Raw genomic sequence first — 60,948 nt, forward strand, 5'->3', positions numbered from 1 at the left:
CAAATGTGGCGGCAGCGTGATGAGAGGAGGCAGGATTCAATGCTGAGGCTGCTGGAGGACCAAACCAGTATGCTCCAGTGTATGGTTGAGCTGCAGCAAAGGCAGCTGGAGCACAGACTGCCACTGCAGCCCCTCTGTAACCAACCGCCCTCCTCCCCAAGTTCCGTAGCCTCCACACCCAGACGCCCAAGAACGCGGTGGGGGGGCCTCCGGCCAACCAGCCACTCCGTCACAGAGGATTGCCCAAAAAAAAGAAGGCTGTCATTCAATAAATTTTAAAGTTGTAAACTTTTAAAGTGCTGTGCTTAAAGTGCTATGTGGCATTTTCCTTCCCTCCTCCACCACCCCTCCTGGGCTACCTTGGTAGTCATCCCCCTATTTGTGTGATGAATGAATAAAGAATGCATGAATGTGAAGCAACAATGACTTTATTGCCTCTGCAAGCGGTGATTGAAGGGAGGAGGGGCGGGTGGTTAGCTTACAGGGAAGTAGAGTGAACCAAGGGGCGGGGGGTTTCATCAAGGAGAAACAAACAGAACTTTCACACCGTAGCCTGGCCAGTCATGAAACTGGTTTTCAAAGCTTCTCTGATGCGTACCGCACCCTCCTGTGCTCTTCTAACCGCCCTGGTGTCTGGCTGCGCGTAACCAGCAGCCAGGCGATTTGCCTCAACCTCCCACCCTGCCATAAACGTCTCCCCCTTACTCTCACAGATATTGTGGAGCACACAGCAAGCAGTAATAACAGTGGGAATATTGGTTTCGCTGAGGTCTAAGCGAGTCAGTAAACTGCACCAGCGCACCTTTAAACGTCCAAATGCACATTCTACCACCATTCTGCACTTGCTCAGCCTGTAGTTGAACAGCTCCTGACTACTGTCCAGGCTGCCTGTGTACGGCTTCATGAGCCATGGCATTAAGGGGTAGGCTGGGTCCCCAAGGATACATATAGGCATTTCAACATCCCCAACAGTTATTTTCTGGTCTGGGAATAAAGTCCCTTCCTGCAGCTTTTGAAACAGACCAGAGTTCCTGAAGATGCGAGCGTCATGTACCTTTCCCGGCCATCCCACGTTGATGTTGGTGAAACGTCCCTTGTGATCCACCAGAGCTTGCAGCACTATCGAAAAGTACCCCTTGCGGTTTATGTACTCGGCGGCTTGGTGCTCCGGTGCCAAGATAGGGATATGGGTTCCGTCTATGGCCCCACCACAGTTAGGGAATCCCATTGCAGCAAAGCCATCCACTATGACCTGCACATTTCCCAGGGTCACTACCCTTGATATCAGCAGATCTTTGATTGCGTGGGCTACTTGCATCACAGCAGCCCCCACAGTAGATTTGCCCACTCCAAATTGATTCCCAACTGACTGGTAGCTGTCTGGCGTTGCAAGCTTCCACAGTGCTATCGCCACTCGCTTCTCAACTGTGAGGGCTGCTCTCATCTTGGTATTCATGCGCCTCAGGGCAGGGGAAAGCAAGTCACAAAGTTCCATGAAAGTGCCCTTACGCATGCGAAAGTTTCGCAGCCACTGGGAAGCGTCCCAGACCTATGTGGTCCCACCAGTCTGTGCTTGTTTCCCGAGCCCAGAATCGGCGTTCCACAGCATGAACCTGCCCCATTAGCACCATGATGCATGCATGGGCAGGGCCCATGCTTTCAGAGAAATCTGTGTCCATGTCTTGATCACTCACGTGACCGCGCTGACGTCGCCTCCTCGCCCGGTATCGCTTTGCCAGGTTCCGGTGCTGCATATACTGCTAGATAATGCGTGTGGTGTTTAATGTGCTCCTAATTGCCAAAGTGAGCTGAGCGGCCTCCATGCTTGCCTTGGTATGGCGTCCGCACAGAAAAAAGGCGTGGAATGATTGTCTGCCGTTGCTCTGACTGAGGGAGGGGCGACTGACGACACGGCTTACAGGGTTGGCTTTAGGGAGCTAAAATCAACAAAGGGGGTGTCTTTACATCAAGGAGTATTTCAGGCAGGACTCCAATAAGAAATGGTGCACCTAAGTTATTGTTCTTATTGGAACAAGAAGGTTAGCCTGGCCTCTGATTGATACATGGCTAGATTTACCTCGCTGCACCTTCTCTGTGAGTGACTGCAGTGTGACGTAGAAGAATGAGTCCCCTAGACAGGGGAGGGGGGGAAGCAAATGAATACAGAACAAATCTGGTCTATTTCTTGTTTTGATCCACTCCATCTATCTTTTACATCTTTGGCTGGCAGCAGACGGTGCAGAAGGACTGCATGCCATCCACATCTCATGGCTGCTCGGCAGAAGATGGTACAGTACGACTGCTAGCCATCCTCATCTCTTGCCTGCCCGGCAGAAGATGGTACAGTACGACTGCTAGCAATCCGTATCGCCTGCCTGCTCACCATAAGACGGTTCAATAGGACTGACTGCAGGACTAAAGAGAATGACCTGGTCAAGTCACTCTAAATTAAGTCCCTGCACCCATGTCTGTCCAGGCGCTCCCAGCCGACGTGGCCAGGAGCACCTCGGACACGACAAGGACAGCTACCAGTCGTATTGCACCGTCTGCTGCCACAAGGCAAGGGGTTGCTGCTACTGTGTAGCAAAGCCGTACCACGTCTGCCAGCACCCAGGAGACATACGGTGACGGTTACCTGAGCGGGCTCCATGCTTGCCGTGGTATGGCATCTGCACAGGTAACTCAGGAAAAAAGGCGCGAAACGATTGTCTGCCCTTGCTTTCATGGAGGGAGGGAGGGAACGGGGGCCTGACGATATGTACCCAGAACCACCCGCGACAATGTTTTAGCCCCATCAGGCATTGGGATCTCAACCCAGAATTCCAATGGGCAGCGGAGACTGTGGGAACTGTGGGATAGCTACCACAGTGCAACGCTCCGGAAGTCGACTCTAGCCTCGGTACTGTGGAAGCACTCCGCCGAGTTAATGCACTTAATGCACTTAGAGCATTTTCTGTGGGGACACACACACTCGAATATATAAAACCGATTTCTAAAAAAACGACTTCTATAAATTCGACCTTATTCCATAGTGTAGACATACCCTTGGTCATGCCCCTGCTCTAACATCTGTTCTCTTTCCATGCACCAGTACAGCCTGACAGAATTGGAACCATGAAGAAAGTCTAAAGATAACCGCTGTGCAGCTGCAGGAGAATTCAGTGACACAACAACTTCATGTGCCTCAAATTAGGTGTCGTTTCTTCTGTTGTAATAGTGTGGAAAACAATGCCAAAGAGGGCCAACAGGGATGCATGTAAAGATGTTGCTGGTTGTTTTCTCATCTTCGCTGAAGAACCACTTGCTTCCTTTGCTTGGGCAGTTTTGCTAAATCCTGCTGCAAACCCAAGATAAAACTTTCTACAAATGCGCTTTGCCACTGAGGGGGGGATTTTGCATGTGGGATTCCCCTACTGCGTTGTCACTGACCTGAGCCACATGCTCAGTGGCACAGTTGACAGCTGCCAGGAAAACCAGCAGACCTTTGCTATGGCTAAAACACTTTACAAATCCTGAATTTTCTATCTGGGTATTCAGCAACAATGTTATTACTGTAGTGGCCTCTGGACAGGGGCCTGTACAGACTATACACATAGTGCAGCTGTACAAACACATAGTAAGAGATGGGCCCTGCCTGATGTGCTGGCAATCTAAAAAGGAAGGATGATCTCCACTGTCCAGATCGGGGACAGAGGCAAAAGTCAGAGGTGTGTGGCACAGGTAGGAATTGAATTGTGAGGAATTCTTCCAGTGACCTAGCTCCTGCCTCTTGGAGGGGTGGATTAACTACAGCGTTGGAAAACCCCCCTTCCATCACTGTAGCAAGTGTCTACAGTGCTATAGGGGCAGCTGCCCCATAATTGTGCCGCTATAACATCTGTCATGTAGACAAGCCCCATCTTCTGTACTCAGACCTCTCTGTTATAGAGTACTAACTCCCAGGCTGCCTTCCTTGGAGGCCCTCTTGTAGTTTACCTCTCACTGAAATATAAATATAAGTAAAATATAAACCTGCTTTTTGCCCCTATTCCTAGGCCCTACATGGTTCTTCTTTGCCCTTTAACTGAGCACTGTCTCCTACAGCTTTCTGACCTGAATCTCTTTCCTAGCAGGTTCCCACTGCCTCCTCTCCCAGGGGACTCAGCAGCTTCTTGCATCCCCTACTTCATGGCCTCCCACAGGGGTCCAACCTGCTTCCTGTATTTCCTTACTTCCTGAGTTCTCTCTGGCCTTTTATGAGGCCTGTGTGTAACCCCATTCATCCCATCCTCTCAGGCTGGGAGGCAGCAAATTATGAGAACAAGTGGAGCTGGCCCCATTTCTCCTTTAAAGGGGCCAGTCACCCTGTGACAGTATGGGATGAAGAAATCTGAAAGAGGCTGGCACTGTTCCATCACCTACCTTTAACAGCTTTCAGTTTGAAAAGAAGTCAAGGAGACTGTTACAAGTCAAGTGTAATAGGATCTCCACTGTAGCAGCTCACCAGTAATACTAAGGCAATTGATGGGGTTTTTTTTCTGCTTTGAAAAAATTCAGACACCATTACAGACAGCTGTGATCAAGTGGACAGAGACCTGGGAACAGATCCTCCGCTGGTGTAAATTTGTTAGAGCACTATCACGACAGGGGAATCCACTGAGAGAGCTCTGAGGGCAACCTGCAGCAGCTGAGGATCCGGCCGTTGGCGTCTTTTTTTGACATTGCAATTGTTAGCGTGTGGCTTGTATTACTTGATGATAGGAACAGTCAGGTCATTAAGCATCTACATTCTATTGATGGGAGGAGCAGAACTGGAGTCTTTAGAAATTTGGCTAACAGTGTTTTTTGTTTACAAACAATGTGTTGCCTGATATATTGATTGTATATGCAATGGCGTAGCCCTGTCGGTCCCAGGATATTAGTTAGACAAGGTGGGTGAGGTCATATCTTTTATTGGACTAACTTCTATTGGTAAGACAGACAAGCTTTCAAGCTTCCACAGACCTGTTCTTCAGATCTAGGAAAGGAACGTACCTGTGACACTGAACACCTTTCCTACACCTGAAGTACATGTCTGTGGAAGCTCAAAAGCTTGTCTCTCACCTACAGAAGTTGGTCCAATATTACCTCATCCACCTTGTCTTTCATTTGATTACTTATATTTATGGACTGATTGATTAGAAATACCACTTACACTCTAGTTTTGCAGGGGTCTGCCTTGTGACCAGACCCTGAAGTTTTAGAATTATTACACGGGCTCTGCTGGGCATGAGAGGCAATTATGTTTAGGAAATGTGTTCTGCCCTTGTAATATTCTTGTTAGCACAGTTAACAAAAGCACAAACACTCCAATCCAGCAAAGTAGACAGAGATAATACAGAATGGTCAAGCATCTGAGCATCCGTATACTTACCCACCACTTGCAGAAAAACCTGAAGTGTTGGTTATTATCCTGATCATCCTCACCACCATCATCATCAGTCTGGTCATTGTCCTGGTGTCTCCCAAGTCACGCAGGCTGGGATACAGCTTCTGAAATGTTATGCTGACTCCCACTATGCCTAATGCATATTCAGTAGCAATTTCCGTCCCTTTTCCATATTTTGTATTTCCTCTCCTAACAATGTTGGTGCCCTTTTCCTTTAGGTGACAAGGCCTTTTACCTCCATGCCTATACATCAATTACCCTGGCATCTGGTCATCGAATGTCTGCTGATTCCCCCCCCAACCCCCAACTTAAAGTACCTAAAGATGATATAAGCTGGCATCATGTCCCTGTTTGTTAGAGCATTCTGACTAAACTGCTGACAAGTATAATTGGTGCTCTATGATTATTCCTGGTTAGCTGCTTATGCTAAAGCTTCTTGGGCTTTATGGCTTGATTAGATAAGCTTATTGCCTTGCCAGCCTTGACGCTTGTAGGCTCATTGTGTTACTGCCTGATGCCTTTCCTAGCAAGCACCTAGATCCATAGGCCACAAATGGAATGTAAATATGAATAACTGCTGTCCTCTAGTGGTGATGGTTTGTCTTCTAAACCCGTGTTTAAACTATACAAAGGCTGTCACTGGTGCAGCCTTGGTTTTGAAAGGGGCTTGGTAGACAGGGAGGCAGAACACCGAGAGGGTTGAATTTTAGGTCAGGGCAACTCGGAAGAAGGTTAATGGGGCTATGATCTTGCCTTGACATACAAACTGCATTTCAAAAGCTGGCTTTTTAAAAATGTGGTACAAGATATATCCGTGGAAAACCCCTGCTTCCACCGCAGTGTTTTTCTCAATGTTTTATTGAAGTAGTAGCAGATCAACAGGCCCTGCACTCACTAGTTCAGCATGTTTTGCAATGGGTGCTATGGGGTCCTGGGCCATGACTGAGGGTCCTAGGTGCCACTGCAGAATAAATAAATAATTGCACTATATCCTGGCTGCCTTAAAAGGCCACATCACCAGCTACCTTCTCCTGTGACTGGGCTCAGTAAAAAGGACTCTGGCCCTAAACCAGTACAGAAAATAGGGAAAGCCCCCTCCTTGTTACAGGAAAAGCTGCAAATGACTTTTCTCCTGGATGCTCAAGTTGTTTTCAGAAATGACTTGGGCCTTTGTCAAAGTTTAAATCAATCAGTGTGCCTTACATCAATGGTACTTAAGCCAGTTCCTTACCAACTTAAGTTAAATTAATATAAGGTACTCTTAAATCAGTTTGTGTCCACACAATGGGGTCGCATTGTGTGTGTGTGTGTGTGTTTAAACTAAACCAATTTTGAGTTAGACTGATGCGACTTGTGTGTATTGACTTAGTCGCTAGTTAAGAGGGCCAAATGCCAGTTCTGGAACTATTTAGCTTTGGAATAGAGAACAGTAATGCAAGTTTCCTCACCCAGAGACCTCTAGGCTCTAGAGCAGGGGCTGTCAATAAGCAAACCATGGGCCAAATCTGGACCACCAGATGCTTTTGAATGCACCCCAAAATCTTTTTACTTTTATTATTATTTTATTAAATCATTGTATTTATTTATTTTTAATTATTTTCTCTGGAGTCTGGACCTTGACTATACCTTGACCAAGAAATTTGGAACTTGACAAAAAACAAGAGTCTACCCTCTAGAGCAGGGGTAGTCACAGTGCTAATTCAGTCACGGTCTACTGCTGGAAAGGGTGTGTATCAGCCCACTAAGAATTGTCTGGAGCTCACCAGCTCATGTCACATGAAATATCAAACCACTGTGAGATGAGGAGTCTAAAAGGGTTTGAACCTGTGACTTCAAGACAAAAAGCTTTATTTCTAACTAAGCCCCCACCTGGGCCACCTCAGTTTTTCTATATCTTTTCCCAACAATACTTATTCTCAACTTGATGTACAGTTCCAGGACTTAACTAATACAACAAGACTGGATTTCAAGATATTTTAAAGTAGACAAGGAAGGAAGGGAGAATTGCAGAATACATGATACTGACACACACCCCCGCCAACCCCAGGTAAAACTAGACACAACTTTTGGGCTCAGAGCTAGCAGGGCCATACACCACAGCAGCCCAAATCCAATACACCACATATTTCAAATCTGCCTGGGGAGATGGGCTGCACATGGGGTGAGGACCACCATGCACGTCTGGAAAGCACTGATAGAACAATCCGGCCTGGCAGAGAGATGGACTATTTGGTCTTTTCTATCTCTGATTTCTACCAGCACGGCACAAACTGCAGCTATGCCACACTACTTCAGTTGTATTTAGCACTCGGACACTAGAAGAGTGAACCCTACAGAAGCAGTAATAAATCAAAATAAATCATGAATATTATGAAGCAGAATTACATCACAGTACACATCCTACAGTATTTGAATAAGATACATTACTGCAGTTTTCTGGTTATAACTTTTATTTCAAAATAAATAAATGTCCTATTCAGTTTACAACTCCATGTAGTCTGTATTGCTCAGGCAAACATGTCTGTCTGGATTCTGTACACCCCTTACAAATAACACACATTTACTAAAAAATTCATTGCAATAAGAACCATTTCTCAAAGGCAGGAATCTGATAAAGACTGAAACAGAGACCCCAGTTACAATCATAAGGCAATTTTCAAAAGATATCTGTGCCCAGATTCTCAGAATTGTGGGTTTAATTTGCACATAAGTAGTCCATGATTATGCATGCAAATAAAGTAATTTAAAATCACTTTGGTACAAACTTCTATACAGTGTTAACAAGTCCCTGACTGTCAGCTTCCTTCACCATTTCTGCATTTCTCCACTATCAACTTGAGCAGAAATTGAAATGTATGTTTTCATACATGTCATTTGAGTAAAAGGCCTGAATAATTTGCTGGGAATACAATTGTCACGGCTGGATTTTAAAACTGTGTTTTAGCTGTGGAATGTATTTACCGTGACATTAACTGAAATTCAGGATTTGGAGACAATGACCATTGATATAACTTTTGCTTGGATGCAACACCGATGACTTAAAGCTGCATTAAAAAGTGCTGGAGAAACTTGTTTGCACAGCCCAGATTCCATTTATCCTTCGACGTATATACAACATTGGAGGTGTTCACATTTCACTGCAAAGTCCGGGGCGGGAGAGAGCTTGGCAGAAAAACTCGTGACATTTTATAGAGTGTTGCTCAAGAGCTGAAAGATCAATTTTTACATGTTGCACAGCAGAGCTGGCTATTGTTGCAAAAATATGATCAAAAGCAAAGCTTCTGGGTCATGCAACAAAATTACATGAGGGGAAGGGGTAGTTATTTCCTCTGTTGCATTAGTGTCAAAGTTTAAATACAATAATTAGGGTGTGAACCTTGCTCCATCTCAACTCCTCTGGATCTCTCAAGAGAGTTATAGAGCCAAATAATTAAAATCTGTGTATTTAGATTTGTGTAGATCCTCAGCCACATGGATATGGGTTTAAACATGAGTTCCCATTTATTCTAAAGGGCTTCAAAACTTCTTGTCAGGGTGGTTAAGCACTGGAATAAATTACATAGGGAGGTTGTGGAATCTCTGTCATACAAGATTTTAAAGAGCAGGTTAGACAAACACTTGTCAGGGATGGTCTAGATAATAATTGGTCCTGCATTGAGTACAGGGCACTGGACTAGAAGACCTCTTGAGGTCCCTTCCAGTCCTGTGATTCTATGTGGACTCCAATAGAAGAATGTATCTCTCAATTTCCATTAAACTACGAAGTAAATTCTTAAATGTGACAAGCTACTCATTTCAAAGTCAGGGCTGTATAGTTATAGCCTCATTCATGTGGTTACACACTGCAGCATGCACCATGATAAAGCACTGCTATTCCACATATACTATCTTAAATCATGGTAGCCTTTCAAGATCAATTTTTTTTAAAACAGCGTGGATATGTTTTGTGGGCTATTTAATACCCAGGTGTGCACAAGTGTATGGAAACATGGTGTAGTGGAACCCCTAGAATCTGTACAGGACATCTCTAGAAACAGTTTAAAATGATACATAACAGAACGAAACCTAATGCCACCTTGGATTTATTGGTAATACATTACAAAATGGGTGAAAAGACTGTAGGACCATGCTTCAGTTTTGAGCATCTCTTGGTGAGCATATAACTATACATTTTTCATATACACTAGCTGCTAAGCATAGATAAAACAGGCAGCCTCTGATTCCAACCCAGTAAAAGTTATTTATCTGTAGACTTCATTCAGCTCAATCTAGTATATTGCTTTATCAAGCACTACAGAGGCTAGGGTTGGCAGGGACTGCAAAATAATTTGTAAGACCAGATTTCCTTCTGTGCTTATACTTTATAGCAAAACTCTGACTCTACGAAATCTCACAGTAGTGCAAATAACCTTCCTTTGCCATCTCCCTCCCCACTCTCATTTGAGTTTCAAGACAAAACCCACTGTTTCCTCAGTTGTCCCAACCACCCTGTCCATCAGTGATCTCTGTGAAAAATATTAACCCTTGAAAACTTAAGTAGAGCTTAACTTCTACTAAAAGTTGCTAAACACAAGCAACAAGGGCAACTTCACCTCCAAGAAAGCTGACTAGCAGTGTGCTTTGCTCACCTGCAAAGAAACCCTATGGCTAAAATAGTGCAACTCACGCTAGCCATTTCCTTTAGCAGTTCGAGTGGAAGTTCTGAGCAATGGGAAATGTTTGACACTGAAATACAGTCAAGCCAAAATGTTCATCATGCCTCTTTAAATAAAATGCATGGCAGTGATACAAAGTAAATTCTTGTTCACTCGAGTTGGAACTGTGACAATCCGTTCATCTCCAAGGTAACTGAGACTCCAAATCTATCCAGAAATTTTATATTAATTCACAAGCTTTTGCACTGATATTTCCCATTCTGCACAGCCACCCTAGTCCTTTCCAACTATAATTCAAGATGTTGCTATTGATCTTCCCAGCCTGATTGGTCCTGTCTCCTTCAGACACTGACCTACTACGATGACAGGAGCTGTAGAATTGCTGAGAGATATTATAAAAGTTGATACCTTCTGGTGGTCTCTTGCTAATGCTGCCTGGATCAGAACGTCTAAGGCCTGGTGGCAGGGTGCTGCCAGTGGACAGTTGTTTTGCTCTGGAATCTGCTTTCTACAGTGGTCAAATTCAATGGAGTTATGCCACTGTAATTGACAGGAAAATCTGGCCATAGGTTGACGTGGGATTTTGCAGGGGGAGGCAGACAGGTGATATCACTGTCAACACTTTAGGATTTTTGGTAAAAGCTGTAAGTTTTTGTGTCTTCAGTATGGTGGAGAGGGGGCTTTTTACAGCAGTGGCAGTCTCAATGTCTTCATGTTGCTAGAACGTAATTTCTGGTGGTACATGGAGGAGCAGCAAATCCTAGCTTTTGGCTCAAACTTTTCTGCTGGTACTACAGAATCCTTTATCTACGGATCACGAAACAGGCTTTTCAGAGACACATGCCCAGTTGTAAAGAAGAGCTGTCAGCTGAAAATTGTTAGCCTGCTTGTGTCAAGTTGACAAGAAAGATACTCCCTACATTCAGACACCTGCCCTCATGTACCACCCTTTTAGCAAACACGTTTATAACCCTGACATTACTCCAAGACCTATTGCTCATATTTGTGATGGGAGGACTCAGACTAAATTGGATTGAGCACTAGAAGTAGTCAGGAATAAGGTCAGCAAGTGGCACAAGAATGACTAGACAACTCACATGTGGATGCTTGGAGAAAGTGAGCGAACACTGGATTTGAGGCAGATCTTAACAGTGCTCTCAAAAGGCAAGAGGACATTCTCTTCATCATTCCACCTTGACAGTCTCCATTTAAACATGATTTCCGCTCCCTTTTCAAATGAAAGATACTCAAAGTTGAGATCCCAGCAGAAGGATGGGGTTGCAGTTGTGGTATCAGACTGGGACTTGGATTCAATTCACTACTCTACCACAGCCACTGTACAGCACTCTGTGCAAGCCACTGATCTCTCTGTATTTTGGTTCCCCTCTGTGAAAAGGGAGCAATAATACAGGCCTTCCTCACATAAGTGTTGTAAAGATAAATCCATTCATGTTTGAGCTGCCCATAGTAGAGTGATCAATGCCACAGAAAAGCCAACACATTTATAAATGAACTTACAAATCAATCATCACCATACAATATCAGAACTGAGTGGTTCTTTCCCTGAATACAAGACAAGACAGGGAAAACCCGGTTACTGCAAAAAGCAAGACTAATGCGTAATGTTCTGAATGGTGCACACAAAGCCTGCTTCAGTGTCTCTGAAGCTCTCAAATATTACCTGAAGTGGCACCTCAGTTCTAGTCCTGCAAAAGTACAAAGAGCTGGGCAGTGGTAGGTCATGGCTGACAAACAGGTCTCTGAAACGATTACAATCCTAAAGGCACAAATGAAGAAAAACCAGAATAAGCTAATGAAACTGAGGCACACAAAGGCTAACTGGCTTGCCTGAGAGTCACACAGTGAGTCTGCAGCAAAGCTAGACTAGAACCCAGGAGTCCTGACTCCCAGTGATGTGCCTTAACCACAAACCCATCCTTTCCTCTCATAGGCAAAAAGAAAAGGAGTACTTGTGGCACTTTAGAGACTAACAAATTTATTTGAGTGTGAGCTACAGCTCACTTCATCGGATGCATCCAATGAAGTGAGCTGTAGCTCAAGAAAGCTTATGCGCAAACAAATTTGTTAGTGTCTAAGGTGCCACAAATACTCCTTTTCTTTTTTGCAGATACAGACTAACACGGCTGCTACTCTGAAACCTCTCATAGGCAAGTCTTTGATAAATCCATTAAATAAGATCTCATTGTTAAAGCTTTTGCACAGTTGCTTTTTACATTTAAATAAAGTAAATATGCCTTGAAATTAGGAGTTTCAGGCTGCTTTCATTAATTCAGAAATGATCAATTAATTGCATCCATTTAATGTGTATTAAATTATTCTCAGCAAATGTTTCCTAACTTAGATCTAACTGTATTTTCAAAAATTACCAGCAGGGGGCAGGAAATGATCAATTTATCATGATGAAATCTTAACTTCCACAGAAGACTGATATATTAGCATAGAACCTTCATTCAATTTATAGATTGCCTCATCTTTCAGTGAAATAACTAGCTAACTGAGAACAGTGGCTCTAATCTTCAGCTGTTTTATGTTGCATCCGCATTACAAAGTGGCTCTAAACCCATCCTAATGGCCATAGGGCTTTCAGGGGACTCTCCAGTGGTGCAAGAGGCAACATAGCAGCTCATGTGCCACCCCTTCTCTCCACAGCTAACCTGTGGAGTGTCTACAGAACAAGAGGTATGGCCAAGACTTCCCTGCACCTTGGCAGTCCCTGGGTGCCATAACAGTCCCTATGGGCTCTTGGCAGGCAGCGCATCTTACAGCTGTCTTCAGTGTGCTCTGAGCTATGTCTGGCATAAAGGGAGCACAGAGTGACTTAAAACTACCTTTGCAGCTCTCCTGCCCCATCTGGAGATGCACAGTACACTACCCAGCTGTAGCCAAGGATTGCTACCATTGTGTTCTCCACCACACAATTCTTAGGAACAGGTACATCAGGACAATAGCTGCTATTTATTACTAGAAAGCGGAAATGATTGACATCTCAATGACACACAAATATCTCCAAGAACTGACAATTCACCTCAATTACTTAGTTACCATAGTGCATCAAAACAACAGAAACTGCTGTCTACTGCGCAGCAGCACATTGTTTGAATGTGGAAACCTGTCTTTTTTTTTTTTTTAAACACAACTTCTACCATTCTCCTGTAAACCAAGAGCATATGAATCTGGCAAAGCGATCCTCATAAACTCAGCAACCTCAAAAGGTTCCTAGCCCCTACAGCTTAAACTACTCTTTGTGGGCAAGCGTGACCTCCCGCAAAAAAATATACAAACGGGTGCTCACTCTGGATGGGCACCCGAGGAAATAGCTGTATATAAAGTGGAACTGACATTTTTCTCGCTCTCTTTCACACACACCTACCTAACAGTACTGCAGCTAGGGTTTTCACATCCTAAAAAATGTTTTCAAGCATATACCCCTAACTTTGGACTAGTAACAAAACATCTAATATTAGAGTTTCCTTCAGCCTGGTTAGTATGATTCTTTACAAATCTGTTCTCCTCCGAAACAACAAGCAAGACAACAAGCATGATTCCACAGTACTCAACACTGGAAACAATCTGAGTTCATTCCCCTTCATGCTCACATTACGCAGCATGTTCCAGTTCTATAAAGTATGAAGCCAAATTCTGTTCACATACAAGGGTAGGAAATAAAGTGCATTTCATGGTTGATTAGCAGAGACAGGTTCCTTGAGTTGTTACCCCCCAAAAAGTGTTCTTCCCTAGTGAGATTAATTAGTTTGCAAGTGAAAATGCAGAAGTGAGCCTGAAATTAAAATGAGGCGGGCTGGACTATACAAACAACCTTTTAATGGCAGCATCATGCAGATCACACATTGTGCTCTCACCAATGAGGGAGACATTCTCTAACAGTTCTGCTTCTGCATGGGGCATAGCTTGAGGAGGCCCACATATTTAGTAATCCTCTGCTTCAAAGCTAAATTAATCAGATATCAATGCCTAACCTTAGCATGTCTAATCTACTGTTGTTGGAAAGCTGCCAGCATCGAGTGCCACCACTAGACTTGTTTCAAAGTTGATATGTAGAAAAGGGAACCAAAACAGTCCACTTCCCTATTTGCCTTAATCTGTATTGATTTAAGGGCTGCAGTTATCACTAACAGTGCTCCAAAGTACAGAATGTTCACCAGAGAGATTAGCCAGAAGCTGCTGCACTTTTTTTCCTTAAACATCAGGACTAGCTTCCAACACACACACACACACGAAAAACTAGTAAGTCAATCCATATTTAGGACTGTGAGCATTTATGCTTTTTGAATACATTCCTGAAGTGTCCTTTATTTGTCCAGAAAAAATACAATAGATCCATGATTGAAAACGCTCAGTAAAGGTGTTTTTTTTTAAAAAAAGCACGTGCAAATGACCGAGGCACGAAAAATTTGTATTTACTGTAGCTGAAACACAGTACGTGTGCACCATGAAAAGGTGCACACTTGCGTGTGTGCAGTTCTGAACAAATGGTCCATTGCATGTGGAAAAGCAAAACAGTGCTGATCATTTTTACTATGACCATGAAAAAATTAAAGTAGCAGGACAACTTAATGGAATGCTAAGTGTCTGGCATTCCCCAACAGAGGATGCTGCAGCAATGCATAATATTAAAGTCTTCCACCGCTGGGTTAGGTTTTTTGGGGACTTTTTTTGTGTTTCCAAAAAAATTTAAAAACCTCCCTACATTCCTCATGAACCCTCAGGCATGTTAGGGACATTTCAGCAATTTAGGCAAAGCAAAAACGGCTGCTTCCTGAGAATCAAAGTCTGTAGTGCCAGCTAGGAGCAACCTTTATTATAATTTTTGTTAAAAAAGTGTAACCATTTATAAGTTACAGGAGTGTGTGGGGGTGGGGGGGTGGGAGGGAGGGAGTGGAATAAATAATAAAAAAAAAAATCTATCGATTTCAAATCCAGTTCTATGCTTTCTCATTTAAAAACACACTTTAGGGAATGGCAAGTACTGTGGATTAAGACATTTCAACATTAAAAAAAACACAACAACAATGGCAGACACACTGAGTATTTAAAAGGTTCTGGTGCTTCTGTCCATGCACAACATCTGCTTCTTGTCTGGGGGCTCACTATGCATTCTGGATCCATAATATGCCAATTACAGTTTTGTTCCAGACAAAGAGTCAATTATTCTTATTGGCACAAATTCACAGTATAAACCAGCATGACTCCCCAAGATATGAATGAATATTAAAGTATACAATAAAGTGCAACTCATTCTGTTTTGTGGAGCCGTATTATGGAACCTGTACTGTAACATGCATTTACAGCTTACATCAGAATGTAAGGTTATTTCAATGCAGTTTTGAATGGGCTGAGTGCAACTTACAAGTTGCTGTGATATTCAGAATTAAAAGGTACAGTTCTAGCCTCAACCCACATACTGCTTTTGTATGATTGTAAGGGGTGTCCAGCAGCAACTGGTCTTATGAAGTACATTGTATCTGGTTCTGTGAAACCTAAGTACAACAGCACATGGTGGGACCTGCAGCGGGAAGTCTTAATTCTTAATACCCTGGGCTTTTGTACAGTCAGAATCTTTTGTTACTTAAATCTAGTTTTTGGTGCTCTATGATAAACTCCTTATAGTCCTCCTCCTCTAGCCTGCTATAGCAGCTCTTGTTCATCGTCTTCAGACCCTGAGGGTCCTTGTCGCACCTCTTCATACCATTTGTTGGTGAGGCTTTTCATCTGTATGCGTCCATGATGTAGGTCCTAAGGCAAAAGGAAATCACAATTGCTGTTTAGATACAGCACTGTGTCAGTGAGAGTGACAATTTACTGTATCTTCATTGAATACCCTTCATTCCCGTCGCTGCTGTCCCTAAGTGTACACACAGTTATGCTCTCAGTGGAAAATACACATCAATGTACAATCCGTCAGTGGTTATTTTCAGCAATGATTATTCCCCCCTGTGTTCTCCAGAGGCCCACAGAGCTGAGCTGTCAGCAGTTATGTTTTCTGGGTGGCCTGGCTCCGAATCTCCTTTCTTTGTATGTGCGTCAGGTTGAAGCAGGAAGCTTTTAATCAGCTTCAGTGGCTCATCCTATCTTCCTAGGCCTTGGATGCTGCTCTGTTCCCCCAGCAGCCTATATTCTGGCTCCCTGGCACAAGGTGGACTGTAGCTGTGGTTTCCCAACCCTCCCCAGCTGCCTGGTTCTATGGAACAGTTCAGGGAGCACGCACTGGAATCTAATTAATTTTCTCTTGCAGGGAAAGGCGCAGAGCAAGAATTAGCTTGAAAGCAGGTTTTACCAGGGCCCAGCGACAAAACAAAACATGTCTGGTGCAGCAAAATGGTGAATTCTGCAACAAAAAATGCTGAATTCCACAGCATATTGGGGAAAATGCCCAATCTGTGGCCACAGAATCCCAGAGCCTACGGGGCTCTGAGTGAGAAGAGTAGAGCAGTTCACACCACTCAGTCATAATTTGTAGAGAGCCTGAAGCAGAGGCATCAGGTTGCTTTCGAGTCACAGTTTCAAAGTTCTCTTCACAAGGAGAAGGTGTAGAAACTTTTTAAGTGAGAGCTGCAATTCCAGTGCACAATTCTGTAACAAGGGGTGAATTCTACAGCAAATTCCACAGCTGCAATATACATGAGGCCCTGTGTATAACCAGTACTGCACCTGCTTGTGCCACAGGGTTTTTAAAAAGCCTGCATGTGTGTGGGCAACATTTTACACTAACATTTTAGCTTTGCCAGGTCTGATGCTTCCATTTTTAGGCACAAATGTCTACTAAGCCTAGGTTTAGTAACCAAACTGTTGATATAAGTATCTTAGTCTGTAAAGTTAAAGAAGAGTTTAATAAAAGCTCACACTTCTGTAAATTTATTACAAACTTTGGAAGCCATTAAAAGTGTTAACTTAAATCAAATTATCATTTTACAAGGTAGTCTTAGATTATGACAACTCTCTATAAACAAGTAAGACTGGTCACCTCACTATGCCCAGCTCAAAAGTTGCAAGCCTTTATCACAAACCCTTGATTGCCTTTGAGTGGAATTCCACAAAATGCTATGCCAACATGTACCACAGAACAACAAAACAGGCAGAACCCACCTCCTGTGTGAGCCGCCTTGTGAAGAACGGATTCAAATACCTGGCATCAAGCCACATAAAGCCTTTGAGATCCTGGCGCTTTATGTAGTGGGCTTCATACTCTTCCTCTGTGAGTTCTGATAAATGTTCAGATTCAATGGTATTACCCTAAAAAGATCAGACATATTGGAATAACCGTATAAATCTTATCACTGCACCTTTTGCTTTTGTTTTGAACTTGTTCTTTTAAACAACTTTCACCTGCCTCTCATGATTGAGGTGCCAGTGACTCATGATGTACTAGCTATTATTAATTTGTATATGACTTAGTCCATCCTGAATCTTGCCTGTGTTTCCATGGGGGTTACTTTATTTTATGCTGATCTATTTGTAATTAGATTGGGTTATAGCCATTACTTTAGATCCCTACATTGTCAATAGAGTTACTCACATAAATGTTGGTTTACTAATGCTTTTACAATATTTTAAAATGACAAGGTGTTATCCCTTAGTATATTTTCAGAAGAACGGCCACGCTGGGTCAGACCAATGGTCCATCGAGCTCAGTATCCTGTCTTCTAACAGTGGCAAGTGCTAGACACTTCACAGGGAATGACCAGAAGAGGGCAATCGTTGAGTGATTCATCCCCTGTTGTCCAGTCCCAGCTTCTGGCAGTCTGAGGTTTAGGGACACAGAGTACAGGGTTGCATCCCTTGCCATCTTGGCTAATAGCCATTGATGGACCAATCCTCCATGAACTTATCTAATTCTTTTTTTAACCCAATTATATTTTGGCCTTCACAACATCCCCTGACAACAAGTTTCACAGGTTTACTGTGCATTGTGTGAAGAAGTTCATCCTTAAGTTTTGTTTTTTTTTAAACCGTCTGCTTATTAATGTAATTGGGTGATCCCTGGCTCCTGTGTTATGTGAAGGGGTAAATAACACTTCCTTATTTACTTTCTCCACACCACTCATGATCTTATAGACCTCGATTGTATCTTCCCTTAGTAGTCTCTTTTCCAAGTTAAATAGTCCCAGACTTTTTAATCTCTCCTCATACAGAAGGAGTTTCATATCCCTAAGCATTTTTACTGCCCCTCTGCGTACCTTTCCCAATTCTAATATATCTTTTTTGAGATGGCTGACCAGAACTGCACGCAGTATTCAAGGTGTTCATGGATTTATATAGTGACATTATGATATTTTCTATCTTATATATCCCTTTCCTAATGTTCTGTTAGCTTTTTTGACTGCCACTACACATTGAGCAGATGTTTTCAGAGACCTATCCACAATGACTCCAAGATCTCTTTCTTGAGTAGTAACAGCTGATGTAGACACCATTATTTGGTGTGTACAGTTGGGATTATGTTTTCCGATGTGCACTGTTTTGCTCTTACCAACATGGAATTTCATCTGGACCAACTTCTGTTGGTGAGAGAGACAAGCTTTCGAGCCACACAGAGCTTTTCCTCAGATTTTTTTTATATATATATATAGTGGCATTATGGTCACTATAATAGTGACCTAAAGAGCTCTGTGTGGCTCGAAAGCTTGTCTCTCTCACCAACAGATGTTGGTCCAATAAAAGATATTATCTCACCCACCTTCTCTCTAATATATTGGGACTGACACGGCTAGAATTACTAGAACCCTTCGTAGCTTTTCACAGTCAGCTTTGGACTTAACTATCTTGACCACAAGTTGAAAACCAATGATAAAGAAAAGGAGTACTTGTGGCACCTTAGAGACTAACCAATTTATTTGAGCATGAGCTTTCGTGAGCTACAGCTCACTTCATCGGATGCATACCGTGGAAACTGCAGCAGACTTTATATATACACAGAGAATATGAAACAATACCTCCTCCCACCCCACTGTCCTGCTGGTAATAGCTTATCTAAAGTGATCATCAGGTTAGGCCATTTCCAGCACAAATCCAGGTTTTCTCACCCTCCACCCCCCCGCACAAATTCACTCTCCTGCTGCAGGAGAGTGAATTTGTGCGGGGGGGTGGAGGGTGAGAAAACCTGGATTTGTGCTGGAAATGGCCTAACCTGATGATCACTTTAGATAAGCTATTACCAGCAGGACAGTGGGGTGGGAGGAGGTATTGTTTCATATTCTCTGTGTATATATAAAGTCTGCTGCAGTTTCCACGGTATGCATCCGATGAAGTGAGCTGTAGCTCACGAAAGCTCATGCTCAAATAAATTGGTTAGTCTCTAAGGTGCCACAAGTACTCCTTTTCTTTTTGCGAATACAGACTAACACGGCTGTTACTCTGAAACCAATGATAAAGAGAATCCCCTAAACAAATCCTCCCCTAAAGGATGTCTCTGTCTGAACTGTGTGCTCCTCTGCACTGTCTCAGCCCTTAATTTAAAATCTCTTTTCTTTGCTTTCATCTCGTTTTCCAACAGAGAGTACCACTGTATATTTACTATGCATTGATCTTTTATGAAAATTAAAGAAAAGTATCAATGATCATTCATTTAAAAAAAAAAACAGAATAAAAGGAACAAACCATCTTTTCAGTCTTGCTGAGGTTTATATTCTTCTTGTTCCTTCTTCGCGCTTTAGAATCCTCAATATCAATCAGTCTGATAAGGGGCATGGTTCCTCCACCCAAAAATAAAATTGTGAACAACACAATAATGATAGTTGTTGTCCCAATGAGCTGCCGCTTTTCTATTGGCTCCAAGCCCAAATGGAGGCTCAGGGCATATGGAATTGCCCCACGTAAACCTGATCAGAGAGGAATATAAACCAAGAATAAGTAACTACATCAACAGCAAGATTTGCCTTCTGCATCCTTATAAATGAACATGGTGTTCAACCTATTGGAATTCTCTTCTTCTAAACCTATTTTATGTTTTAAAGCTATCTAGGTTCTTATGCTGTACCCATCACACTAGCATTTGATTGCCTCTCTGAATTTCTAAACAAATCAGAGCTCTACAGCTTTCGAATGCAAATCTGTCAAGCTGTTAGGTCCCTAAAACCAGGCTATTTTAAAGGCAGTCTTTGTACACTTTCCCAGGCTGGGCTCTTTACTGCCTGGCTCGCCAGCATAGGGAAAACATAACATAGCCGCTGCATGTGGATTTGAGAAGGACACAAATGTCCATTTAGCGTTTGCTCCATAGACAGAGGCGCGATATCATGCAGAGCAGGACCTACCATGTATGATACACTACTCGGTACACTCCGAGCTTAGACTTACCACTAAACCACATGATGAACATCATTTTGGGGGTGATTTTATGATCACGAAAGAAGTTGAGCAGATAAGAGAGTGGAAAAATATTCACTGCTCTGCCAAACAGAACAAGCACCTGTTAACAGCAACAAATTAGATAATGAGTTAAAGGCTATTTAATGCATTACATCCATTCCTTATAGAGCAGTATAAATTGTAACCGGTTTGTGAATAGTCAAGGGAATGTATTACTCTCAACACACATGCCTCATAACTAGCTATACTGATAATCCAACTCAAAGCAATTGCTCAGCATAGGTCAATGTGGAGCTCACATTTTCAAACAACGAGTCACTGGAACTAAAACTCGTTACAGAGAGACTATAGAAATAATTGAAAAAGTTACCAGATGCTGTTTTACAAATGACAAGTGAATTCAAAGCCAAGAAGGCATTCCAAAAAACCCAGAGATTCATTTGAGTGCAGGCTGAGCGCCTCTGATAGCTGCCCAAAAGCAGTCCAGCTCCTTTAATAATTTGTGGAGCAGCTGAAAGGCAAGCAGAAATTTCTGCTGCCTCCCCATAGGCCAGTGCCTCAGGGAAAAGGGCGGAAAGCCAAACAGCTGGTATAATTCAGTCCCTCAGCACTTCCCCAGGTGTCATTGTAAAAGAACATACCCAATACATGCAAATAGCATTATGGGAACTGAGGATCATTTTCTTCTACACAATGAATGTCAACAAACATAAAGGAAAATTCTGCTTAATAAGGTGGAGTTCCTTGTAATGCTGGTCATGAAAGAACACCACAGTAAACAGGCCTTCACAAAAGTCAACTGTGTGCCCTTGTTGCCAAGAAGGCCAATGGCATTTTGCGATGCATAAGTAGGGGCACTGCCAGCAGATCGAGGGACGTGATCGTTCCCCTCTATTCGACATTGGTGAGGCCTCATGGGGAGTACTGTGTCCAGTTTTGGGCCCCATACTACAAGAAGGATGTGGAAAAATTGGAAAGAGTCCAGCGGAGGGCAACAAAAATGATTAGGGGACTGGAACACATGACTTATGAGAGGCGGAGGGAACTGGGATTGTTTAGTCTGCAGAAGAGAAGAATGAGGGGGGATTTGATCGCTGCTTTCAACTACCTGAAAGGAGGTTCCAAAGAGGATGCCTCTAGACTGTTCTCAGTGGTAGCAGATGACAGAACAAGGAGTAATGGTCTCAAGTTGCAGTGGGGGAGATTTAGGTTGGATATTAGGAAAAACTTTTTCACTAGGAGAGTGGTGAAACACTGGAATGCGTTACCTAGGGAGGTGGTGGAATCTCCTTCCCTAGAAGTTTTTAAGGTCAGGCTTGACAAAGCCCTGGCTGGGATGATTTAATCGGGGATCGGTCCTGCTTTGAGCAGAGGGTTGGACTAGATGACCTCCTGAGGTCCCTTCTAACCCTGATATTCTATGATTCTATGATTCAATGATAAGATAAATATCCTAGAGCTAGAACGTGTGGGAGTTCCTAGGGCTGTGCCCTTTTTCTGTACGGTAATCAGCCAAAATTACTGCCTTTACCTTTGGGCTGTGAAGGCAGTCTCCAACAAGAATGAAATGCCACTCTGCTTGTGAGAATAGGTAGTTAAATGTAATGCATTGAGAGCAGCCTCTCAGCTCCCACAGAGGAGACCAACACCTCAATGTCTCTCATGGCAGAACAAGGGTACTTCTGAAGTATATACTCAAATGTGGCAGCATCTGGTGCTATCCTCTAGGCCAGCCCCACTGGGGATTAATATTTTGTTCTTTTCCCTCTGTGAAAGGGGAGCATGTTATGCATTTGTAAACTGATATTATGATAATGGTAATAGGCATGTTAGCCTCGTGTGAGGCATAATCTAAAGTATAATTTATACCAAATCCTTCTTTTACCTTGTAATTAAAATATGTAAAAAATTCAGGAACTTAAAATGTTATGTAGAGAAGAAGTGCTCCCCTCATAATCTTTACATCCTTTGGGACTTCTGAAAAGGAGCTATTTTAATAAATCTGATTGAAAGTCAGACTCAAGCAGGGATTCTCCCAGTCTTTTCAAATAATCTCATGCACAAAAGCTGCACTAGCTACACTAGAATTCCTTAAAATATGCTCTTAGATATCCATACCAATGTCGCGAAGGCAATCAGAAGAAATAGTTAATTTCATTTCACTGCTGCGGATTTGGGATGAATGATGTACAATATATAAAGAGCCTGAGAATATTTTATGAAAAGATAAACATAGGAGGTTTCTTAAAAACATAACTCTTGAGTCCTATAGACCATGAAAAATACTGTAATGTGTTTTTTGTTTGGTTGTTTTTTTTACAAATACTGTAAAAGGTTTTAAAAACTTTCAGAGGAAAGTAAATACTTACTATGCACCAGATGACAAAGGACATTTCAAACTTGTGAGGAAAACTAAAAATTGACAGACCAAGGAATGCAAAAACACAGGTTTCTGAAAAAGAGAGATCAAACTTAGTTATTCAAATAAAACTATGCTGGTCAGTAAAAGATGGTATCTAAGACCTTTCTTACTCCTGTAATAGGCTATTACATACATTATATATATGCACACACACACTCCCTGCTTCTTTGACTCAGGCCAGATTCAAAATAGACATATCTAACATAATGCAGGGGCCAGATTCTGCCACCCTTATTCTCACTGAGCAGCACCTTACTCCATGAGTAGTCTGATTTCACGAGTAAATATTACTCAGCATGAAGAAGGCTAGCAGAATTTTACCCTAAATTACTGAAAAATGTCTTCACTGGTATGCTTACCTGTTTCAAAGCCCTTTGAAGTTAATGAAAAGACGCCCACTGACCCTAGTAGACTTTTTTAGATCAGGCCCTATATAAAAATGAATATCTCACAGAACTTTCGAACATTCTGAGTCAAACATTTTATTATAAAGTTACATGCATAAATATTTAAATCTTACTAAATTACTGCACTTCATAAGGCTTTGCACGATAAATTAAAATTCTGCATTGTACAAGCAAATATATTGTTCTAACAACACCTGGACGTTATCTTTACAAATGTCTCCGATAGTGCCATTAACAATTACTAAGGCATTTTCATAATGCCACTTTATTTCTGAAGCACAAAGTCAATATGCTATTGAGAACATTCAATGTGTTTTAACATTATTAGACTTTGCATGTATATGATTACTGCATTTTCAGCTGATCTAGTCCTAGCAAAGTGGGCTCTTTGTTAGGAAGAGAGACAGAGACACTAAGTGCTATTCCTCTTGCACAAGGTATGGCATCATGCAGGAGCCCTTAAACATAAGGTTATATTTGTGATGCAGAATCCTCTCCCTTTCTTCCTTACAAGTTTGGCCTACAGGAAGAAAAGGAAAGGCTACCAATTGCGTTGCTCCGGGTGGTTTGAATGGAGATATCTAAAAATCTTTGCCAATGTCTGGAACACTATTATTTTTTCAAATAGTTTCTTTATTTCCAAAACTATTTAAAAATAGGGACATGTTCAAGTCTCCTTCAACTGAAACTAGGCCAGAGGAGGAAAGGAGGCAAGAAGATCTATTTGATTCTCAATTCGGTGTCAAGTCGTAGCTAGAGCTTGGACTGAAGGATGTGGTAGGGAGAAGATTTACTGTATAGCTTACCCAGTATGTCAGTAAAGGTGATTTTAGACTACCTTGCAACCTTCATAGTAGTAAGTGTTGGTAGAGACATGTAGTACTGATATACCACTGGCTAGAGGATCACTCAGCCTTCCCTCCTCACCCTAACAGAATCTTCCTTTCATACAAAACAAATATTAATCTAATGGATATTAGGCTCAAGCTAAAGGCAGTACCTACCACACATGAAAGCAACGGCTCTCAATGTCTGTTGCATTAGGATCTGTGTAACTGGAGAAAGGTTATGGTGTGTGTAGTGAGACATCACAATGCCAGAGAACAGGATTGCCATGATACCTGTGGATACAGTGCAACTGTCAAACAGCAGAATAATACTTAGCATTTATATGGAACTTTACAAACATTGCCTACTTAATCCTCACAATACCATCACAAGGTAGGATTATCCCATTTTACAGTTGGGAAAGCTGAGGAAGAGTTAAGGGGGTGTCTACTCTAGGGGAAATTTTCCCATCATTGCTAACACTGGTTCAGTTCCATAGTCATAGGAACATTGGGAGCTCTAGTGTAGATGGATTGCTGGCTGCTGTTGGAATGTAATCCACCAAATCAAGCTTGCACAGGTGTATTCAAGGGCAGGATCTGGAACTCCATGTCTAGTTTAAAGAATAAAGCCTTGTTCTTTCAGGTGTTCCTACTAGGATGCATCATTTAATTCTCCAAGCAAAGTATGTCTCCCCACTCTACACACTGCTCACTATCAATCTGAGACTGCGGGGAATTTTATCATTGGTAGGGAGAGATGCACCATCCTTAAGGCCCATGATGGAGTTAGGGCAAAGCTGCTGTGCAAGGTGGGCCTATGCACTCCCAGCACGATGCAGAGGGGGCCCCTAAGCCAGCCATTTTAGGTTAGCATGGAAGGTAGCAGTGGCAGAGAGCTAAGGGAGGGGACATTGGGCTTACAATTATAAAGATCCAGTGGCCCTTACACCATATGCAAGTGGCAGGGTGAGCCAGCAGTTGATATTCCACCCCATGGGCTGGAGCAGCAGCCTTAGAAAGTGAGGTAGTATGCTGCAATCCTGCACCCTTGCTTTAAGTTGAGGGAGGATTATTTTACTCCATTTTCCATCCAGTTCTTGGGCTATATGTGAATGGTGTGAACTTCACCCTGTATGTTTTACTTTCTCTGAGCACTCAAGAAGCAATAAGAAAGCATTATGTGCAGTGTTCAGTTGTTCATGGAGAGCTGAACATTTTAAAAAAGGCTTTAAAAGTTTCAAAAGCAACCCCAGGGTCTTGTTCCTGTGAAAGAGTGAATCCAAGATGGTGGGTGTGATTTTTGCAGTTCTGGAAACATATTACATTACTCACTTGTGAAGTTACTATGCTGTCACCTGTAAGGAATGTGTGGAATAAGTAAGCACAAGGCCACAGCATGTCCCACAAGAGGAAACCAACCGTAGTGAAGATTATGGAAAGGACTAAATAACATTTGGAGACAATGATAAATTTAATTGAAGGTTATAACACAATGCCCTGTTTAGTCAAAAACAAAGAAACTTTGAAAAGCTAACAATATTTGACTACAGCTACATTCCCAAACAGGAGTGGCCCTGATGAACTGGAAAGGAAGGAAAAGAAGTATCTGACGTGTACTCAAAAGAATCCTTTGTTTGGAATGCAGAGATGACCTTTGTAGTTACAGAATGTGACCAAGGTTATTCAGAGTTTATACTCTTCTGATAAATCATTTTTGAAGTAGTTTGAACAAATTAGGGAGTTTGTTGTAACATGTTACATAATTAAAAAAGAAGTACGGTACTTTCTAATGTCAGCAATTAAGAAGTCATACTTGTAAACATTCTCTGCCATATACAATAATTAATGACTAATTTACAGTATTTTACTATGATTTTTATATACTGTGCAATACATACCAGGAATAAAAAGGTTTCATGTTTTGAAATGTTTATGTAATATGCTCAGTATTTTAGCACAGCTTGTTTACAGGGCAAAACCTATTTTCACAGCAACACCAAATACTTTAACACATTAAACCACTAGGTCAGGTTTCAAACATTTTACATTTCCATTTGCATGGCTACATAACATGACAGTATGTACAGAGTAATTGTGCATGCAAATATGCAGAATGTGTCATTTGAAACTACAGTATTAATATTAGTGTCAAATGGGTATCTCACACACATCGGAACATTGGGGGAAGAGAACAGAGTACCAGCAACTGAAAATCCTGTACATTCAGATTGCTAACTTTTTACAATTCAATAACTAATTTTGCACCTATTCATTTTGGTGCCTACCTGAGAGCGAGATACCTTCTGCAAGTCCGTAAGGAAGATAAGCAAAGATAATCATCATCCCAAACTCCAGGGAGGGTGTTTTCCTTAAATCAATGTGCTTTAGTACGTACATATCAAACCGTTAAGGAAAAAGTAAGAAAAGAAATCCACAGAAAAATTCTAATCTATACCATACAGGTTTACCACTCACCACAAGTCATATATTTGTTTAGTGAATAGCTAGTATTAAGCCTGTAAAACATCCTGTGGATTGATTAATCATTTCTGGGATGGAGGGTTTGAAGTGAAATTAAAGTTGGTGAAAGAGGCAGCCCTAGAGACTGGTTTTTGACAGAGTACATAAAATATGGACAGCAGCATACCAACATGTCTAAACCTGAATCTGGAAGCACCACTTTTGTATGCGCCTTCACTTGTTGACCCTTCCACTCAGACTACCAGACATTTCCAATCATGATGTGTATTCCTGTTCCTTCAGAACTGAACAGAGACCACAAAATTTATTGCAGAGAAGTCACAGAACCGTCTTCAAACAATAATGGCTTTCTATTAATATGGGATGGGTTAGAAGCTGGGACTCAGAACTGAAATGGTCCACACATTTTCTGTCATTTCTACTCCTGACAGAAATAAAATCCTCTTTTGCCCTTGCTTAGACGTTTATGAAAACGTGAGCTAACCTCTGATTGCATCTATATTTGTTCTAGAAAGATTTACCAGGAGTGAAATCCTGGCTCCATTTAAATCAATGACATAGCTTCCACTGACTTCAGTGAAAGCAGGATTTCACCCTGGCCTAGATCGTCCGTCTTCTGCCCCGCCTCCCCCCCGCTCTCCTGCTGGTAATAGCTCACCTTAAGTGTTCACTCCGGTTACAGTGTGTATGGTAACACCCATTGTTTCATGTTTTCTATGTATATAAATCTCCCCACTGTATTTTCCACTGAATGCATCCGTTGAAGTGAGCTGTAGCTCATGAAAGCTTATGCTCAAATAAATTTGTTAGTCTCTAAGGTGCCACAAGTCCTCCTTTTCTTTTTGCGAATACAGACTAACACGGCTGCTACTCTGAAACCTGTAATACAGTTATTTCCCATTTAGCATCAAAGATTGGAAAAAGTGTTGGAAAAAATTAAAAGCAAAATAATTCTTTACTGTGAAAGTGCAGAGTTTAATTTAATTAGAACCAAACCTGGACGCCCACCCCCACATCCAAGCTGGCCAGGCTGTGAGCTTGGCTTCTCTCAGGAAGAAGGAAGCAGAGCAGAATCAGAGCTGTTCCATAGCTGGTGTTACAGCCTCAGGGCTGCAGCAGCACCCAAAGAAAGTGCATTCCCCACTCAGGAGGAGATTTAACCAGTGGCTCAGCATACACTACCTGTGAATCAGTGTAATCTACCAGTTCAGATTCACTGTAGCAGACCTCTACTATCTGTAGGAGTCCTTCCCCCTCTCTATTTCATGCTGTGGAAATGCAACATGGTTGCAGAGGAGGGGAGCAAGATTTCACCTTATATGTTTAGTAGGGCAAACATGCTCTACATGTCATCACTTGTATATTCAGCTAGACTTTGAGTTAGTTCCAAATGGATATGACTGATCAGCGATAACATCTACATCAACTTGTTCATGCACTTGACGAATCATGCTCTTGTCTCACTTTCAAAATATTCCACATTCATCTTTGTTAAAATTCAGAAGACATCTATGACATGGAAGTTCAGGTTCCTCAAGCCTAATGAACAGGCAAGTTTCAATCATATCTATCTGTCGGCGACTATTATAAATTGTCTTTGCTTCACAGAAATATTTTGTTCTAGCTAATATTTTCAGGCTCAAACAACAATAAAATATCAGAGCAGTTAAACTGCTTTTCTGTTTTGCCTTTTTCAGTTAGATATTATTGAATGAAAAATAGCTGCATCAGGAGAATGTCAGTTTCTCTCTTTGCTGAGATGTTTTGAATGAATCAAAAGTGTATGGAACAATTCTAATGAACAAAGATAGTAAATGTGCCCATGTTTAAGCAAACACTCTGGTCCTCTCATTTACAAAACAAAGTGCTTGACAATATGGCCAGGTTAAACAAATAACTGTAGCATAAGGCTAGCACAAAAAATATGAAACAGATTTCTATATTAAACATTGAAGCAAGCTTCCAAAAGCAACAAAGGTGTCTGGTTTAAACAAACATCCTTCCTTCTCTTAGGGGAGAAGCTCTCGGGTTGTTTAGCAACCAATTCAAGCTGGTGCAGAAAGCCACAGATATAATTCAACATATAAACCCAAAATGAGCTTGGTCCTTATTCAGTTAGCTGAATATGACATGTAAGGCTGGAAGATTTCACGGTCTGACTTTAAAATTTCTTGGGGAAAAATATTTTTCTTATTTTTTAAAAATGTGAAAACTAGGACGTATGCTATTAAAATGGATCAGTGTTGAAAACAGAATTAATACTGTGAATTTAGAAAACAGCCTGCAAATTTATAACACTCTATTTGCATATAATCTAAAATAGTATACAATAATTTAGAACTTAATTACATTCATCTAAACATACAAAGCTTTTATGTAAGTTTTAATAATAGGCCCATTAGCACTAATATTACAAACAAAATAAGCAAGAGAAAATATCATGCCCACAAAAAGACCTTATATAAAAATTATCCCTCTAAGGAACATTACAGAATGACTGGATGAAAATCATTGTTAGAATGGTAGACTTCACCAATTTATGCATGTGCATCACAGTACCCCAAAAAAGGATATTAATGCAGAAATAAGGCCGGTAAGAGTGCCAAGTGCTGCAGAGCCAAAGAACATCTTAAGAAAGTAACCCAGTGCCTGGAGAAAGGTTTGCCATTCACTTACTTCTGACATATTTTCTCTTGTCAAACCCTCAGCTGTGCTGGGAATGATTTTAAAAAAGAAAAAAAAAAAATTAGCAACAAACAGTTATGACGTCTTGATCTGAAAAAGCCAAATGTCTTTAGAAAAAAATTCAAGCAACCTACATTTCTCTGTTGCTACTGCTTTTAAAAGGCTTTTACTGTGATATAAACAAGAGCAATGTCAGAAGATATTAAATCAAGTGTTAGTATAATCCCTAAAGGGAAACCTAATGCCACTAAAAATCTGGAAATCTAACATTGCTCTTGTGAAATCTTCTCACAATGGCATAAATAGGCTACAATGATGCCCAGCACAGCAACACAGGTTCCATACTTTTAGCAGGGAAAAGAAAATGCATTTTTCAACGGTAAAAACTCAAGGCTGGAGGAGGAATAAAAAGACAAATCACATGATCCTTATGTGGGAGAGTAAACAAACAAACAAAAAGAAAGCCCCATCCCCAGGTGGATGAGAGAGGCTGCAGGGTCACCAAAGAAGGTCAAAAGAAGTGATTTAGGGGAGAGGTTGGGAGGAGAGAGGATCTTTGGATCCTATGGAATATGAAGCTGCTACAGCATGAGGCAATATGGGAGAAAAGAGCCCAACTGTGTTAGAGCTCAAAGAGAATACTTAGGCTCCATGGCCTTACTGAAAAGTACCTATGATAGATAGTGCTTAAAGTGCATGTCTTCCCTGAAAATGGCTATGTAAATATAGCACCTTTTTACTCAGGAGATCTGCTGCCCCTATGTATTCTTAGTTACATCTACTGACTTCAATGAAAACAGTAAAATTGGGGAACATTTTACTCCTGTCAGCCCTGCAGAACCAACACAGCTGAGAGAGAGTGAACTGGATCCTCTCCTGGCTCATGTACTGTCAATAGAATTCTTAACTTAATTCCCTTTGCAGGACCACCAGTGCAACCCCACTGGCTTGCAGTCAGGATTCCATAAGCCAATGACCAGGGAGTCAAAGAGGAGCAATGACAGAAGGATTTGGCTAGCAAAATTTTTCAAAATAAGCCAGAAAGAACAAAGCTTGGTTTTCAGATTCCAGGACTGGGGTGAGGAGGAAAAAAATTTTAACATGTAAACTGAGCAAATCTGATCTGGAATCAATGAGATACAACTGAAATGGAGCTCAACAAAGTCATCTTATAAGGTAATTTTTCAGAGCAGAATTGCACTTTAAGGATAAGAGATAGACAAGCTAACATGATTGCTATTATAATATTAGAATAGAAGCAGAATGACAAGACTTAGTTCCCCTGTTATAACTTCTGGATACATAGGCAAGCAATACAACAATATGAGATGAAAAACATGTATTTTCTGCCTATACAGTTTTTGTTAAGAATCAGGAGTTTTGTAAGTCTAAAAGGAAATCTGTAACAAAATTCATTAGAATGAATGGCCATCTACAAGGGAGTGCTACAGTACAGTACAAATTCAAATGCACTTACTTTGTCAGGACAATAGAGACTGCATCATTGAGAATACTTTCTCCAAAAACCAACATATTAAGCACAGGATCTACGTTAAGGGCATTGAAGATGGCAATAGTAGCCACTGGGTCCACAGCAGATATTAAGGAGCCAAACGCAAAACTGTGAGAATAAATAAAATCCAAAAAAGAAAACATGCCAGTATAAATGTACAGCATATTTGATAATACTGACCAGTGAAAAAGCATGGAAAATACCAGTGGATTTTCTAGGGAACAATATAGGTATATTTTGAAGACAGTTGTATTTTCCTGTTGACTGGAAATATTTAAAACAAAAAGTAAGAGAATTTTTTTGTCTCTTTTTGGAAAAAAAGGATCATCTATTAAATACAGCAAAACTTGTTAATAGACCATGAATTCATGGGGATCTTGTGTACTCTGAGTTTTCCACCAACCCTGATAACTCAGGCTGACTTATGGATGTCCAAGTTGCGAAGAAGTAGGAGCAATATGCCTCCCCAGACTTTCAGAAATACATAAAAATGTCCCACTAAAAGCAAGAAAGGGAAACTGTATACCTTTGTGGAAACAGATTTTCAGTATGTGTCAATCCAAACCACCAAATCAGATATGTACAATGATACAGAGTAAACAAACTGTATAGAATCCCATTAACAATGTAAAACCTGCCCTAGACAGTTACTTGAAAAATTAAGTGTAGTCACACTTGTATCTACTGTCATGCCATTAAAGTTATTGAAATTGAAAGAGGCTTTATCACTGAGGTGATGCCTAATCTTCTTTCACAGTTAGAATATTTTACATTTCAGATTTCACGTACACTGTCAAACTTTTTTTTACTGTAGGTTCCTTACATCAGTATGTTGGCTTTTAGCTGTGCATACATAGTGGGGAAATTAATAATTTTGTCAGAAAATATAAAAACCCTGACATAGGAGCTGTCTCTTAAATATTTATTCGTAGACTAGGCAACTAATAGAAAAGACTGAGTCAGACCAAAACAAGGAGCTGGTTTAGCCATGCTATCACTTGCTACTTACAATACTCCTGCTTTGTAGCACAAAAGGGCAACATTTAAAAAAAAGATGCTAAAGCTTCCTTAGATCTTAAACCAAAAGGTAGAGACCACAAAATCAAAAGCTCTCAGCTGTGCAAAACCAGATGCTGGAGCCAGTAAGGAAGACATTTCCAGTTCATGCATACTTTCTCTTGTCACGTTTTCTGGTTCTGACCAAGGGTATGTCTTCACTACTCGCCGGTTTGGCGGGCAGCGATCGATCCAGTGGGGATCGATTTATCGCGTCTAGTCTAGACGCGATAAATCGACCCCTGAGCGCTCTCCCGTAGACTCCTGTACTCCAGCACCACGAAAGGTGCAGGCAGAGTCGACGAGGGAGTGGCAGCAGTCGACTCACCATGGTGAAGACACCCTGGTAAGTCGATCTAAGTACATCGAATAACTTAGCTGAAGCTGCATAACTTAGATCGATCCGCCCCACTAGTGTAGACCAGGGCCAAGCCAACAGATTTGTGGACTTTAATACAAATCTTCTGTGCTTGTGTACACGGTAAAAGACAAACCAAAACCAAAAACCAAAAAAGTAAATGCAAGTTCTTCACTCAGTTACACTGGGTTTATACTAGTGTAACAAAGAGCAGAAATCTGACCTCTTGTGCAGTTTGGGGAGTTTCTAGAAAACTATGTTGAGCCTTTGCCAGCCAAGTACTATGAAAAGTCTGTGGCATTAATTCTCACAAGTTCACTCCTTTTTTAAGGAGAAGCTCTGGGCAAGAAGCCATATCTGCATAATATATTTTAATTATGTCAGGTTATCAAACGCACATCACAATTTACACATTTTAATTTTGAAGTCTGGAAAAAAAGAATTTGCAAGGAAAAATACTATGAAAATACTTTTGTGCCAAGCTGTTCATTATTGTGTTTCCGCTGCTCCAGTCACTTTGATCAGATAATGCTATCTATTAGTAAGTCTTAATATACTTCATTACAAAAAAGGCATTACAAGAATTAAAAATGTTAATTCTGATTAATGATTTTACAAGTGATATTAAATCTAAGTGATCCAGACACAATCAGAACATCTGGGCAAGTACTGTTTGTCACATCTATTACAGTATTTTGGAGAATGCCTCTTGGAACATATTAGGCAATTTTACCAAGAACTTACCTGTCTGTCATGTTCAGTTTATAAATTACCTCAGCCTAAAAGGACAGGCAAAAAAAAAGTTACAATCAGCTGTGTAAAGATTTCATTTTATTATTTTTACTATGTATACATTTAGTATAATTTCATAAGAAGGTTTGTTTCAAACTTCACTTTAATCCTGATGTACAGGTGTACATCATACACCAAAATTATGATGAAAAATGTCATAATAAATTAATAATTAATATCTAAGAAGTGTTTTACAGACTGTAAATTCTAACTAGAACTCACAGGACATCAGTGAGGTAGGAAATTATTGTGGAGATGAGGAAATAAGAGATAGGAGAAAGATTAAATGAATTTGCCCAAGCTATACAGTGAGTCAGTGACACAGCTAAGATTAGAACTCAGAGGTGCCTTACTCCTGGACCTATGATCACTTCTTTAGTTTAGCCCACACTGCATTTCTGAAAAAGCAATTAATTCTGATTCTACTGTTTAATGCACTTTTCCACCTTGATTCACCTTTTGCACACCTCAGTTGCCTGACTTCAGGAGCTAACTGGGAAATTACATAAACTGATAGATGTTCCCCCGCTTTTTGTAATGTAATGTGTGGGATACATGGTAATGTAAAGCTTATAAACAGTTTCTGTTTTATATAATCTTTTCCATTGACTATTGACCCTTCTTTGAAAGAATGGGCTTTCGAAGGACCATCCCATTACATGCAGGAGTTTCAAAAAGATTTTTCTTACCTGACCCAGAAAATAAATTCCTCCACCTACAATGAAAGCTGAAATTGCTGTGCCAAACACAGAAAACAGAATGATGGAACCTATGTTCTGAAAGAAGTTACCCTGAAAACACAAAAGCAAGACACAATGAGGTACTGAAAATGAACTGTAAAACTAAAAAACCCCAAAACAACCTAATAAGGTAAAAGTAAATATTTGTCTTCCAATTGCTGGGTTATCTGTGCTCAGCATTTGGTTGGACTGGGCTCAATGTACCAATATTCCAGGAGTTCTCAAACTGGGGGTTGGGACCCCTCCAGGGGTTGCGAGGTTATTACATGCGGGGTCGCGAGCTGCCAGCCTCCACCCCAAACCCCATTTCGCCTACAGTATTTATAATGGTGTTAAATATATAAAGAAGTGTTTTTAATTTATAAGGGGGGTTGCACTCAGAGACTTGCTATGTGAAAGGGGTCACCAGTACACAAGTTTGAGAACCACTGCTACATTCCCATATCTATACTAAGCAGGCAGAGGAAAGACGTTTACAAGACTTGCTTTGACAGTGTGCATACACATGTACCAAAGCACAGCTCGGAGGCCTAAGTTTATTTCTATCAGTCTTGACCTTTACGAACAGTGTTTCACCCTTAACTCAGAATCTCCTTGCTTGTTTTGTTATTTTGTTCTGCATCCTTCAAATTAAATACATATTCTCCTACTATAAATCTGGAAATCCTTTATGTGCAATAGTTTTTTAAACTAATACATTTTGATGTTTGTACTTTACAAGTATGATTACAGTGAAATTCTATTTCATTGCAAATATGTACTTTACTCCTAATAATTAAAATAGATTACACTAATCTTTTTCCTGGTCTTCTTTACGCAGGATCTAATTCTCATTTAGCTCAGTATGGTTATTAAGATTCTCCACACAGTGATACTAGAAGCCCTGGCTGATATTAATCATGGGATTAAAAGTTCACTCCGATTTAAGCTGTTATTAAAGAGCTGAGCAGCGAAAAGTACCTTCCAATATGCTGTAACAAGAAAACCCATCTGTTTTTTTAATAACACGAAGAATATATTTTAATACATTTACTTCCTATTTGGGGCCAACAGCTTTGATTTTAAACTCTTTGGGGCAAGGAATGTGTCTTCCAGCTTGTCCCTAAAATACAGCAGGGCCTTCTTGACTTCAGCCAAGTCCAAAGCAAAGGCTTAAAGCGTGGACACTACAGCCAAGCTCTAAAAGGGAAGAGAAAACTGTCTAAGGCTATGTCTACACTGCACAGCTTTTAGCCACACAGCTGTGTCACTACAGCTATGCGGCTAAAAGTCATGCAGTGTAGCCGCTGCTTGCTGGCTCTCCTGCTGACAATGCGCTGTTCACACTGGCACTTGTCGCAGCAAAACTTTTGTCTTTCAGAGGGTGCAGGGGGATTAACACCTCTGAAAGACAAAAGTTTTGTCGTTCAATTGCCAGTGTAGACATAGCCTAAGTTTCTTCTTAGATCCTTCTTCCTTGATTTGTCTGCATCAGATAAGAAACTTTTTGGAGACTGGAACATGACTCCTTATGTTTTTATAGTACTTAGTACATTGCCAATTCTCATTTAATATTAACAGAAACTACATGCCATAGATTCTGGGTCCAAGAGGCCAAATTCCACTCTCAATTCCATGAGTTTCAGAGTAACAGCCGTGTTAGTCTGTATTCGCAAAAAGAAAAGGAGTACTTGTGGCACCTCAGAGACTAACCAATTTATTTGAGCATAAGCTTTCGTGAGCTACATCTCACTTCATCGGATGCATACTGTGGAAAGTATAGAAGATCTTTTTATACACACAAAGCATGAAAAAATGGGTGTTTACAATGCGTATGATAATCAAGTTGGGCCATTTCCAACTTGATTATCATACATATTGTAAGGAGAGTGATCACTTTAGATAAGCTATTACCAGCAGGAGAGTGGGGTGGGGGGAGAGAAAACCTTTTGTAGTGGTAAACACTCATTTTTTCATGCTTTGTGTGTATAAAAAGATCTTCTATACTTTCCACAGTATGCATCCGATGAAGTGAGCTGTAGCTCATGAAAGCTTATACTCAAATAAATTGGTTAGTCTCTAAGGTGCCACAAGTACTCCTTTTCTTTTTGCGAATTCCATGAGTGTAAGTATGGTGGAATTCGGTGCAATTATTCCTGAGTTGCATCACAGTAACTGAGGCAGAATTTGGTCCAAAGGAGAGATCAAGTTGTAAAATGATTATCTGGCAGTATCTCACCTTGTGTAATGAATATCCAGATTCAAATATAATAGGTGGAAGCAAGAGAAGAAAAAACATATTTGGACGAAACATTTCTTCCTCCTAAAAACAAAAAATGTAAAGGGATTTCAAGGACTGCACAATAACTGAAATAATACCATATATAAAAAGCAAATCTAGTCCCTTCAAGTTTCTACATAAATGGGAACATTTTTAAGAAGTAAAAATACTTGGAAATACAAATTATATTTAACCTGTCTCATTTCCCACCACTAAATAAAAGAGGATTACAGGATGGTAAACAACTTTAGGATTACCTTTTAAATTACTTTTTTACCTGATGATTGAGACAGGATGTGTTATTTACCATGAACCACTGTTCCCAAATATACTGTATGAAAAACAGACTGCTTGCAAAAAAGAAAAATGTTTCTATATTACAAAAGTATTACCATTTTTATTGCAGTCTTTCAAAGCCTGAAGGAAAATTGGTGGAAAATACTAAAAGGATACACTTTTCACCTTTAGGTCACTGATCTGAATCTAGTCCAGGACAATAATTGCCAAATACTGTTGCCATTAGATAGCTGATCAGGGGACCATGTGAAATCAGTTCATTGTCTCAGTACAGTTCCTGGTGGCAGATGTGCATTTAATAATACTTTGCATTTCTAAACTGAAGACCTCATAGTGCTTTACGCAAGGTGGGTAAACTTTATTATCCCTTTCTTTACAGACAGACAAAGAGGTCAAGGTCACATAGGACCTGATCCAAGTCCACTGCAGTCAATGAAAAGACTCATTTTATTTCCATGAGCTTTAAATCAGGCTCACAGGATGTCAATGAAAAAAATTAAAGGGCTCGATTCTCATTTGCAAATGTAATTTATGTCCAGGTTAATGCCCTTTTACACTGTCACAGTGATGTAAATGAGCCTTAGGCTATTTCTACACTGCATGCTAGGGGTGTGATTCCCCTGCTCAGGTATACATGCTATCATTGCGCTAAACAGCAGTGTATCCACAGTAGCATTGGTAGCAGTAGCTAGCATAGGCGTGGCTGAGACACGCCAAGTACATATTCATCACAGGTAAGTACGTAGCACAGCTCAACAATGCCTCCACTGCCACTACCAGTGCAACTGCAGCGCCACAGCTATTCACACTCACACTAGCTTGATGAGCACTAACACGAGTACGTGTACACGAGCAAGACAATCAGATCCCTAGCTTGCTGTGTAGACATAGCTTTAACGTAAATGAGAATCAGGCTCTTAAGTCTCCTGACTCCTTGTCCTCTACTCTAAGCACTTGGGCCTCACTGCGTTGCAAAAAGCCACCCTCAGAAATGGCTCTCTTTTTTTGCTGGCACTCTGAGCAAAGAAGCTGAATCACTCATGCACAGTCTTTGGCCCAGTGTGGTTCTCTTTACATCCCCTGGTTCCCTCAAGATTTCAGGGGCACTGACTAAGAAGCCTGCTGCCTTGGTAAACAGCAACAAGGATTCTTTAAACTCAGGTTGAAAAATATTAAGTCCTGACACTGTAACTCCTACGCTGTATCCATGCAAGGAAAGACTGCAACTTTGTTCATATATCACTTATCTATTCAAAACCTCATTCACATTTGAACATGTAATGAATTTACCTTCTTAACACAGAGGATTTATGTGGACTCATCAGCATACGAAACTCATCTCTTACACTGAAGTTTATTTCATGGAAATATCACTTATTAGATTTTTCCTTTATATGCAATTCAATTTAGTAATATGTCTAATAATACCTGGTTTTCACTGTGATTCAATAACTGTACACTAGGCTACCCACTAAACACATTCTTTTTTTAGTGTTACAATTTTTTAAAGCTAGGTAAAAGTGAGACCATAGGAAAAGAAGACGAAGAATTTAAGCACAGGACAGGCAAGTGATTATGGTGTCTGTTTTAGCCACCAAGAATCATATGGAAGTACATATAAGCTTCGCTGATCTCTAACTCAGACTTGGCTGCAAGAAATCTAGGTTGTAAAATTCTTAGGGCAAGAACATGCCTCCTTATGTCTGTACTGAACACAGTCCAAGCTCAATAAATAATAAAAGTTGCCAGATTCAGTGCTGTCCAAAACCTTGTTTGCTTCCTAGCCAGTGTCACCTTGACCTGCACCTCAACATGCTGCTGTTCCACGCCGGAAATACTACTTTTAATGGACTGTTACAGCCTTTGAAACAAGTTAAGAACATAAGAAAGGCTATAGTGGGTCTGAAGTCCATCTAGCACAGTGTCCTGTCTTCCAACTGTGGCCAATGCCAGATGCTTCAGAGGGCAATCAACGAGTGAGTCATCTTGACCTGACCATCTTGGCTAATAACCATTTATGGACGTAACGTCCATGAACTTATCTAATTCTTTTTTGCACCCATTATATTTTTGGCCTTCATAACATCCCCTGGTTCCACAGGTTGACTGTGCTTTGTGTGTAGAACTACTTCCCTTTGTTTGTTTTAAACACAGTGCCTATTAATGTCATTGGGTGACCCCTGGTTCTTGTGTGAAGTAGTAACATTTCTTTATTCACTTTTCTGCACACCATTCATGATTTTATAGACCTTTATCGTATCTCCCCGTAGTCATCTCTTTTGGACTTAACTATCTTGAGTAATTTTGCATTATCTGTAAACTTTGACACCTCAGTTTACCCCTTTTTTCCAGATCACTTATGAATATGTGGATCCCTGGGGAACACCATTATTTATCTCTCTCCATTCTGAAAACTGACCAATTATTCCTATCCTTTGTTTCCTGCCTTTTAACCAGTTACTGATCCATGAGAGGACCTTCCTTCTTATCCCATGATTGCTTAAGAGTCTTTGGTGAGGCACCTTGTCAAAGGCTTTCTGAAAGTCCACATACACTATAACCACTGGATCACCCTTGTCCATGTTTGTTGACGCCCTCAAAGAATTCTAATAGAATGGTGAGGCATGATTTCCATTTACAAAAGGAGTGTTGACTCTTCCACAACAAATTGTGTTCATCTGTGTGTCTGATAATTCTGTTCTTCACCACAGTTTCAACCAATTGGCCCAGTGCTGAGGTAAGGCTTACCAACCGGTAATTGCCCAGGTCACCTCTGGAGACTTTTTGAAAAATTGGAGTCACATTAACTATCCTCTAGTCATCTGGTATGGAAGCTGTTTTAAGTGATAGGTTATATATCAGTTAGTAGTTCTGAAATTTCATATTTGAGTTCCTTCAGAACTCTGGGGTGAATACCATCTGGTCCTGGTGCCTTATTACTGTTTAATTTATCAATTTGTTCCAAAACCTCCTCTATTGACACCTCAGTCTGAGACAGTTCCTTAGATTTACCACCTAAAAGAATGGCTCAGGGTTGTGGGAATTTCCCTTACATCCTCTGCAGTGAAGACTGATCCACAGAATTTGTTTAGCTTCTCCACAATGGCCTTGTCTTCCTTGAGTGCTCCTTTAGCACTTCAATTGTCCAGTGGTCCCACTGATTGTTTGGCAGGCTTCCTTTCCTTCTGATGTATTTAAAAAACATTGCTGTTTGTTTTTGTGTCTTTTAATTTTGCATTTCAAATTCTTTTTTGGTCTGCATAATTATACTTTTGCACTTGACTTCCCAAAGTTTATGCTCCCTTGTATTTTCCTCAGTAGGATTTGAATTTCCATTTTTAAAGGATGCCTTTTTGCCTCTAACCACCTCTTTTATTCTGTTTTGTCATGGTGGAATTTTTTGGTCCTCTTATTATTTTTTTAAATTGGAGGTATACATTTAATTTGAGCCTTTATTATGGTGTTTTTTAAAAGTTTCCATGCCGTTTGCAGACATTTCACCCTTGCGACTGTTCCTTCTAGTTTCCATTTACCTAGCTTCCTCATTTGTGTGTAGTTCCCATTTTTGATGTTAAATGCTACTGGACTGGGCATCTCTGGTATTTTCCTCCTTACAAGGATGTTTAATTTAATTGCATTACGGTTACCATTACCGAGTGATTCAGCTACAGTCATCTCTTGGACCAGATCCTGTACTCCACGTAGGACCAAATCAAGAATTGCCACTCCCCTTGTGGGTTCCAGGACTAGCTGCTCCAAGAAGCACTCTAGAAATTTTATCTCTGCATCCTGTGCTGAGATTACATGACCTAGTCAATACAGGGATAGTTAAAATTCCCTGTTATTACTGAGTTTGCAATTTTTATAGCCTTTCTGATCTCCCTGAGTACTTCACATTCACCATCACCATGCTGGTCAGGTGGTCAGTAGCATATTTCTTCTGCTATACTCTTATAATTCAAGCCTGGAACTTCTATCCATAGAGATTCTATGGTACAGTTTGAGTCCTTTAAGATTTTGACTATATTTGACTCCATGCTTTCTTTCAACATATAGTGCCGTTCCCCCAATAGCATGATCTATTCTGTCATTTCCTATATATTTTGTACCCCGATGTTACCATGCCCCATTGATTATCATCATTCTACCAAGTTTCTCTGATGCCTATTATATCAATATCCTTCTTTAATACCAGGCACTTGATTTCATGATATCTTATTATTGAGACTTCAAGCATCTGTAAGCAAGCACTTATAAAATTTGTCAATATTTACTTGTCTGCCTTCATGTGATGTAACTGAATGGGATTCTTGCGCATCTGACTGTTTCTATTCAGTTCCTACCTGTACTTTATCAACTTTTATCCTCTCCTCTTTACTAGGATATAGAGGTAACAGATCTTCCCCTAAGGGATGTCTCTGTCTGAACCAGGTGCTCTTCTGTACCTGACAGCTTTCCCAAGCCCTTAGTTTAAAACTCCACTATGACCTTTTTAATTTTACATGCCAACAATCTGGTTCTGTTTTGGTTTAGGTGTAGCCCATCCTTCCTATATAAATCTATATATATAGTTCCTAATAAATCTAAACCCCTTCTCCCTACACCTCCAGCTCATCCATGCATTGAGACCCTGCAATTCAGCCTGTCCAACAGGCCCTGCATGTGGAACTGGAAGTATTTCAGAGAATGATACCATGGAACTCCTGGACTTTAATCCCTTACCTAGCAGCCTAAATTTGGCCTCTAGGACCTCTCTCCTACCTTTGTTTATGTAACTCCTACCTACATGTACCACGACCACCAGCTCTTCCCCACACTGCACATAAAGTCTGTCTAGATGTCTTAAGAGATCTGCAAGAGATTTGCACCCAGGCAGGCAATTCACCGTGCGGTTCTCCCAGTGATCATAAACTCAACCATCTATATTTCTAATGACCAAATCCCCCATTACTATTACCTGTCTCTTCCTAATAACTAGAGTTTCCTCTCCTGGAGGAGCATCCTCAGTGTGAGAGGCTGCCATGATGTCACCTGGAACGAGGGTCCTAACTCTGGGATCGTTTCCCTCCGCTCCAGTTTGATGTTCTCCCACCCCAACACTTTCATCCTCCTCAACAGCACAGAGGCTGTTAAGGAGGACAAACATTTAAAGATTAAATTATCTTACAATAAACCAGCAGTAAAACATCAAATAATCAAGAGCGAAATGCTTTCTTGATGCAGGTTAGCCTGCGGGGGATAAAATCCTCCTATAACTGTAGGATTCACCTCATGAAGTCACCGCTCTACCATTCTCCCCTCATGGGGAGGGCTTTACAGTTATGCAGAGGCACAGACTAGAAACCTTATGGAGGCTGTGGGTCCTGGGACATCTGCACAGAGCCAGCCCCTCTGCACAGCTACTTCACCTCTGTCAAGACTCATGTGCATGCCCTGCTTTGCCCTGTGACCTTTCCAACGTGCCTCCCAGAGTATGGAAAATGCTGCTGCTCCAAGCACCTATGGCTTTTGTAGCATTTATCAGCAAACAATTCTAGGGGTTCCCAAGAAACATGCAGTGCAAAATGCAAGTGTTTTAAGGAAGGGTTTTATTTGTTACTCATTGGTGGTAAACACAGTCAATTGCTAAATTTTCAAAACATAAAGCCCATTTTAAAAATATAAAATCAGTAAATGCAGCTTCTTTTGATTTGTAGCAAAATAGTTTTGATGAAGGGCTTCTGCTCTTCTCTGCCAAGGCTGGCTCAACAGTCACAGGCAAAACATTTGCATTTGTATGAGTGTAGGAATGGTATTTTATAAGAAGAGCCCTTACGCTCCTGACCAACCACAGTGACAGTACCAAGCACATTGATTCAACCAAGAGGGGAGTTAACAAAAAACAAAGGAACTTTGTTCCTTACTTAAATTGTTCCAATCCTGCAAGATACTGAGCACCTTCTATTGCCATTTAATTCAATGGGAATAGAAGAGGCAAGACACCGTGGAGAAGGTACCTACTATCCAGCAGGATCAGGCCCTTAACAGGGAAACACAAGTATCTGGTCGTGGTTATTCAAAAACAACTATGGTATGCAGCAAAAAAACCCGATCACCACCCAAAAACACACACACACACAAAACAAAAAAACCCATCCTTTGGAACTAAGCCTAAAATAATTAATATTGCAAACAATAATCAACATTTAAAAAATCCCAGAGAATGGGACTACAATTAAAAATGAATTGCTTCAAATATACCTTCCAGTTAGCCAGTTTTTGAGACTCTATAATTTTTATAAATGCTCCCATGAGGATACCTGGAGGGGGAGAGAGAGAGAGAGAGAGATACAACATTCTTAATTCACTAATCATGAAACACATAACTCTTCAGGTTACTGTCATTGACTCTCCGTCGAGAGGATCTTAAATTGTTATTTGCAACTCCATTGACCTATTTTCTGCATACCAAACAACATTATTAAAAGCAAAAGCCAAGGCAAGATATAAATAAAGCAACACATTTTTCCATTCCTAGAACAGCATATTAGAGAACTGTTTCTGTCTTACTAAAATTTCTGTAATACATTTCAAAATAAAACATGCTCCTACTGCATACAAAATTACCAGATAGGATATTTAAACGCTGTACACAGGTTTTTAGGGAGTTTTGTTCACAACTAATAAGGAAAATAGATTTTGGAGAACACTTTTGTAACTTTGAAATTTTTTTGTTTGTTTGTTTTTCATTTCTTTCATCATTAACTGTGAACAGCAGGTTTACTTACTCAAAAAGGCTCTTCAACCTGTATGCAAATGAGAAACCCTACTTCTCTTCCTGCTGAGTCAATTATTCAAATAGGGACTGATGGTGAAATCCAACCTTGTGTCAGCACTAGGTCTGCACAACACTTAAGGCCATTTAAACCATCAGAGTGGAAAATGAGAGTGCACAGACCCTCTGCACAGAGATGAATTTCACCCTGATGCGAGCAAGAAGCTATAAGCTGCCAACTAGGAACCCACTTCTGATCAGTGTGGGAAAACTGACAGAACCACTCCTCAAATGGGTGGACATACTGTAAAAGTCACCAACAGGTATTAAATATATTGCCCATTTCAGCATGAGGTCATTTTATAGAATAATTACTAACCTAACCAAATATGTTAAAGGCTGAATTGCTAAAGCTCATGATGCTCTCCCACCTAATGCATCTCCAGAGAGATCTGAATGAAGACTTCAGACTAGAAGGACAATTTTTAGTGTGAGTCGGAGGCATAATTTGCAGCATGCCCCAAATGGACTACAGAAAGGGATGAGGCGTGTTCTTGTTACTCAGACTCTGTTTTTGTGTTTTTCTGTTTGTTTACAGAGTGTGGGTGTAATATTAAATGATAGCAGTTGGGAAAGGTGAAATACACTGCATGAAAAGTACAAGATGACTAAGTAACTAAGAAGTTTTAAAGTATGTTTTCAAGGAAACTGATGTAATTTTTACTCTGTCACACTGTAGTTATCAAAAGAATTTCACAATAGCATCACATGGACCACTCCTGATAGATGCATCATACACATGATGTTCCATGAGGACTAAGCCTTCTTTCATACAAATATATTTCAAGGGGCTTGTCCAAGCAGATACAAATAATTGCTCAGTGAGATGGTTTGAAAGGAGACCAAGAACCAAATGTTAATACAGGAACATCAAAGATCTGCTGTTCTTTGATGCAGGATGGAATCAGACACGGTAATTCATAGAATCATAGAATATCAGGGTTGGAAGGGACCTCAGGAGGTCATCTAGTCCAACCCCCTGCTCAAAGCAGGACCAATCCCCAATTAAATCATCCCAGCCAGGGCTTTGTCAAGCCTGACCTTAAAAACTTCTAAGGAAGAAGATTCCACCACCTCCCTAGGTAACGCATTCCATTGTTTCACCACCTACCTAGTGAAAAAGTTTTTCCTCATATCCAACCTAAATCTCCCCCACTGCAACTTGAGACCATTACTCCTTGTTCTGTCATCTGCTACCACTGAGAACAGTCTAGAGCCATCCTCTTTGGAACCCCCTTTCAGGTAGTTTAAAGCAGCTATCAAATCCCCTCTCATTCTTCTCTTCTGTAGACTAAACATCCCCAGTTCCCTCAGCCTCTCCTCATAAGTTATGTGTTCCAGTCCCCTAATCATTTTTGTTGCCCTCCACTGGACTCTTTTCCAATTTTTCCACATCCTTCTTGTAGTGTGGGACCCAAAACTGGACACAGTACTTCAGATGAGGCCTCACCAGTGTCGAATAGAGGGGAATGATCACGTCCCTCGATCTGCTGGCAATGCCCTGACTTATACAGCCCAAAATGCCATTGGCCTTCTTGGCAACAAGGGCACACTGTTGACTCATATCCAGCTTCTCGTCCACTGTAACCCCTAGGTCCTTTTCTGCAGAATTGCTGCCTAGCCATTCGGTCCCTAGTCTGTAGCGGTGCATGGGATTCTTCTATCCTAAGTGCAGGACTCTGCACTTGTCCTTGTTGAACCTCATCAGATTTCTTTTGGCCCAAACCTCCAATTTGTCTAGGTCCCGCTGTATCCTATCCCTACCCTCCAGCGTATCTACCTCTCCCCCCATTTAGTGTCATCTGCAAACTTGCTGAGGGTGCAATCCACGCCATCCTCCAGATCATTTATGAAGATATTGAACAAAACCGGCCCCAGGACCGACCCTAGGGGCACTCCACTTGATACTGGCTGCCAACTAGACATGGAGCCATTGATCCCTACCCGTTGAGTCCGACAATCTAGCCAGCTTTCTATCCACCTTATAGTCCATTCATCCAGCCCATACTTCTTTAACTTGCTGGCAAGAATACTGTGGGAGACAAAGCTTTGCTAAAGCCAAGGAACAACACGTCCACTGCTTTCCCTTCATCCACAGAGCCAGTTATCTCGTCATAGAAGGCAATTAGATTAGTCAGGCATGACTTGCCCTTGGTGAATCCATGCTGACTGTTCCTGATCACTTTCCTCTCCTCTAAGTGCTTCAGAACTGATTCCTTGAGGACCTGCTCCATGATTTTTCCAGGGACTGAGGTGAGGCTGACTGGCCTGTAGTTCCCAGGATCCTCCTTCTTCCCTTTTTTAAAGATGGGCACTACATTAGCCGTTTTCCAGTCGTCCCATTACCAATACGTAGCCCTGCCACTCTGGGATGGGAGCTACGTTGGAAGCCAATGACTGGGACATTGATTATTATTTGCTGAGCACCAACAGTAGACTTGACTCTGTTAGAAACAGTACTGGTGACAGAATTTACAATCTAAATGAGAAAAACAGTATAATCCACATATATGAAGCAAAAATCAGCAGCTGAGACTTCAAGAAGTGTATTTTTCAAACACACTTTCTATGTTTGATAGATTTTCATTGAGGGGCCCTCCCGCCGCCCCCAGAATAAGTGTTTTAAGAGGGGTACTTCACTGACAAAAAGGAAGTGATTTAGTGAACAATTATTGGGAGGAAATTACAGGTGTGAAGCAGAAGCAATCACAAAAGCATGAAGAGACGAATGGAAGGTGGATACAAATGAGACACTCAGGAGGGAGAAGCAGTGGAAACTTGAAGAGGAAGAGGAAATGATTGTATAGATATGGCCAGGGGAAGGACTCTTTCTCCCTCTGCTGCTCTGTAACTAATTTAGATATTGTAACATATAATTTTGTAGTAACATTATTAATACCGGGAAGTGGAAGTGGATAACATTTATCATCAAACACTGAGGGCAAATATATGACTACATGGCACCTTCAAATTGCTCCAGACAAGAGAGTTGAGCTATAGCCTGGGTTTACACCCTAATCTGTCATTGACTGAGGTGTGGCTAACAATCTAGGTCAATTCAATCTGCTCTCCACCACACCACCACTACACAGTTAGGTACACATGAGTAATGGACCAAAGGAGCACTGCAGAAGGGGAACAGGCAACCCAACATGTGTCCAAACCTTCAAGGTGCTTGCTGGGCATCCTTTACTCTTACTGATGTCAAGAGGGGTTGAGGGTGCTCAGCAGCCAACAGAAGTTGTTCAGAACCTCATATGAATTGAGGCCCTCTATCGATTTTAGCTTTATACATCCACAGGTATCGAGTTGTGTGTTCAGGATGCATGAATAGGTTTGCCCCATCTGGGAGAACTTCTTTTTCTGGGAAGGTGGAAGAGGTAAATCACAAGCTGCACCACACAATAGTTGCATGGACACTGGAAGGCCTTTCACCAGGCCTTTTGTTCCCTCTTAAAAAAATATTATGGTCCCTGTTCTGATCAGGACACCAGAAAAATCACTGTCTGTTGTACCAGTTCCTGAAATTTGTTCAGAGAACTTTCCACTTTAGCTTTGTTTGACTATGGGAAACGGTAGCAACTTAGCTTATTACTTGAAACCTCTGCAGTCAACATTTCTCCTGCATCTATTTTAATGACTGCCTTCATTCCCTGTTTATTTCTTACTCCTGACACTTCTGGGTAGCGATTTGTCAAAGAATGCAATCTGTTACATTCTAATCTAACACTTCAACTACCTCTCAAAGCTGTAGTCACACTAGCAATCATGATATAACATCTGCATGTTTGCTAATAATCTTTTTATAATGCTTGCGTAGATTTCTTTGGTGGCTTATTCTCAAAGAATAGATATATCATCTCTAGCTTTAGAACATAAGGACGGCCATACTGTGTCAGACCAAAAGTCCATCTAGCCCGGTATCCTGTCTTCTGACAGTGGCCAATGCCAGGTGCTTCAGAGGGAATGAACAGAACAGGTAATCATCAAGTGACCTATTCCCTGTTGCCCATTCCCAGCATCTGGCAAACAGAGGCTAGGGACACCATCCCTACCCATCCTGGCTAATAGCCATTGATGAACCTGTCCTCCATGAATTTATCTAGCTCCTTTTCGAACCCTGTTATAGTCTTGGCCTTCACAACATCCTCTGGCAAACAGTTCCACAGCTTGACTGTGTGTTGTGTGAAGAAATACTTCCTTTTATTTGTTTTATATGTAACCACATTAAAATGGTGGATTCTTTATCAACATAATAAACTACAATCTTTAGTCTTCTGCAGTGTTGCAAAGTTCATTTATTACATGACTTTATTACTAACTGCTTTTAGGAATTCATCAAGTAGTTAAGACAATGTGATAAAAACAGTTGTATAAGTTTACAGTGAATGGAGAATGCACTATCTGTATTTTGATCAGAAGTGCTTGCCTCTAAATCAGTTTTGCAAAACTGTCATGAAAATTTACCAGTTTATGCACAAATTATTTATTATTAATCACATTTACTACAGTAATGCCTAAAGATGAAGGTACTGAGGCCCCATTGTGCCATGCACTGCACAAACATGGAGTAACAGACAGTCCCTACTTGGAGAGCTACAATCTAAATAAATCAAAATCTGTCCATATATCTTTTCCATGATGATAAAAATATATATATTTTACCTTGCCTGGGAAAAAATAATCTCTTGCCCTGGGAAAGCAGAAGTTTGCAACTCTGCTCTAATTCTAACACTGAAGTTTGCATTTGTTTTTTTTAAACAGATATTGCAGGTAACAGATATGATCAAATGGACTTGAATTACAACAGACATCAGGATTTCTAGATTTAATTACTTCGAGGGGACGTTGTGACAGACATGGCAATTTCCTGCAAAATCATTGGGAGATCTTACTGTATTAAGTTTATGTATCACTGTATATAATTCCATAGGGAAGCATGATCATACCTCCTCCAAGATTTAAAAACAGTGTAGGGTGATTAGGCAAATGCACTCAGACTGCAATGTCTCCAAAGATGTATCACCATCTGGAGAGGCTCACATATACTAGCTCAAACTGGATTCTCTAGAGACCAACAGGCAGAGAAAGGACTTTTGGATAAATGGCCTGAGTTTATAAACTGACTCAGGGACTGCTTTCTGACCAAGCAAACATACAAGTTGGTCTGTCCAAGGAGGGCCCCAATCCTTTCTAGGAAGGGTTAGAAGGACTTTGGCTTACTGAGGCCACATAAGACTGATGGGTGATCTCTGGTAAGCTTTTAGCATGTGTATAGGAATTTTTATTGGTTCTTATATGTTTTCTCTGTAATGCTTTCACCTTAAGAATAAATGTGCTTGCTTATAAAGAACTGTGTGGTAACTTGTAAGTATGGGCAATAACAATTATTCATAGCCTCTGAGGAGAAAGCAAATTGCAGATGCTGGTCTCCCTAGGCAATCTGGCTTGCTGCAAATAACACAGTGTAGGCAGGGAACTGTGCAGCCTGGAAAAACCCAGTCAGGAGGGAGAGAGATGCAGGTCTCTGGCAAGGAGAAGCGATGGCTGAGGAGCTTAGAGTGGGTGTCCTTGCTGGACCACAGAGGGGGAGACACAGGGTGCAATTTCCCTGAACTGTGAGAGAGGACAGAACCAGCAGTTTGTCTCAGCTATTATAGGAGGTACCCAAAATGTGTGCAGTGTATCTTGGAGAAACTCACTTCAAGCAGAGTACCAGCACAGGGCTTATGCGCGCTACCCGTGGGAGGCAGCACAAGCTATACCAAGCCCAAGCCACTTCCCGCAGCCCCCATTGGCCGAGAACGGCAAACCGCGGCCGTCTCAGTGGGAGTGGGTGCCGCCAGTGGGAGCTGCAATCGGCTGAACCTGCGGATGCGGCAGGTAAACAAACCAGCCCGGACCGCCAGGGGCTTCCCCTGAACAAGCGGCACCCCTTGTTTGGGAACCATTGTTTTAATGGGTACAAGCTAGTTCTAGCTACATAACATGCAAGACCCCACTATGATTACCATAAAAAAGGAGGGACAGCTGTCCATATAGAATTCATCAGTATATTAGTTTGGAGGAATGCAGAATAAAAAAAACCTCCTGTGTTGGTTTTGGATAATGGAGGTAACCCACCTTGTTTTGTAGCAGACACAAAACTGCTCTTGCTAGAGGTTAGTTTAATGGCTGCACTTTTATCAGAGCAGATTTCTTACTATGTTATTGCTCAACACTTTTGTCAAAGTGCAAACTGGAAAGTTAATGTCTCAAAGGCCAAAAGTCATTCCTCTGATAACTTTATATCCAGCCCCTTGTTGAAAATAACCTTTATTGCCCCAGAAAATGAGTTACTGTTCAATGATAAACAAAGGGCCTGACTCTGATCTCCCAAGGCTGTTGCACCAGTGTAACTCCATTAACTTCTATGGAGTTACATCTGAGTAAGGGAGATCAGAATCTGGTCCAGTGACTGCACTCATCCCCTCCCTTCATAAGAAAAGCGTGGCTAGAAATTGCTAAAAGCAAAAGGAACTAACAATTAAAAAGATGATCATTGGCAGAAAAGTGATTATAAAAATAATTGTTCTGCCGTGCTATTAATTCTCCCTCAGTGACGGCCACAGCACATTTGCTTATATCTAACTTCTGGCACACAGGCAGAACTGGATACTTGAAAATGTAGCTGTGCCCTTTCAGCTGCATATATCATCACCCAGTAATAAGGATTCTTTATTATGGCAATTAGCTGACAATTTTGTGAATGAAGCAGAAGCTGTACCCCCTCTACAGAGCTGACAAGAGCAAAAATGTGATTCTGTCGGTAACTAAACAGATATGACTCAAAAGATCAAGGCCAAACGCAGCCCTGATGTAAGTGGCCACAACCCCTATTTACTTCAGTGCAACTGAACCTGCTTACACCAGGTCTAGATTTGGAAAGGCAGCAGCTATGTAATAGTTTACATTCAAAACAGCATTGAATGTATTATCCTTGTGACAAAGTGGGAAATATTCTTAATGGTTTGTACGAATACTGTGTGTGTGTCTGTTTCCCTGATGTACTGCATATTTAATGAGGTGATGAGAGAGGGTGTTTTTTTGTTGCAGAGGATCTGCTGTGACCTCTTCTAGCAGCCAGGACCCTGGACAACAGCCTGGAGATTGGGTACCCTAGCAACTGGTGACTGGGATGCACACCCCATCTTGGAAGTCAGCCAGTTCTGGCCAGGGGGAGGACAAAGGGCTGAGGAGAGAGGACCCCGGTGACCTGATTTCAGTCAGTGGGGGGAACAAAGGATGGAAGAAAGAGGCCCAGGTGACCTGTTTGCCTGGGACCACAGACAAAGAAGGGGCTGTTGGGGAAGGTGATATAGGATGATCAGCTTGAAGGAGGAGGCTTCTGGACTGGGGACATAGAGCAGCCTGAGCCCATTGGAAATGAGACAGAGCCAGCTGGACTATACTGAGACTTGCCAGGCTCGAGGGTCCTGAGAACTTCCTGTGCTGGGTTCAGACATTAAATAAACCCTTCTGTTTTATGCTGGCTGAGAGTCACTGCAGTCTATAGATTGGGGTTGCATTGTTTCCTCTGGGTGTGGAGGCCCATAGGTCCAGAGAGTGGACTTCCTGAGGGGGCCCACGGTGAGAGACAGGGATGCTGAAGGCTCAGAGAGGTGCAGTTCTGGAAGATGGTGGAGCCCAGGGCTTAACCCCCGAGAGTGAGTGTGACCCCTAAGAAGGCTGTCACACTCATGGGGGTTCCTCCCAGGGATCATAGGGACCCGAGAGAGCATGAGGCCTGCAAGCCCATGACAATCTTATACACTATCCAATCTGGAAACATCTTTAGATGCCTTTGCTGCGACCACCACTACCTATTACAAATCCTAAGCTGCAGTAGCAGCCTTACTTAGTTAGGGATCTTAGAAAGTTTCACTGCCGTCTCTATTCGGGTTGTGCTATGAGCAGGAGTATGGACCACAATGGCCTAGCCACAATCCTCCACTGCTGCTGGGAATGCTCTGCAGAAGGGAGAGAGAGAGCCTCTGCTGTTCCTCCGCAGCGTTCCCCAGAAGGAGTAGTAAAACAATGCTGACTTAGTTTCTCGTATAGTAAACTCTGCTGTTTGCGAAGCCCTTGGGGCAGAATCTTCAAATGATCCAAGAGTCAGAGTCGAAAACCAAACCGGAAGGAGCAACCAGTGAATAGCTACATTTCAGGATGGAGATTGTATCTGAGTTTACCTAAAAGAAATGCATACCCTTTCATCGGAAGTTGTGTGTGCGGTGCAGGAAAGAGGGATGGTGATATCCCCTTCTGTCCCTCCAACAGACTAACACTACACTGAAGCGCTGATATGGAAAGCACAAAGGAGATATTTTGGCAGTGTCCCTTTCTAACAATGACTTCTATTCATATATTTGACTTAATGATAAAGTCACTCAGTTTCTGAGGGAGCATTGCACATGCTGGGCCAAATTCTACTGTCAGTAATGCCGCTACTTCAATGGACTGGAGTAAAGTAAATGAAAGCAGAATTTGGCCCCATATATATGTGCCTCTTCAAATAACACGGATACTGTAAAATATTCAGGAAATAGAGATTAGGCAAATGTACTTATTAACAAGCACTGAATATCAACAATTTAATCTCATTCCATAATTTCATAATGAAGCATTAATAACACTCATGTTGATGCAAAAGGAAAATTGCCCTAAGAGGTCACAGTCAATGTTTGATGTATCCCTGTTTCCTGTCAGCTGCTTTTCTAACCCCATCATATATCATATTTTCTTTTGGTTTTACTGAAGTTGAAGCAAAATATCACATTCACACTAAAGTGTGTGTACATTATTGCTCTAAACTACTTCACCAAGTACTGCACTGGAAAAAGAAATAGATTTTCTAAAATATGTAAGGCATTTTACAGAACATGAAAAGATACTACCCTACCCTAAAGATCTTACAGTCTAAATTAGATAAACACAGATAATCTGCCTCTTGCTGGAATAAATCTAGATATAGCAGGAAATGTCAGGTCTTCTAGAACAGTGTCTTTCAATCTTTTTGATACCAGAGACCGGCTTGCTGCCTTCCTAAACTGTGTCAGGGAGATCTCAGAGACCGGCACCAGCCCACTGACCAGTCACAGAGAAACCCTGCCCTAGGACAGGGGTTCTCAACCTTTTTCTTTCTGAGGCCCCCCCCCCAACATGCTATAAAAATTCCACAGTCCACCTGTGCTACAACTGTTTTTCTGCATACCCAGTAAATTAAAAGCCAGGGCCAGCATTAAGGGTCAGCAAGTAGGGCAATTATCCAGGACCCAGCACCACAGGGGGCCCTGCGAAGCTAAGTTGCTCAGGCTTCAGCTTTTAGCTGTGGGCGGCAGTACTTGGGCTTTGGCTTTCTGCCGTGGGACCCAGCGAGTCTAATGCAGCCCTGCTCTTGGGTTTATCTTGGTGGACCCCCTGAAACCTGCTTGCACGCCCCCAAGGGGCCGTGGACCCCTCGTTGAGAACCGCTGTTCCAGAAATGTATCTAGGTCAGACTCGATGATCACAGTGGTCCCTTCTGGCCTCAGAGTCTATGAACTGTTTGCTTTTCAATTTGAAACTAATCTGTGCCCAAATATGATTTTTCAGGTAAGTGTCCCTTTAAGCTAAAGAATTTCCTAATATAGATCTTGCTGTGGGCAATGTAATGTGCCATGAATCAAGTACTGTGAACTAAAAAGCAACTGCAATAAGTCTTATGCTTGGGGAGGAGAGAATCTGATTTCCTTTCCACTTAGAAACAACTTTGAATTCAGGATCCTTTTGGCACAACACCCAGAAGGTTGCAACATTCTTATTTCTGTGAAAGCCCTAACGTTTTGCAAGCACAGGAGGGCTTTGTTTTCTCCAGCACAGTAATCTGATGGGGAGAGCTTTGAGAATTTGTACGAAAACACAGTTAACCTACCAGAAAATGAAGCAGGCAGAAATCCAGAGAAAGATGAGAACTACTTGCTCAGTATGTATGACACTACTACACTCCTAGTTTAGTATTATAGCTAAGCATCGTTTCCTTTGTGGTGTATTTTTAGACTGACAGCGTGAGTGCCACTAGTGACTGAAGTAAAAATATCACCACAGCACACAAATTACGGTAAGCAGGTACAGAGACAGTTGAAAAGCTGCTGCCTGAGGTTACTTACACCAGTAAAAGACTATTTCAGTGATAGGGACCTCTAGACAATATAATATCTACTTGAGTCCTGATTCTCTTCTCATTTACAGATTTGTAAATCAGGAGTAACTGCACAGAAATCAATAGTTATACCAATGTACAACCACTGAGAGAGCAGAATCAGGCTCGTGAACTTTTCAGACTTACTAAGAAGTGGCTAAGAGCTTGATGTGAATTAAGGGTGGCATTCTCTTGCCTCAAGTCATAGAAAGAGCCCATGTATACAATAGGGACAGTTCAGTATCAAGTAATTCAGGCAAGTTTTCAGGCTACTAGTTAAATTTATATTCTCAGAGTAGGTTAAATCACATGTATCACACATAAAGTTCTTCTGCAATTAAAATAAACTGACCTCCTAAATGGAGATGATAAGATTCGTGGTAGCAGGTGCCACCATTGTATCTTACCCCAGGCTAATGAGGATGCATGAGTGAGAGGAAGTTGGTAAAGTATTCCCCTCCTCCTAGATGCATCCCAGTTTTGCATAGAATTACACCTCACTCAGGTCTACCTTTGAAGTCAATGGGACTTAAGCACATCCTTAAGTGCTCTCCTGAATCAGGGTCTCAAAATCTAGAGGCAGTACGATAAAGCACTCTGTAAGGAAATATGGCATACTAGCAACATCCTGCCATTTCACCTTACTGGCCAGTTTATCTTTTTAATCTTGGCTTGTTCACTGAGCCTTGAGATTTCCTCCCCTCTTCCGATTTTAACTTCTGAAAGGCAGAGTAGCAATCTTCATGTTTCCAATCCGCTGACTCTGATAAGTCAGCTAGGAATAATAAAAAAGGAAAACGGAACCATCACCCAGCACTAGTGTTAAAATTACAGAATCCCAGGGCCACATTTTCAGAAGCACTCATTGTCCAGCAGTTCCGTTTGAGCTCTGAGGGCAGGGCTCAGCACTTCTGAAAATCTGACCTTAAGATTCTACAATGTTAGCACTAGCACTGGGTAATGATTCCTTTTTCTTTTTGATTACTGGCTGATTTATCACACTCATCGGCTGATGAAGAACGATGGGAGCTGCTGGGTGCTGAGCACTTTTGAAAATCAAGTCATTTCATTTAGATGCCTAAATGAAAACAGGGGTCTTTTGAAAATCTGGCCCTTAGATGTTAGAAATGACAAAGCACTATTAGAGAGACAAGGTGGGTGAGCTAATATTTTTAATTGGACCAACTTCTGTTGGTGAAAGAGACAAGTTTTGAGCTACACAGAGCTCCTCTTCAGGATGAGCTCACCCATCTGGTATCGCTAATATCCTGGGTCCAACACAGCTACAACACTGCAAAGCACTATTAGGTCATTCTGTCCATCCCCCAACTGGCATAGGATTGTTCCCTGAAGTAACACATTTTGCTTTGTCCAGTCTAGTTTTCAAATCATTCCAAAGATGGGGCTTCCACTTCCTCCTACAGGAAACTATTCCAAAGTAATGGATCTCACTATCAGAAAGATTCTCATGATATTTAGCACTCCAGTTTCCTTTTATTAGTTTAATGCTAGTTATACCCTCTTTACCATGTGAGATATTTCATCTCCCAACTTAGTGCTTGCACCTTTCAGATATTTAGAGTGTTATCATGGTTCCCCACTAAACACATCAAGCAAGTGCCCCAGTCCTGCAAAGTGGTCCATGTAAACGTGCTCTCATGGAGTCCAATTGATTTCAGTAGGATTCCACACAGCCATAAGGGTCTGCCCACATGTATCACTTTGCAGGGTCACAACACATATTTAGCTCTTTAACGCTTTCATAAATTAGTCCCTCAGTCCCTAGAATTCCTGTTGCTCTTCTCTGAACTATGTCCAGTGTGTCTACATCTTTCTAGTAACAGTCAGAAGTGAACACAGTATTTCAGGCATTGTCACAGAAGCTAAAGAGGGCACCAGAGTCTGTAAATCCTATCTTTATCTAAAAATATTATAACATAAATCAAGTTTTCTTCAAAAATATTAAAAGTGTGGTCACAGAAATACTCACCTAATGAAACAACAGCCACACTCTCTGGCAAGAAATGTAGTCTGTATTTTATCAGTAAATGCACCAATATGATGCAGATAGCTGTGGGGAAGAAATAAAACAGTATTAAAATATGTATTTGGTAGGACAGAAAAAGACATTCTTCTAAACAATGTTCCATGAATACAAACTGTGAAATTTTTCTAGTAATTTAAAATAAATCTGAAATAATCAGATTATAGACTGTTGTTCAAATATTTCAATGATTCCTAGAAATGGGTTAAAATAATTAAAAGATGAATTAGTCTGAGGGGAAGGGGAATGTACACACACACAAATTAACAGGGGATGGACCAATTTATGGACCTGTCAATCCCAAGAGGGTGTCTTTAAACTCTGTTTGATATTTGATAAAGCTAATTGTGATAAAGCAGAAAAGTAATGACTAAGGCTATCTTCATTCCCTTACCTCACTGTGCCAAATAATCATTTGGGGGTCTTTTGCTAATTCGCTTTCCAGCCTCCACAAGGCTCCTGCAGCTAGACTGCAACAAAACCTCTTTCTGACTCAAGAACGAAAAAGCTTCTCTGAACTGCTCTTACTAATGGTAAGCTTTAGCAGCTCCCCCTACTACCATGGAAAAGTCTTTGTTCAAGGAGTCAATCTGATGTGCTGATGTGCTTCTGACCAAAAGCTGATTGTGGCTTTCAATCAGATAGTTTATTTTATATATACTATTCTTTTGGAATATGGCCTCACTGAAAATAATGATTTTCAAGTACAAACAGCATGAGTGAACTTGTCACTTATTGTCCTTTGTCCCACTGAAAAGGACTTTCCCTATTGACTGTTCAGAAATGGAAGTCATGCCACTGTGTTCAGAATTCTGCACATTGTTATACTCATATTGCTAGGCATCTCACATACAGCATGCTTTGCATTTAGTAAATTTACAAGTGACAGGCCCCGTGGACTAGAGAACTGCGCAAAAACTCCTGATATATACAGTAATACTAGCGGTACTGCTGACAAGTGTTGGCCCTGGGCAAATCACTTACCTTCTGCCTCTCGGTTTTCATATCTATAAAATGGGGATAATATCCACCTTATGAGGGAATCGTAGCACATACGTATAAATCGTTCATATAGCACTTTGTAAATGTAAAGCTCTTACTACTGCCTTATTAATAATACAATTTCTGTTTAGCAGATCCAAATGCCAGCACCTTCCTACTTCTATTCTATCTCTTTGAACAATAAAGAAATCCTGTGGTGCAACTGTAGACTCCTACCAGTACAGATATTACAATGAGTGGCAGGTTGGTTGCCCATCTAATTCCATAGCTATTTGGTACCTATTCTCTTGGCAACTGTCTGTCCAGTTGATAATTGACACTATTTAATCCGCTCTGGCCACACCCTCTTCTATGGGTATGACAAGAAGCAGTCAAGAGATTGACAAGAAAATGCTTCAACTGTTTTTGTGGAAGGTTTGAGCATCACACAAGGAAGGCAAAGCAGATTAAGGGTCCATAACACAGGTCAGGGGAGCTTGCAGGCCAAGTTTATCTACTAGGAAGCTGTATAAAGTGGAGAGGAGTGTTACAAAGATAGGCCCTTTTGGCCAAACAAGGTACTGAAGTTAAACTGGGGTCTGTCTTAATAGATAAGCAGGCTGCAGAAAACTGGGGCCAGAAACTAAGCAGTGTCACTTCTGGGCCTGCCAAATTTTGGGCTTAGATGGGGACCTACCCAAACCTAGAGTAAGTAAAGCAGCTACTTGGGCTACTCTAATTTAGGGCAGCTTCCCATAGCTACCTAGGGCCACTTTACAGTCCAAAAGAGTCAAAGCCCAGAGCACTCTGGCCACGCCCTCCTTCATTCCCACCACATTCTATGTCAGATGCTATGAATGGGGCAGCACAGAGCTCTTGTACTGGCTATCCACTGCTCTGGAAACACTCCTTTGCTGGGGGGAGAAGGGGAAGGAAAGGGAAATGCAGCTGCTTCCAAGATCCATTATGCTGCTGGAGTGGTGTAACGGGGCTGGAATGTAGCCAAGAATTGTGGCCCTACTCTTTAGCCCTAGGAAAAGATGCAGAAACTTTACCATGAATAAACCTTTTAAATTCCATTTGACACACACAAACATTCAGAATTTTTCTTTTAAACTTGTTTTTTCTGATCTATTGCATTTTGTTTTGATTTGTCTTTAATACCTACTCAAATATCACTTTGATATTGGTCACAGGGCGAGCATCAGAGGGAGATGTGCATATATCTAAAGGACTGGGTTTTCTTTTTGTTGCATTTAATAAAAAATACTTCAAAGAGGGTGACACAGGTAGGATTTTATCCAAGTGGACTTATAAAATATGCGGTTATGACAAACATACACATGCTTTCCTACTTAGTTTGCCAGATTGTGACACAAGCCGCATATCAACACTGCAAACAGTGACCATCTAGAAGATATTGAAGAACCAAGCAAGTAATATTACATACTTCTTCAGAAAGGATCTCTTATTGCGGTTTGTTTATAGGTCCCCACTTTGCTTGTATTTCATATAGCAAGAGGTAGGACAAAACCCTTAAACATGCTACTGAAATTGTGCTGTTACAGCTTTGACTACCGTATAGTTTACACTAGATAGATATCAATTAACACTGTTTATCAAAAAGTTTTATAATGTAAACAGACAAACTTACTGATGGCTCAGATTTTCAGAAAAGTTGGATGTGCAACTGGTTGTGCAAAATATCTGTGCAATTATCACAAATTAGTGTTCAAGTTGGGTAAGTGTACATGCCTATGGATAACTGTGGCAATTTGCACTACAGTTACCTGATTTATGTATAATTATGGTAACTGTTAATGAAATTCTATACAGGTTCTTACACCGCACTCTTCACCATAGTTGAGCGCCTTCCCGCAGTGCTTTAAGCGATGTGACTAATGTCTCTCATGTGTCCTCTCATCCTTTCCTCAAGGAAAAAACTGTGCATTTGTTATGGTAGGACACACACACTGCTGTGTATTTATACTAAAGACAAGGTCAAAGAAACATGCCTTGCACTTGGTGCAGAAGGTGATGAGGTCTGTGAGGGGTCCTTAGTTCCTTTAGGAGTTTATTATACAGTCACTCAGTTCCACAAGCTCACCTTTTTGAACGTATAATTGCATATCCAACTTTTCTAAAAATCTGGGTCTATATGACAAACTTTCATGGTTCATGGCTTCATGGTTTGCAGGAGAAATACAGCACCATACTAAAAAAGTTTTATATCCCCAGGGCTCATCTTACAAATGTTTCAGACATAACACAAACTCAACAGCGAACAATAAGAGATTTTTCAGTTCAGCATTCACCTAATACAAGGAGACTAAAGAATATAGTCATGCCACTAGATTGCTCCTCTTGCTGAGCTTGGACTCCAGTCTGCACTGGAAGGATAGGTTTGGCAGGTGTAGGAGCCACCAGTTTAGTAGTAACGGACAGCGTGGTGTGAAGGGTGACATTGAGGACTTCATGGGTGGCATTTGAGAACCTGTCAGGGCAATACAGAACATGATTAGACTTAGCAAAAGCTCGACATTGTGGGGGAGGTCAGTCAAGGGAAAGCACAAAACTACTGAAAGATTAAAAACATCACCAACAAGTTACCTTGGAAACAAAATTAATGATAATAACGTGCAGCTGTCTTAAAGAAGTGGTCCCTAATAATGGGCCCATGTGCAAGTATTAGAATTTCAGGCTCATGGAATAATTTATTGTTGAATTCTTTCACTCACTGTGTGCAAAGAATACTTTGCATTGGAGCTGGGATTTAGCACACAGATGAATGGAAGGTGTGCAGTGTTGACAGGGACATATTTTGTTTAGTTTGTCCAGTGGTACAAATCTACTGTAATACAAATAAGACATCTCCATGGAGGTGCCATGGCTTTGCATTTGCACGCTACTGTACCAGGCAAAGTGGCAATATTTTGATGGAACCTCCCCCTATACTTTAAATACTGCATCAGGACATTTGATGACCATTCTTTGCCTTGTTACTGTGTTAAAATTGGGATGCTCCTTAAATGCCCACAACCCACACCAGTACTGGTATCTTATGATTCCCTTAATGGCACTTAAGCCTTCCCACCTTTAAAGATAAAACCCTCTGCTACACCCCAATGCACCAGTACTGCCTGGCCATCATTTGACCGTGCATGTCCTATCCACGGGGCTTGCACCGGGCCAAACCTCAACTGTAAGACAAACACACAGCTGCCGGGGCGGTCTGGCTCACTCACAACCCACGGGAAGGGAAGGGGCAGGCCCCAGCCCGTTCAGATGAGCCTCGCAGAGTTGCCCCTGGGTTAATTTGTGCATCAGTGCATGTGTGCTGGGCAGGGGCCCGTTGGGCCTGTACAAACGTGGCACCGGGACCAGACAGCCCCGTTCCACGGGGGGCCCGCAGTGGCTGCGCTGGGCAGACCCATTTCACGGGGAGAGGGCCTTGCGATTCCTGCACCGGGTGGCCCCGTTTCACAAGGGGCCCAGCAGGGCCCATGGGGGGCGGGGCGGCACAGCCAGCTATGCACTCACTGGATAAGCCAGGGCATGAAGCTGGGGGGAGGGGTGGCTACCCCTGTCCCTGCCCCTCCCTCACAGCAAGAGCCCCCGGCCTGAAATGAGGGGCTCGGCCTCCCGCCCCGTCTAGAGGGTAGCCCCGCTGGGGAGAGCACCAGGTCCCCCACCCCCGCCCTGCAAACTCTTCCTTCGTCCCGCAGCGCCCTAAAGAGAATCAACTCACTCCACTTCCGCCATCGTGCCGCTCGCCCCGCCCCGGCCCGCGCCGCCCCGCCCCTTCCTCCGGAGGCCTCCACAGCGCTCAGGGCCGGGAGCGGCTGCGCAGGCCGCCTCCTGCTTCCGGGTTCTGCCGGCGGCGGCGCTCTAGGCAACCCTGTGGTGAGAGAGAGGGCGGGGCGAGGGGACATGCGTAGGCGATGAGGTGAGCTTTAACGGAGGCGGAAAAGGTACAGGAACAGCTCACGTCTCCCGGGGGTGGTGTCACGTGACGAGTGGGAACTGGCCGTCCCAGCGCGGTGTGTCCTCACGCGGTTGCCATGGCATCGCGCTGTGTCATCGCGTCGCTAGTTTCCCCCACCCCCCCCGCCCGGGAATCCCGAGCTTTCACAACAGCCCCTGCGGTGACTGTTATTGCCGCCCAGTGCGTGGCGCGTGAGTGCAGCCGCGCCGCGGTTTCGAGCCATGCTCCACAGCCGCCGAGGGGGGAGGGGGACGGACCTGACTGTTGCCGGCACTCCGTGCCAGAGGCGAACAGCAGCAGGGGTTTGTTACTGGGTGTGCGTTACTTAATAATTACAACGGGGTGGAGAAGCAGAAAAGTTTGTTTGCAGCTGCAAACAAGGTACAGGGAGAATAGAATTTTAAATTTTGCACACTAGGGCAGGTCATTATGTACATTTTTATATTTTTAATGCTACTGCACTATATATTAGTTAATTAAAACTTTATATAAATACTTTGTTTTTTTTATATGGGTTATAATAATATTTATTTTTTGCAATTTTTAACAAGCATTTTTAGCAACTTAAACAACTAGCACATTTTGTTTGGCCTTGTAGCTGTTTTTTTTTTGTTATTTTTAACTTGGCGTTAGCAAACTTTATACTATAAGGCAT

At 41.6% G+C, this 60,948-nt stretch overlaps 1 protein-coding gene across 2 annotated transcripts; it reads right to left on the reverse strand.

Moving 5' to 3' along the window:
- Positions 1–14,996: 14,996 nt before the first annotated feature.
- SLC9A8 (solute carrier family 9 member A8) lies at positions 14,997–60,169 on the reverse strand. 2 transcript variants are annotated; one of them, XM_077832624.1, is made up of 16 exons: positions 60,057–60,169; positions 58,624–58,802; positions 55,274–55,354; positions 42,491–42,549; positions 35,912–35,995; positions 33,643–33,744; positions 32,906–32,940; positions 30,712–30,855; positions 29,124–29,262; positions 26,354–26,459; positions 24,243–24,359; positions 22,779–22,861; positions 20,398–20,509; positions 19,699–19,919; positions 17,228–17,334; positions 14,997–15,837 (listed from the first exon to the last, which is right to left on the reverse strand). In XM_077832624.1, the coding sequence occupies exons 1-16, from the start codon at positions 60,068–60,070 to the stop codon at positions 15,810–15,812; spliced, it is 1,611 nt and encodes a 536-aa protein (XP_077688750.1). In that variant the 5' UTR covers positions 60,071–60,169; the 3' UTR covers positions 14,997–15,809. The 2 variants fall into 2 exon arrangements, with proteins under 2 accessions (XP_077688750.1, XP_077688749.1); XM_077832623.1 differs by having other exon boundaries at positions 17,188–17,334; positions 60,057–60,168.
- Positions 60,170–60,948: the final 779 nt, after the last annotated feature.

This window comes from Eretmochelys imbricata, chromosome 13 (genome assembly GCF_965152235.1).
Source record: "Eretmochelys imbricata isolate rEreImb1 chromosome 13, rEreImb1.hap1, whole genome shotgun sequence".
NCBI lineage: Eukaryota > Metazoa > Chordata > Testudines > Cheloniidae > Eretmochelys > Eretmochelys imbricata.

Coding starts and splice junctions, on each gene's coding strand:
- SLC9A8 (XM_077832623.1), bottom strand. Junction 29,263..30,711: donor GTCTCTATTGTCCTGACAAA/GTAAGTGCATTT, acceptor AATCATTCCCAG/CACAGCTGAGGGTTTGACAA. Junction 19,920..20,397: donor GTTCATCATGTGGTTTAGTG/GTAAGTCTAAGC, acceptor CTCTCTGATCAG/GTTTACGTGGGGCAATTCCA.